Source organism: Ranitomeya imitator, chromosome 1, assembly GCF_032444005.1.
Source record: "Ranitomeya imitator isolate aRanImi1 chromosome 1, aRanImi1.pri, whole genome shotgun sequence".
NCBI classification, from domain to species: domain Eukaryota; kingdom Metazoa; phylum Chordata; class Amphibia; order Anura; family Dendrobatidae; genus Ranitomeya; species Ranitomeya imitator.
The window spans coordinates 708,858,990-708,931,078 of NC_091282.1; the positions used below are offsets into that span (position 1 = coordinate 708,858,990).

A 72,089-nucleotide genomic window follows, 5' to 3' on the forward strand; every position below is an offset into this window, starting at 1 on the left:
ACACACCCCTAATCCTAATCTCAACCCTAACCTCAAACCTAACCCTAATTCCAATACACCCCTAATCACAACCCTAACCTTAACCCTAATCCCAAACCTAACCCTAATCCCAAGCGTAACCCTAATGCCAACCCTAACCCTAATACCAACCCTAATCCAAACCCTAACCCTAATCCCAATTCTAACCCTAACTTTAGCCCCAACCCTAGCCCTAACTTTAGCCCCAACCCTAACCCTAGCCCTAAGGCTACTTTCACACTTGCGTTGTTTGGCATCCGTCGCAATCCGTCATTTTGGACAAGAAACGGATCCTGCAAATGTGCCCGCAGGATGCGTTTTTGCCCATAGACTTGTATTGCCGACGGATCGTGACGGATGGCCACATGTCGCGTCCGTCGTGCACTGGATCAGTGTTTTGGCGGACCGTCAGCACAAAAAAAGTTCAATGTAACTTTTTTTTGTATGTCGCATCCGCCATTTCTGACCGCGCATGCGTGGCCGTAACTCCGCCCCCTCCTCCCCAGGACATAGATTGGGCAGCGGATGCGTTGAAAAACTTCATCCGCTGCCCACGTTGTGCACAATTTTCACAACGTGCGTCGGTATGTCGGGCCGATGCATTGCGACGGCCCCGTACCGACGTAAGTGTGAAAGAAGCCTAACCCTAAATTTAGCGCCAACCCTAACTCTAAATTTAGCCCCAACCCTAACCCTAAATTTAGCCCCAACCCTAACCCTAAATTTAGCCCTAACCCTAATCCTAGCCCTAACCCTACCCCTAACCCTAGCCCTAACCCTACCCCTAGCCCTAACCCTAACCCTACCCCTAACCCTACCCCTAGCCCTACCCCTAGCCCTAACCCTACCCCTAACCCTACCCCTACCCCCAACCCTACCCCTAACCCTACCCCTAACCCTAGCCCTAACCCTAACCCTACCCCTAACCCTACCCCTAACCCTAACCCTAACCCTAACCCTACCCCTAACCCTAGCCCTAACCCTAACCCTACCCCTAACCCTACCCCTAACCCTAACCCTAATTTTAGCCCCAACTGCTCTTCTCCTGCCGGCCGGCAGATGGAGACAGATGGCGGGCACACTGCGCATGCGCCCGCCATTTTCTTTTGCCGGGGCCAGGAGGAGCAGCAGGAGGACCCAGGGACACAGGTGAGTATGGCAGGGTCCCCGAATCCACCTATTTCTCTGTCCTCTGATGTGCGATCACATCAGAGGACAGAGAATTACACTTTGACTTTTTTTTTTTTTTTTGCGGTCACCGGTAAACAGTTAATTACCGGCGATCGCAAAGCAGGTGTCGCTAAAACCGACCCCGATCATGCTCTTTGGGGTCTCGGCTACCCCCGGCAGCCGAGACCCCAAAGATTCTCACGGGGCCGGCCGGCGGGCGAACTGCGCATGCGCCCGCCATTTTGAAGATGGCGGCGCCCACCGGGAGACACAAGGAGCATCGGGGGAGATAGGTGAGTATTGGGGGGCTACCTGGGACCCCTTTTCTCTGTCCTCCGATGTGCGATCACATCGGAGGACAGAGAAATTAAAAAGAGATCGCGTTGTTTTTTTTTTGCGATCGCCGGTAAACGGTTAATTACCGGCGATCGCAAATGCGGGGTGGGTTAAAAAAACCCCGAATCATGTTCTCTGGGGTCTCGGCTACCCTCGGCAGCCGAGACCCCGGAGAAAATCCGACTCTGGGGGGCGCTATTTACTTTTTCCACAGCGCCGTTAATTAACGGCGCTGTGGTTTAAGTACCCTTAGCGGCCGCCGTTAAAAGGCATATCGGCGGTCGCTAAGGGGTTAAGGCCACGTTCACACGTTGAGTGTTTGGTCAGTATTTCACATCAGCATATGTAAGCCAAAACCAGGAGGGTGAGAACTACAGAAGTAGTGACGTGTTTCTCAGGCTATGTGAACACGTTGCGGATTTTTCTGCGGATCTGCAGCAGTTTTCCATGCGTTTACAGTACCATGTAAACGTCTGGAAAACAAAATCCGCAGTACACATGCTGTGGAAAATACCGTGCGGAAACGCTGCGTTGTATTTTCTGCAGCATGTCAATTCTTTGAGCGGATTCCGCAGCGTTTTACACCTGCTCCATAATAGGAATCCGCAGGTGTAAAAACACTGTTGAAAACTGCACAAAAAACGCGGTAATTCCACGATAAATCTGCGGTAAATCTGCAGGTAAAGCTGAGGGGATTTATAAAGCGCTACAGTTCTGAAATCCAGTCAGAAAACAAACAAGCGCATGCAGGAGATTTCGGAAATCTCCTATGTTTTGCTGGCACTTTATAAAGCTGCTTTTCGCCATGTTCATATCCAGAAGTTTTGCAGCTTTTTCTTCTGCAAATAAGAAGTTTACAGCATTTTACAGCACAAGCAAAAACTGAGATTTTCAGAAATCTCCTGCACACCCTTTTATTTTCTCCTGACTGAATTTCACAACTGCAGCCTTTTTTAAATCTGCAGCGTGTCACTTTCAGCAATTTTTTTCACCCATAGAAAGCAATGAAAAAGTTTAAAGCATGCTGCAAATGTTGCAACATTGTTTTTTGCTGCTTTTTTGTGAATAACACTAACTTTATTAAACATGTACTGTAGACAAAATGCATACTGTAAAAAACAAACAGCAAAAGCTCTAAGGGTGTGTGTCCACAATCAGTAAACGCTGCGGGGCAGCGTCCAACCCACAGCGGCCAGATGTTACAGTATAGTGGATGGGATTTCAAGAAATTCCATCTCTACTATGCGTGCACTGACACCCGCACCTCACCTTCGGAGACGGACATGCGGCGCGTCTGTCCAGACCCCAGCATGCCAATTCATCTGGCGTAGCCTCGAGTCTCCACAAGAGAAATCTCACCCGTACAATGTATAGGACGCGGTGATTCCGCACAGATCAATGAACACACGCGGAATCACCTGTGTTCAAGAGATGGCAGCACTTTGGAAGCAGCACATGTCCGCTGCGTCCAAGGTGCTGCCATTTCCGGATCCTCTGCACATACCCTAAAAAATGGGTGTTTTGAAAGCAGCATTTTTACTGCCAAGAGAGTAGGCTTTGGCTGTAAAAAAAAAAATTCACCCAAAATGCTGATTCCTATGCACACCTGTACTATATATGTATGGTTTACCCTTATTGTTTCACGTGGGAATTCATTTATTTCTATATAATAAATACCCTGATTCAGCAGACTATATTCCTGTCTTGTGTCATCCAGACAGTAGTGACAGGAGTCACTAAAAGCAGTGATTTAGTGACTGTGGTCAGAGCCCATGCTGATGGCTGCTGTATGTGACTGTGAAACCTGATCCTACAGCAAACAGCACAGAGCTCTGGGAGCACATGAGTAAATCACAGCACTGAGGGGGTCTCAAGGGGGGTTTGGGAGAGACGCCACTGCTGTACACCCTCTGGGCACTTCATACAGGGGCTGCAGAGGTAGGGGCCCCCTTTCTAGGTGGGGCCCCAGGCGTCTGCCTGGTCTGCCCTGCAGCCACCCTACAATGAGGAATTGGCCGCTTGGTGCACCTGTGCAAACAAATAGTCTGTATGTGGCGTGTTCACACAGGAATGCAAAGTATATGGCTCAAAGCGGCTGGGCCCTAGATGGCTCTGTACACTGTGGCCTCTGTTCGCACAGGATGCATTATGGTAAGCCCGCTATATGGCATCATTAATAGGCTTTGAGCCATATACTTTGCATTCCTGTGTGAACACGCCACATACAGACTATTTGTTTGCACAGGTGCACCAAGCGGCCAATTCCTCATTGTAGGGTGGCTGCATTATCGGTATTATTGCACCTGTGTATTTGCCATCTTAACTTGGGTCCGCTGCACCCTGGTTAGTGCAATTGTTGGAAGCCTTGAACAGGTAAGCATATTTGCCTGTATGCTGGTGTTTTTTTGTTTAGAATAGTGGAGGTTTTTCCTCTTATGGTGTTTTTTTAGATTAGGACTGCCAATATGTAAGGACCCTTGACGTGGGTTGGCAGCTTAAATATTGTGGCCATAATATCGACCAATACCTTGCATACATTGTTATGTTTTTGGTGCACTGTATATTTTTTCCAGGGTGCGGCTGGGCCCTAGATGGCTCTGTACACTGTGGCATCTGTTCGCACAGGATGCATTATGGTAAGCCCGCTATATGGCGTCATTAATAGGCTTTGAGCCATATACTTTGCATTCCTGTGTGAACACGCCACATACAGACTATTTGTTTGCACAGGTGCACCAAGCAGCCAATTCCTCGTTGTAGGGTGGCTGCATTATCGGTATTATTGCACCTGTGTATTTGCCATCTTAACTTGGGTCTGCTGCACCCTGGTTAGTGCAATTGTTGGAGGCCTTGAACAGGTAAGCATCTTTGCCTGTATACTGGTGTTTTTTTGTTTAGAATAGTGGAGGTTTTTCCTCTTATGGTGTTTTTTTAGATTAGGACTGCCAATATGTAAGGACCCTTGACGTGGGTTGGCAGCTTAAATATTGTGGCCATAATATCGACCAATACCTTGCATACATTGTTATGTTTTTGGTGCACTGTATATTTTTTCCAGGGTGCGGCTGGGCCCTAGATGGCTCTGTACACTGTGGCCTCTGTTCGCACAGGATGCATTATGGTAAGCCCGCTATATGGCGTCATTAATAGGCTTTGAGCCATATACTTTGCATTCCTGTGTGAACACGCCACAAACAGACTATTTGTTTGCACAGGGGCACCAAGCGGCCAATTCCTCATTGTAGGGTGGCTGCATTATCGGTATTATTGCACCTGTGTATTTGCCATCTTAACTTGGGTCCGCTGCACCCTGGTTAGTGCAATTGTTGGAGGCCTTGAACAGGTAAGCATCTTTGCCTGTATACTGGTGTTTTTTTGACCTTATGAGAGACTCAGCAGTAAGGTACTACAACACCCAGGCGCTAGAGGAAGGCTACTGATTTCTACCTGGATAAGGGGACTCTGGATTTGCCTACAAACCGACCGGACTCTGCCTGCCCTGTGATCTGGTGCTCTGGACTGCGGATGCTGAAGTCTTCAGTAAAAAGGTAAAGAGACTGCAACCTTGTGTCCTCGTTCTTCACTGCGCCTCTCACCATCCACCATCTATACACTGGCAAGCCCTGGGGATACACTTCACCTGTGGGAAGGTATACCATCTAGCTGCCATAACATCACCCCAGCGGACCCCTTAAGCAGCGTCGGTCACCCTGACCGAATAGCACAGGTGGCATCACGAACATAAACTCTATCCCTTTAAAGACCACCCCCTTATTTACAACGGACGTCCCTAGGGCCACAGACCGAGACAGCCACCGTGACATCCCCCTTGAGAACCGAAGGACCCGGTACCGAGTACCCCACTGCCCACGGGGGCGATCCAATTTTGGCGTCACGGACAGGATCTACTTAAGCCTGAAAATCGGGTCATGTGCACCTAAGAACTGTGCCAGAATTGTGCTTGAACTGTGATTTATTAAAGGACTGTGTATTGCAAGAAGATTGCCAAAAATTCCCGCGAAAAATTGCCGCTATTACAGCACCACAAGGAGCGCAGAAAAAGATGGGCGTGTCATAGTGGGCGTGAACGAACTGAGAAGCGTGAAAAATAATGGCCGCCCAGACTAAATATCTCTGTACCTTGAGGACGTGTCCGTCAGCAGCCGAGATCCACCTCCTGATCCTCAATGGCAGGCGGAGACAAAGAAACAGAAGCCGCGCCTGGAGAAGAGAGTGGGAAAAGGACGAGGAAGGAGCCAGCCACGTAGAGGACGCCATGGCCAGCCGTCCGGAACCAGACCGTGGGGGAGAGGCCGAGGACTCCCCCAGCCACCTGGAGGGACACTGCGGCCAGGCATCACATCACCTGTTGGCCCTCACCTCTTGCAGGCCGGCGTGGAGGAGTTAATCGACCAGCTCCTACAGATGCGGCTGAGCGCAAAGACCCCATGCCAGGTGACGCCTGCGGAGGATCCACCAGCGCCGCCTCTGACACCGCTGCAGACGCCACCACCAGAGAAAAGCCGGCACCGAAGACACCGATGCAGCAGGTAAGGTCGCCGACCCTGCCCCGGTGACTGAAGAACTGCTAATAGGCCCTGTAGCAGAGCCACCTCCCCGCGGTACCCATCGGCTCCAGCATCTTGAGCCTTGGGACTAGGCCACGGGAATGGAGTAATTCATGAAGGCCTCAATTGCGCCCACCACCCTGCCGGGTGAGCTATATGCAGAGCGGACTGTGTACCGCTGGGTGAATCCCGGACTTTATGGGGTTCCCAGGGGCGGAGAAGCAGAAGGGAGAAACCGTGGAAGTTCTAAGTTGGGGGGACCACCAAGCCCAGCTTGCCCGCGAATGGGAAGAGAGGGAGGAGAAACATCAGGCCCAGCACAGAGCCTTTGACAAACGTGATCTACAGGTCAAAGCCCAGGCCCGCAAGGACTGCACCGCTAACCAGGCCCACGCGTAAGCAGGGTACAGTGGTCGCCTTTAAACTGCAAGGAGGATGGGGCTTTTTATCAAAGAACAGGGACTATACACCGAAATTTTTACGAACAGGAGAGACGTAGAATCTCATCTCTGGGAAGGACATCCAGATAGAGACCTGTATCCAGGAGATAATGTCGCCTACACCAGGCACTTTGGTGAAAAGGGATGGTTTGCTCTGACTGTACACAAGCAAACAAGCCCCATGACACCCAGCTCTAAGACACCATCTATGTCGTCTCCTGTCACAACAGCGCCACCTTGTGTTAACACAACTGCCACTACAACCACCACTACTGCCACTCCTACCTGCACTCTTACAAGAACCACTGTGTGTGTGTGTGTGTGTACTGTTACCACCACAGAAACTGCGGTAACTACGGAACCAACTCCAACGGTAACCTGTACTAAGGTTACTCCTGAACAGAACTCATCTGGAGTGAGGGAGCCCCATACGTAGCACCTGATAGCCGCCGGTATCTGAGAGGACTGCCCCCACCAGTGCTACCGCCAGAACTATTTCAGTAATCTAGAAATCTGAAAAGACTGTAAATAGTTACTAATCATCCTTTCTGCTGTTTCCCAAATTCTGAACCCGTCCAGGGTTATTCCTTAAAGGGGTCCCATGTTTAAAGGGATCGTCAAGTTTCGTTTTGCATCAAAGAACACTTGAATCATGGACGGTGTATGATTCACAAACTGTCCTTGTAAATAGTTGGCACCTTCTTAAGGGTGCTTCCTACTGGTTTTGCAACAGGAGGCTTTTACATAGACTGCCTCAAACAGAAACTGCTGTTAATCTTGTTGTGAGAATTACTTTGTTTTTCAGACCTGAAGAAAAACCCATTGGTGTGGCAGAATTCCGGGTCAGGATACACGTCTTGTAGCCCACCCAAACCAACGTTGGGGGTTCGTAACGGGTCCCACGCGTCACGTCACCTGTGTTGCTAAACTGACTTAATTGATGATGTGATTAATACTTTGCACTACCTCAGAAAAGACTTGAGTTTGCCCTTAAAGGGAATGTTGAATTGTTGCACTTTGTCAGAATAGAGTTAGTATAATAGATAGAATTAAGTTTACATAGTTGATAGTATGTAGCTAGAAGTCTATATAATAGGAAAATGTTTGATAATGCTGAATCTGACATTTGATGTACTTGTGAATAAATTGAAAGAAAATGCAGTGAGCCCGTGGGGGTTGATAGACTGTTCTGCATTTAAAGAAAGTGAACCTGTGGGGGTAGTTGATCAATTTTGCACTTAGAGAATAATAATTGTTTTGCACTTGAATAAAGATAGAATGTTTATCTTTGCACTTAATAGATAATATACCTGTATGGGTAATAGTGTGTCATAGTTAGCTAATATATTGTTGCTAAGATGTTCTGTTTCTAAAAGTAGGCCGGCACTGTAAATATGTTCTTTTGTTTGCAACGTTCAAGTGTCCTCACCTCCCATAAAGGGAAGCTTAGTATATATTAACTTGTTTTATAACATTTAAAAAAATTGTATGTCTTTTTGCTAATGTATTGTTGTTTTCATTTCCCAGTCCCGGAGTACTGGATTTAACCCCTTTCTGACATATGATGTACTATCCCTTTGAGGTGGGGTGGGCCCGTATGACCACCAACGGGATAGTACGTCATACGCGATCGGCCGCGCTCACGGGGGGAGTGCGGCAGATCGCGGCCGGGTGTCAGCTGACTATCGCAGCTGACATCCGGCACTATGTGCCAGGAGTGGTCACGGACCGCCCCCGGCACATTAACCCCCGGCACACTGCGATCAAACATGATCGCAGTGTGCCGGCGGTATAGGGAAGCATCGCACAGGGAGGGGGCTCCCTGTGTGCTTCCCTGAGACCCCCGGAGCAACGCGATGTGATTGCGTTGCTGCGAGGGTCTCTTATCTCCTCCTCCCTGCAGCAGACCCGGATCCAGGATGGCTGCGGCATCCAGGTCCTGCAGGGAGGTGTCTTCACTGCGTCTGCTCAGAGCAGGCACCGGGAAGCCAGGAGAAGTGCACGTCAGATCGCTGATCTGACACAGTGCACAGCAAAGTGTCAGATCAGTGATCTTACACTGTAACATGATGCCCCCCCTGGGGCAATGTTATAGTGTAAAAAAAAAAATAAAAAAAAATGCCACAAAAAAAAAATCTTCCTATAAATACATTTCTTTATCTAAATAATAAAAAAAAATAAAAGTACACATATTTGGTATCGCCGTGTCCGTAACGACCCCACCTATAAAACTATCACTAGTTAACCCCTTCAGTGAACACCGTAAAAAAAAATACGAGGCAAAAAACGCTTTATTCTCATACCGCCAAACAAAAAGTGGAATAACACGCGATCAAAAAGACTGATATAAATAACCATGGTACCGCTGAAAACGTCATCTTGTCCCGCAAAAAACGAGCTGCCATACAGCATTATCAGCAAACAAATAAAAAAGTTATAGTCCTCAGAATAAAGCGATGCAAAATAATTATTTTTTCTCTAAAATAGTTTTTATCATATAAAAGCGCCAAAACATAAAATAAGATATAAATGAAGTATCGCTGTAATCGTACTGACCCGAAGAATGAAACTGCTTTATCCATTTTACCAAACGTGGAATGGTATAAATGCCTCCCCCAAAAGAAATTCATGAATAGCTGGTTTTTGGTTATTCTGCCTCACAAAAATCGGAATAAAAAGCGATCAAAAAATGTCACGTGCCACGCAAAAAAAAGTCCTCACATGACTCTGTGGACCCAAATATGGAAAAATTATAGCTCTCAAAATGTGGTAAGGCAAAAAATATTTATTGCAATAAAAAGCGTCTTTCAGTGTGTGACGGCTGCCAATCATAAAAATCCGCTAAAAAACCCGCTATAAATAGTAAATCAAACACCCCTTCATCACCCCCTTAGTTAGGGGAAAATTAAAAAACTAAAAAAATGTATTCATTTCCATTTTCCCATTAGGGTTAGGGCTAGGGTTAGGGCTAGGGTTAGGGCTAGGGTTAAGGCTAGGCTTAGGGCTAGGGTTAGGGCTAGGGTTGGGGCTAGGGTTAAGGCTACAGTTAGGGTTGGGGCTAAAGTTAGGGTTGGGGCTAAAGTTAGGGTTAGGGTTGGGGCTACATTTATGGTTGGGAGTAGGATTGGGATTAGGGTTAGGGGTGTGTCAGGGTTAGAGGTGTGGATAGGGTTACCGTTGGGATAAGGGTTAGGGGTGTGTTTGGATTAGGGTTTCAGTTATAATTGGGGGTTTTCACTGTTTAGGCACATCAGGGGCTCTCCAAACGTGACATGGGGTCCGATCTCAATTCCAGCCAATTCTGCGTTAAAAAAGTAAAACAGTGCTCCTTCCCAAACACCCAAACAGGGGTTTACCCCAACATATGGGGTATCAGCGTACTCAGGACAAATTGGACAACAACTATTGGGGTCCAATTTCTCCTGTTACCCTTGGGAAAATACAAAACTGGGGGCTAAAAAATAATTTTTGTGGAAAAAAAGATTTTTTATTTTCACGGCTCTGCGTTATAAACTGTAGTGAAACACTTGGGGGTTCAAAGTTCTCACAACACATCTAGATAAGTTCCTTGGGGGGTCTAGTTTCCAATATATGGTCACTTGTGGGGGGTTTCTACTGTTTAGGTACATTAGGGGCTCTGCAAACGCAATGTGACGCCTGCAGACCAATCCATTTAAGTCTGCACTCCAAATGATGCTCCTTCCCCCCACATATCTGGTATCAGCGTACTCAGGACAAATTGGACAACAACTTTTAGGGTCCAATTTCAACTGTTACCCTTGGAAAAATACAAAACTGGGGACTAAAAAATAATTTTTGTGGGAAATAATTTTATTTTTATTTTTACGGCTCTGCATTATAAACTTCTGTGAAGCCCTAGGTGGGTCAAAGTGCTCACCACATATCTAGATAAGTTTCTTAGGGGGTCTACTTTACAAAATGGTGTCACTTGTGGGGGATTTCAATGTTTAGGCACATCAGGGGCTCTCCAAATGCAACATGGCATTCCCATCTCAATTCCAGTCAATTTTGCATTGAAAAGTCAAATGGCGCTCCTTCGCTTCCCACCTCTGTCATGCGCCCACATATGGGGTATCGGCGTACTCAGGACAAATTGTACAGCAACTTTTGGGGTCCAATTTCTTCTCTTACCTTCGGGAAAATAAAAAATTGGGGGCGAAAAGATCATTTTTGTGAAAAAATATGATTTTTTATTTTTACGGCTTTGCATTATAAATTTCTGTGAAGCAATTGGTGGGTCAAAGTGCTCACCACACATCTAGATAAGTTCCTTAGGGTGTCTACTTTCCAAAATGGTGTGACTTGTGGGGGGTTTCAATGTTTAGGCACATCAGTGGCTCTCCAAACGCAACATGGCATCCCATCTCAATTCTGTTATGATACGGTGGTCTAGGAGCAACATGGAACGAGCTCTGAAGGACGTGGTAACTGTACTGACCGCAGTCCCTAAGCTCAACACAACACTAGAAGTAGCCGTGGAATGCTCCTAACTCTCCCTAGGCATCTCGTCACAGCCTAAGAGCTAACTACCCCTAAAGAAAGAAGCAGGAAAACTATCTTGCCTCAGAGAAAATCCCCAAAGGATAGATTAGCCCCCCACAAATAATGACTGTGAGTGGAGAGGGAAAAGACATACACAGAATGAAACCAGGATGAGCACAGGAGGCCAGTCTAGCTAAATAGATAGGACAGGATGGAATACTGTGCGGTCAGTATAAAACACTACAAAAATCCACGCAGAGTTTACAAAAAAAACTCCACACCTGACTAAAGGTGTGGAGGGCAAATCTGCCTCCCAGAGCTTCCAGCAAGACAGAATAAATTCACACTGATAAGCTGGACAAACATAGAAAGCACAGAATGGATAAGTCCACAATCTATGGACTGAAAAGAGCAAGCAAAAACTTAGCTTAGCTGAACTGGTCAGGATAACAGGGAACTCCAAAGAGATGTGAATCCAACCAGAAACCATTTACAAGTGGCACTGGCTGAAGACAGAGCCGGACCTAAATAGCCGAGCAGAAGATAAGATAAGTGGAGGCAGCTGATGAGAGCTAACTCCAAGGAGCAGCCATACCACTAGAAACCACAAGAGGGAGCCCAAGAGCAGAACTCACAAAAGTGCCACTTACAACCACCGGAGGGAGCCCAAGAGCGGAATTCACAACAGTACCCCCCCTTGAGGAGGGGTCACCGAACCCTCACCAGAGCCCCCAGGCCGATTAGGACGAGCCAAGTGAAAAGCACGAACCAAATCGGTGGCATGGACATCGGAGGCAACAACCCAAGAATTATCCTCCTGGCCATAACCCTTCCACTTGACAAGATACTGAAGCCTCCGCCTCGAAAAACGAGAATCCAAAATCTTCTCAACCTCATATTCCAACTCTCCCTCAACCAACACCGGGACAGGAGAGTCAACCGAGGGAACAACGGGCACCACATATTTTCGCAACAAAGATCTATGGAAAACATTATGAATGGCAAAAGAGGCAGGAAGAGCCAAACGAAAAGACACCGGATTAATAATTTCAGAAATTTTATAAGGACCAATAAACCGAGACTTAAAATTAGGAGAAGAAACCTTCATAGGAACATGACGAGAAGACAACCAAACCAAATCCCCCACTGTTGTGAATTCTGTTATCGAACTCCCTCCTGTGGTCATGAATGGTACTTTGGCGAGTTCTGTCCATGGACTCCCTCTGGTGGCTGTGAGTGGAGCTGCTGCTTCTGAGGTTCCTTCCACAGGTGACGTAGTTTGTTCTTTGGCTGGCTGCTCTATTTAACTCCACTCAGATCATTACTCCATGCCAGCTGTCAATGTTCTTGTACTGGTTCAGTTCGCTCTTGGATCTTTCTGGTGACCTGTCTACTCCAGCAGAAGCTAAGTCCCTGCTAGTTTATTATTTGTTCATTGTTTCCTTGTCCAGCTTGCTATCATGATTTTGCCTTGCTAGCTGGAAGCTCTGGGATGCAGAGTGGCACCTCTGCACAGTGAGTCGGTGCGGAGGTCTTTTCGCACACTCTGCGTGGTCTTTTTGTAGTTTTTTGTGCTGACCGCAAAGATACCTTTCCTATCCTCTGTCTGTTTAGTAAGTCTGGCCTCCCTTTGCTGAAACCTGTTTCATTTCTGCGTTTGTGACTTTCATCTTAACGCACAGTCAATATATATGGGGGGCTGCCTTTTCCTTTGGGGAATTTCTCTGAGGCAAGGTAGGCTTTATTTTCTATCTTTAGGGCTAGTTAGCTCTTAGGCTGTGAAGAGGCGTCTAGGCAGAGTCAGGTATGCTCCACGGCTATTTCTAGTTGTTGTGATAGGATTAGGGGTTGCGGTCAGCAGAGCTCCCACTTCCCAGAGCTTGTCCTGTGTGAGTTTAACTATCAGGTCGTTCCGGGTGCTCCTAACCACCAGGTCCATAACACCCCACACGAAGCCGGGGACCAACACACCGACGGCGGTTAGCAAAACATTGAGCCCTTTCCTGAGACAACGTCAAATTGTCCACCACATGAGCCAAATCTGCTGCAGCTTGTCCACCACAGAATTAACACCAGGACAATCAGAAGGCTCAACCTGCCCAGAAGAAAAACGAGGATGAAAACCAAAATTACAAAAGAAAGGTGAAACCAAAGTAGCCGAACTAGCCCGATTATTAAGGGCAAACTCGGCCAACGGCAAGAAAGACACCCAATCATCCTGATCAGCAGACACAAAGCATCTCAAATAGGTCTCCAAGGTCTGATTAGTTCGCTCAGTTTGGCCATTAGTCTGAGGATGAAACGCCGAAGAAAAAGACAAATCAATGCCCATCCTAGCACAAAAGGCCCGCCAAAATCTAGAGACAAACTGAGAACCTCTGTCAGACACAATATTCTCTGGAATGCCATGCAAACGAACCACATGCTGAAAAAATAATGGAACCAGATCTGAGGAGGAAGGCAACTTAGGCAAAGGTACCAGATGGACCATTTTAGAGAACCGGTCACAAACAACCCAGATAACAGACATCTTCTGGGAAACAGGAAGATCCGAAATAAAATCCATGGAAATATGCGTCCAGGGCCTCTCAGGGACCGGCAAAGGCAAAAGCAACCCACTAGCGCGGGAACAGCAAGGCTTGGCCCGGGCGCAAGTCCCACAGGACTGCACAAAAGCACGCACATCGCGTGACAAGGAAGGCCACCAAAAGGACCTAGCAACCAAGTCTCTGGTACCAAAAATCCCAGGATGACCAGCCAACACTGAACAATGAACCTCAGAAATACCTTACTTGTCCATCTATCAGGAACAAACAGCTTCCCCACTGGACAGCGGTCAGGCCTATCAGCCTGAAATTCCTGAAGCACCGCCGCAAATCAGGGGAGATAGCAGAAAGAATCACCCCCTCCTTAAGAATGCCAACCGGCTCAAGGACTCCAGGAGAATCAGGCGAAAAACTCCTAGAGAGGGCATCAGCCTTAACATTCTTAGATCCCGGAAGATACGAGACCACAAAATCAAAACGGGAGAAAAACAGGGACCATCGAGCCTGTCTAGGATTCAGCCGCTTGGCCGACTCGAGGTAAATCAGATTCTTATGATCGGTCAGGACCACAACACGGTGTTTAGCTCCCTCAAGCCAATGTAGCCACTCCTCAAACGCCCACTTCATAGCCAACAACTCCCGATTGCCGACATCATAATTGCGTTCCGCAGGCGAAAACTTTCTGGAAAAAAAAAGCACACGGTTTCATCAAAGAACCATCAGACTCCCTCTGAGACAAAACGGCCCCTGCTCCAATCTCAGAAGCGTTGACCTCAACCTGAAAAGGAAGAGAAACATCCGGTTGACGCAACACAGGGGCAGAAGTAAATCAGCGTTTAAGCTCCTGAAAGGCCTCAAAAGCCTCAGAGGACCAATTAGTCACATCAGCGCCTTTCTTCGTCAAATCAGTAAGGGGCTTAACCACACTGGAAAAATTGGCAATGAAACGGCGATAGAAATTAGCAAAGCCCAAAAATTTTTTGAAGACCCTTCACAGATGTGGGTTGGATCCAGTCATGAATAGCTTGGACCTTAACAGGATCCATTTCTATAGATGAGGGAGAAAAAATAAAACCCAAAAAAGAGACCTTCTGAACTCCGAATAGGCACTTAGACCCCTTCACAAATAAAGCATTATCACGAAGGATCTGGAACACCATACTGACCTGCTTCACATGAGACTCCCAATCATCGGAAAAAATCTAAATATCATCCAAATATACGACCATGAATTTATCAAGATAATTGCGGAAAATATCATGCATGAAAGACTGGAACACAGATGGAGCATTAGAGAGCCCAAATGGCATCACAAGGTATTCAAAATGGCCTTCGGGCGTATTAAATGCAGTTTTCTATTCGTCACCCTGTTTAATACGAACAAGATTATATGCCCCTCGGAGGTCAATCTTAGTAAACCAACTAGCCCCCTTAATCTGAGCAAACAAATCAGTAAGCAAAGGCAAGGGGTATTGGAATTTGAGCGTGATCTTATTAAGAAGACGATAATCAATACAGGGTCTCAAGGAGCCATCCTTCTTAGCAACAAAAAAGAAACCCGCTCCCAATGGTGACGAAGAGGGCTGAATATGCCCTTTCTCATGCCCTTAACATAGCTCCGTATGGCGGCATGCTCTGGCACAGACAGATTGAAAAGTCGGCCCTTAGGGAACTTACAACCAGGAATCACAGTCCCTATGTGGAGGAAGGGAACTGGACTTGGGCTCATCAAATACATCCTGGAAATCCGACAAAAACTCAGGGACCGCAGAAGAGGGGGAAGAGGAAATTGATATCAAAGGAACGTCACTATGTACTCCTCGACAACCCCAACTAGTCACCGACATAGTTTTCCAATCCAGCACCGGATTATGTTCCTGTAACCATGGAAATCCCAGTACAATAACATCATGCAGGTTATGCAACACCAGAAAACGGCAATCTTCCTGATGTGCAGGAGCCATGTACATAGTCATCTGTGTCCAGTACTGAGGTTTATCCTTGGCCAATGGTGTAGCATCAATGCCCCTCAAAGGAATAGGGCTCTGCAAAGGCTTCAAAGAAAAACCACAGCGCCTGGCGAATTCTAAGTCCATTAAGTTCAGGGCAGCACCTGAATCCACAAATGCCATGACAGAAAAGGACGACAATGAGCAAATCAGGGTCACAGATAAGAAAAATTTAGGCTGTATAGTACTAATGGTAACAGACCTAGCGACTCTCTTAGTATGCTTAGGGCAATCAGAGATAACATGAGCCGAATCACCACAGTAAAAACACAGCCTATTCTGACGTCTGAATTCCTGCCGTTCTATTCTAGTCAAAATCCTATCACATTGCATAGGTTCAGGACTTTGCTCAGAGGATACTGCCATATGGTGCACAGCTTTGCGCTCGCGCAGATGCCGATCAATCTGAATGGCTAGAGACATAGATTCGCTCAAACCGGCAGGCGTAGGAAAGCCCACCATAACATCTTTAAGGGTTTCAGAAAGACCTTTTAAAATAGCAGCCAGAGCCTCTTCATTCCATTTAGTGAGCACAGACCATTTTCTAAATTTCTGGCAGTATAGCTCTGCCGCTTCCTGACCTTGACACAAGGCCAACAGGGTTTTTTCTGCATGATCCACAGAATTAGGTTCGTCATACAATAATCCGAGCGCTTGAAAAAATGCATCTACATTCAATAATGCTGGGTCCCCTGTTTCAAGAGAAAGCCCAGTCTTGAGGGTCACCACGCAGCAAGGATATGATGATTTTTACTTGCTGAATGGGATCACCAGAAGAACGGGGTTTCAAAGCAAAAAACAATTTGCAGTTATTTTTAAAGTTCAAAAACTTGGATCTGTCCCCAAAAAACAAATCAGGAGTAGGAATTCTAGGCTCTAAAGCCGGAGTCTGGACAACATAGTCCTGGATACTCTGTACTCTTGCAGCAAGTTGATCCACACGAGAAAACAAACCCTGAACATCCATGCCAAAGCATATATCCTGAACCACGCAGATATCAAGAGGAAAAGAAAAAAAAAAAAGACAAACCAAAGCACAGAAAAAAAAATGGTTCAGAACTTTCTTTTCCTTCTTTTGAGATGCATTTAATTCATTTTTGGCCACTTGTACTGTTATGATACGGTGGTCTAGGAGCAACATGGAACGAGCTCTGAAGGACGTGGTAACTGTACTGACCACAGTCCCTAAGCTCAACACAACACTAGAAGTAGCCGTGGAATGCTCCTAACTCTCCCTAGGCATCTCGTCACAGCCTAAGTGCTAACTACTCCTAAAGAAAGAAGCAGGAAAACTATCTTGCCTCAGAGAAAATCCCCAAAGGATAGATTAGCCCCCCACAAATAATGACTGTGAGTGGAGAGGGAAAAGACATACACAGAATGAAACCAGGATGAGCACAGGAGGCCAGTCTAGCTAAATAGATAGGACAGGATGGAATACTGTGCGGTCAGTATAAAACACTACAAAAATCCACGCAGAGTTTACAAAAAAACTCCACACCTGACTAAAGGTGTGGAGGGCAAATCTGCCTCCCAGAGCTTCCAGCAAGACAGAAAAAATTCACACTGATCAGCTGGACAAACATAGAAAGCACAGAATGGATAAGTCCACAATCTATGGACAGAAAAGAGCAAGCAAAAACTTAGCTTAGCTGAACTGGTCAGGATAACAGGGAACTCCAAAGAGATGTGAATCCAACCAGAAACCATTTACAAGTGGCACTGGCTGAAGACAGAGCCAGACCTAAATAGCCGAGCAGAAGAGAAGATAAGTGGAGGCAGCTGATGACAGCTAACTCCAAGGAGCAGCCATACCACTAGAAACCACAAGAGGGAGCCCAAGAGCAGAACTCACAAAAGTGCCACTTACAACCACCGGAGGGAGCCCAAGAGCGGAATTCACAACACAATTCCTGTCAATTTTGAATTGAAAAGTCAAACGGCGCTCCTTCCCTTCCGAGCTCTCCCATGCGCCCAAACAGTGGTTTACCCCCACATTTGGGGTATCAGCGTACTTAGGACAAATTGTAAAATAACATTTGGGGTCCAATTTCTTCTCTTACCCTTGGGAAAATAAAAAGTTGGGGGCAAAAAGATCATTTTTGTGAAAAAATATGATTTATTATTTTTACGGCTCTGCATTATAAACTTCTGTGAATCACTTAATGGGTCAAAGTGCTCACCACACATCTAGATAAGTTCCTTAGGGGGTCTACTTTCCAAAATGGTGTCACTTGTGGGGGGTTTCAATGTTTAGGCACATCAGGGGCTCTCCAAATGCAACATGGCATTCCCATCTCAATTCCAGTCAATTTTGCATTGAAAAGTCAAATGGCGCTCCTTCGCTTCCGACCTCTGTCATGCGCCCACATATGGGGTATCGGCGTACTCAGGACAAATTGTACAGCAACTTTTGGGTTCATTTTCTCCTGTTACCCTTGCTAAAATAAAACAAATTGGAGCTGAATAAATTTTTTGTGATAAAAAGTTAAATGTTCATTTTTATTTAAACATTCCAAAAATTCCTGTGAAACACCTGAAGGGTTAATAAACTTCATGAATGTGGTTTTGAGCACCTTGAGGGGTGCAGCTTTTAGAATGGTGTCACACTTGGGTATTTTCTATCATATAGACCCCTAAAAATGACTTCAAATGAGATGTGGTCCCTAAAAGAAAAATGGTGTTGTAAAAATGAGAAATTGCTGGTCAACTTTTAACCATTATAACTCCCTGACAAAAAAAAATGTTGGTTCCAAAATTGTGCTGATATAAGGTAGACATGTGGGAAATGTTACTTATTAAGTATTTTGTGTGACATATCTCTGTGATTTAAGGGCATAAAAATTAAAAGCTGGAAAATTGCGAAATTTTAAAAATTTTCGCCAAATTCCCGTTTTTTTCCACAAATAAACGCAAGTAATATCAAAGAAATTTTACCACTAGCATGAAGTACAATATGTCACAAGAAAACAATGTCATAATCACCAGGATCCGTTGAAGCGTTGCAGAGTTATAACCTCATAAAGGGACAGTGGTCAGAATTGTAAAAATAGGCCTGTCATTAACATGCAAACCACCCTTCGGGGTAAAGGGGTTAACGGGGGGGGTGCAGCACCCCAGGGTCCTGGTCGTTGCAGTAATATCATTATCCTCTAGGGGGGAGTGATGTTACATTTGGAGGCAATAAAGGAGATCTCTTTGCCAGGTAGCACCAACACACAACACATTTCATACTCCAGGGGGAGCTATGCTCATATTTATTAGGGCACTCTTAACAATTAGGTAAAACTGGTGGTCTGGATAGAAAGTTAGGCAGATGCTAGCTGAGCTTCGATCAGGCAGTTGCTGGCTGAGCTTCGGCTCAGGTAGTTGGTCCCTGACAGGGGTGGGATCCTGTCAGAGGCCTAGACAGAAGGCCACGGAGCTGCGCCTGCCCCACGTGCAGCAGCTTCTAGAAAGAGACACAAACAGAGAACTGTATTGTAGAGTGAGAAGTCATAGCAAAAGGAGAGGAAACCAGAAGGAGTTCTGCCCTACACAGGCTGCCTCCTCCTGAGGCTCAGGATCCCGGTAGCCGGAACACCGAGGGAGCAACAGTCCTTTATGACTTGCTCCAGAGACCGGCAGGACAGCTAGTTCCACGTTACCTGCCCGCCCTATACCCAGGAGGCAAGGTGGCACCCACGAGAGGCTAGGGCGTGATAGAGTCCCTGTAAAAAGCCTCACGCCACCGGTAATACGGGTTTGTCCTATCCATCTGGGGGACAGAGAGAAACATAACATCTAGAACATCTACAACAGTTGTGAGGACCTTATGAGAGGCTCAGCAGTAAGGTACTACAACACCCAGGCGCTAGAGGAAGGCTACTGATTTCTACCTGGATAATGGGACTCTGGATTTACCTACAAACTGGCCGGACTCTGCCTGCCCTGTGATCTGGTGCTCTGGACTGCGGATGCTGAAGTCTTCAGTAAAAAGGTAAAGAGACTGCAATCTTGTGTCCTTGTTCTTCACTGCGCCTCTCACCATCCACCATCTATACACTGGCAAGCCCTGGGGATACACTTCACCTGTGGGAAGGTATACCATCTAGCTGCCATAACATCACCCCAGCGGACCCCTTAAGCAGCGTCGGTCACCCTGACCGAATACCACAGGTGGCGTCACAAACAAACTCTATCCCTTTAAAGACCGCCCCCTTATTTACAACGGACGTCCTTAGGGCCACGGACCGGGTCAGCCACCGTGACATCCCCCTTGAGAACCGAAGGACCCGGTACCGAGTACCCCTAGTCCTTGGGGGCGCTCCACTGTCAGGATTCTCAGATGCTGCCGTGTAACTGCAACTATGTGATCTGCATACATGCAGTTACATGCCAACTCAATGTGAGTGGCTTTACTCAATGCAAGTGACCTGAGTGAGAATGAACATATCTAGCCGGAAGTATGCAAATTGCATTTCTGCAGTCACATGACTCTGGCACTGGGAGCATAGAATCCCTATAATGCCAACTGTGCATGCTGTGAGGATTTACATGTCACTGAGCTGGTGATCCCTTCTGTAGCTGGCTTAACAGCTGAGCTCCCTCTATACACAGTAGATGCAGCTAAAGCTGAGGTCGATCACTGCTGTTAACCATTTAAATGCCGTAGTCAATTTCTGACGTCACTTAAATGAAAGGCTTTTTGGTGCTTACATACACTGACTACCATCACCTTCATGCAACATGATAGCTGATAGCAGGGCACCAATGGGTTACCCTGGCAGCTGGGACCTGCTGAAGGCACCCCCATCACTGCCACTGGCTCAGGCTAAGCTTCATAGGAGACTGAGATTTATACCATGTACTGTAACTGTAATAATGTTATATTGTGGAATACAGTATATATGATTGGACCATCACAGGTTCATGTCCCCTAAAGGGTTATTAAAATCAATTAAGAAAAAAAAGTTCTAAATAGAAAAAAGATGTATATATATAAAAACTCATCACAGCTTCTCCCATCCCTTTTCTCCATTAAACATAAATAAATTAAAAAGGTGAAAGAAAAAAAACAAAAAAACATTTCTGGTATCACATCATCTGTAAAAATCCAGTCTACCAATACATAAAATGTAGTAATCTGTACAGTAAATGTTGTAAAGAGAATAAAACCACACCACACTAATAAATGGAATAAAAAGTGATAAAAACCATTGCATGTACTCCAATAAAGCCGCTAACTTGCCACACATAAAACAATGGTTTACTAAAGCATAAAAATAAAACCATTTGAATCTTAGAAAATGGCAAAATAAACCACAATTTTTCATTATAAATTTCTGAATTTTTTTTCACTTCTTAAAAAAGTAATAATAATAAAAAAAATACATATATTATTATTTATTTATATAGCACCATTGATCCCATGGTGCTGTACATGAGAACGGGTTACATACAGGGTTATAGATATAATTTACAGCAAGCAAATTTACAATGACAAACTGGTACAGAGGGGAGAGGACCCTACATTCTATGGGATAATGGGGAAGAGACAGAAGGTCAGGGGTGCGGCAGCTCTGGTGGTGAGGCGGCAGCTCTGGTGGTGAGGTGGCAGCTCTGGTGGTGGTGACGCGGTAGCTCGGGTGGTTGGTGAGGCAGCAGCTCGGGTGGTTGGTGACGCGGCAGCTCTGGTGGTGGTGAGGCGGCAGCTCTGGTGGTGGTGACGCGGTAGCTCGGGTGGTTGGTGAGGCGGCAGCTCGGGTGGTTGGTGAGGCGGCAGCTCTGGTGGTGGTGGGGCGGCAGCTCTGGTGGTGGTGACGCGGTAGCTCGGGTGGTTGGTGAGGCGGCAGCTCGGGTGGTTGGTGAGGCGGCAGCTCTGGTGGTGGTGAGGCGGCAGCTCTGGTGGTGGTGACGCGGTAGCTTGGGTGGTTGGTGAGGCGGCAGCTCGGGTGGTTGGTGAGGCGGCAGCTCTGGTGGTGGTGAGGCGGCAGCTCTGGTGGTGGTGACGCGGTAGCTCGGGTGGATGGTGAGGCGGCAGCTCGGGTGGTTGGTGAGGCGGCAGCTCTGGTGGTGGTGAGGTGGCAGCTCTGGTGGTGGTGAGATGGCAGCTCTGGTGGTGGTGAGGTGGCAGCTCTGGTGGTGGTGAGATGGCAGCTCTGGTGGTGGTGAGGCAACAGAATGGTTATTGCAGGCTGTAGGCATTCCTGAAGAGATGGGTTTTCAGGTTCCGTCTGAAGGATCCAAGGGTGGTGGATAATTGGACGTGCTGAGGCGTGGAATTCCAGAGGATGGGGGATATTCGGGAGAAGTCCTGGAGGCGGTCTAGTGAGGAGCGAATAAATGTGGTGAAGAATAGGAGGTCTTTGGAGGATTGAAGATTGTGTGAGGGAAGATTTGGGAGATTAATTCAGAGATATAGGGAGGGGACAGGTTCTTTGTAGCTATATAATATAAAATGATAGGATTGGTACGGCTGTGATCGTACTGATCTGCGTAGTCGTACTGCATCATTAGTTTTTACAGTACAAAAAAATACTGTAAAAAAAGACTAATGCAGAATTGCATTTTTCACCATTTCATCCCACTTGAGAATTGTTTTTTTTCCTGTTTCCCAGTTTATGGTAAAATGAACGGTGCTATCCAAATCTACAACTTTGTCCTGCAAATAAAGAAGCCCTCCTCGATGAAAAGAAAATAAACCATGGCTCTGGGAGAAAGAGGAGGAAAAAGCAAAAGTGCAAAAATAAAAATAAAGGGGCTAAATATGTGAAAAAGTTATCAACTCCTGGGCGATATTTTGACAAGTTTGTGGCAAATTGCATGTGATAAATTCTCCACTGTGAGGATGAAGCCACATTACTTCATCAGCTCATGGCTCTGTGGAGACCTCACTTCTGTCATTATCAGCAAGCTCATGTTAGCCACTGCAGTCTGAGCATGCTCAGTATGCCCTAATGTGCTCACTACTGTCATGACATTATCAGTAATGGTACTCAATACAGTCTAAGCATGCTCAGTATGTTCAAATGTGCTCACTTCCGCCCTCATGTCTTACCTCACGTCTGCCCTTATATTCTGCACACGCTCAGTGCGTCTCGTGTGTTTACTTCCTCCCTGACTTCGTACCTCACTTCTGCCCGGACATTGGGAGCATGCGCAGTACCAAGCTAGGAGCTTTGGCACATTTACCTGGTGTTGCTTCGCTTCTGCTCTGTGTACGTTTGCACGTGGTTGTGAAATATCAGAGATTACTCCCTCCCTCCTCTACCAGGTAAGGCAGCTGGGGGTTGTAGTCTTCTGGTGACCACACTGAGTCTAGTGTTCATTCACCATGAGAGCAGCAGACCTGCATGGCTGCATTGTAGTGTGCTGTGTATTAATGTGTGTGTAGTTACTAGGCTTCCTCTCTCTGTGGGGTTTTTATGTATTTTTTTTTCCAGGTTTTGCAAAACTACAACTCCCAGTATGCCCTCATAGCTGCATATTGTTAGGGCATGCTGGGAGCTGTAGTTTTGACAGCTGGAGACCCACAAGTCAGACATGTACTGTTATGCTGAGACTTTTAAAAATGTTTGTTTTCTTTAAAAAGAAAAAAAATGACAATAATAAAGAAATGAAATAATTTACTAAATGGCTACATGTGCATTGGTCTTTGCACTTTTGTATTAAAAATATTCTGCTGGTTCTTAGCTATATTGCGACCTTCATTGCTCCATGACCCAGCTTTCCCAGATTCCTGAATGGCAGCAATACATCTTGTTACACAATGACTGTGTTGACAACCCTGTGATCTGAGCTCAGTGGATGCTGTTCATGCCGTTATCGCTGCTTTTTATTTACTTTATGTTTTGCAGGGGATTATCTTTAACATTGGATTGAGTTATGGCTGCTGCGGTGAAGAGAACAGCTAAGATGGTAGAAGGAGAGTCTGTGCAGATGAAAGGCTGCAAGGAGATTGTGCAAGGGATGCTGAGAACGCTGCAGAGCTGTGTGGAGAAGGTAAGAATGTACCGTCATATAGTGCACATCACTCCTCTTACTATGATTATATTCTTATCATTAAGGTTTATTGGAATTAAAAATAAAATAATAAAAAATCCACAACTGCCATTGTTTAGACAAGACCTTTCAGGAAGTTTCCGTGGTGCAAAAATAAGTTTTGTCAAACCTCTTCAAGTCCAAAGAAGACATCTTAACATTCTTTCACCAGACAAGCTCTTTTTTCTCCTTCACCACATTGGGGGACACAGGACCATGGGTTATGCTGCTGTCACTAGGAGGCTGAGACAAAAAAAGGTTAGCTCCTCCCCTGCAGTATACACCCTCATACTGGCTTCCAGAGACCCAGTTCAAGCTTAGTGTCCGTAGGAGGCACACTGTTTGTTTTTTAATTCTACCCGGACGAAGGGGGCGATGGATTCTTTCATGGTCCGATCTCCCCCGAACCAACAACAGGCAAGCACGGGAGTTTCACCTCACCGTATCCTCTCCTACGACGTGGGAGCCACTGCCTGAGCTGACCTTTTTTGGGCGACGGTTCCTTTCCCGGGCGCCGATCTCCCCACGTTGCACAGACGAGCACTGGTGGTGTTTACCTCCAGTATCCTCTTCTGCAGCCAGGCCTTTTTATTGCCGGACATCTGCCCTGTCCACCAGGTTCTCCCTCGGCTGTACAGAGGCACTATTCCCGTGGCGTCCGCGCAGACCACACTGCATCACTACTGTCTATGCGTGATTCAGGTGGTGGATGGTTCCTCTCCACCCCCCTGTCTGGGGCTGGTGGATGGAGGCTTCCCAACCCCTGCACCGTCCCTGCCATCTCATCCTAGGCACTCCTCACCTCATCGGGGTAAGTGTCTCGTGGGGGATGGGGGGGGGGGTCGCCGGTTCTGCGGTCCGGAGGGCTCCTCCTAAGTAGCGGCACATCGTTTGCTCTGGGCCCCTTATTTTCGGCACTTTGCGGCCGCGCGCCGGGCTGAAGCCGCAAATTTAGTCCCCGGCTTCGGCCTAGCCGCAGGACGCTGCCGATAGGCTCCGCCCACTCTTTCGCGTCATTCTGTGGCGCCGCCCCCTGGTCCTGGCGCTTCTCGCCGCCTCCGAGATCTCTCTCCTGATCTCGGCGGCCATCTTGGTTTCCCTCACTGCACGCCACAGCTCCAGCTCTGCCGCAGCTTCTAGGCGACACAGCGCCCACTTGCAGCGATTTTATCCGGCCTTCTCTTCGTCTTCTCAGGCGACACAGCGGGACACAGGACCTGGGTAAGGAGACTTCGTCAGCCTCTCCTCTGCAGTGCCGCCCTCTGCTGTCCCTAGCTTATAGACCCTGTTGTCTATTTTTTTGCATTAGGTACATCATGTCCCAGTCAAGGTCTAAAAAATCCTCTAAGGTGCATACAACCTTTTTTTCTGCGTGTACCACCTGCCAGGCCCCACTTCCTCGGCCTCAAAGTTCCCCCCTCTGCTCTGCCTGCGATGCTCCATGTGCCCAGGAGCCCTCCACCGCCACCGACTCCGGCGTACCTAGTCCCCCCCCCCCCCCTGCTCCCCCCCCGTGGGTTGCTTCACTTTCGCAGTCCGTGGATTTTTTAGCCAACGCCATCAAATCCATTCAAAACCCTCCTGGGGAACGGGGCAATCCGTTACAGGTCCTAAGAGATCCCTCTGTAACAGGGGAATCGTCGGCCAGCAGGGGCCGCTCTCTCCATAAAGAGGCACGGTCATCCAGAAAACGGATCCGCACTACCTCTCCTGAGCGCTCACATCGCCACTCAGATTCTGGCAGCTCCACCTCTCGCTCACCCTCTTTGGGGGCTCGCAGCGTTCACGACTCTGAACATGAGTCTGAAGTATCATTAGACCCGGAGGCTCCGGAGTTTAGAGCTACGGTTGACTCCCTCATTGTAGCAGTAAGTCACGCACTTAAGGTGGACGATGACTCTAATTCCGCTCCGGAACACGCAGTCTCTTTTACCAGAACCAAGCGTTCTCATAAGACTTTTGCCTCTCGCCCAGATTTTCTGGATATAGTCAGGCGACACAGGGAGCGTCCGGATAAGCGTTTCACGGGAAAGAAGGACCTGGTATTGAAGTATCCCTTTTCAGCAGATCTCGTGAAAGACTGGACGGATCCCCCTATAGTAGATACTCCGGTCTTGCGCCTTGCTTCTAAAACGCTTCTTTCCGTTCCGAACGGCGCTTCAATTAAGAGTCCCACTGAACGCCAGCTAGACTCTCTAGCTCGCTCAGTGTACGAAGCCTCAGGTTCTTCCCTATCCCCCTCCTTCGCCGCGGCTTGGGTGGCCAAGGCAATGGTTTCCTGGGCGGATGCTCTAGCGAAATCCATTCTTGAACAGGATCCTCCCGTCTGAGATGGCGGACCTGGCTAAACAGATAGCCATGGCCGGCGATTGCGTGATGTACGCATCTCTCGATGCAGCGAATTGCGCAGCATCGGCGGCTTCAAACGCCATCACTATCAGAAGGGCTATTTGGCTCAGAGAGTGGCGCGCAGATGCCTCCTCTAAAAAATCTCTGATCTCTCTCCCTTTTCAGAGCGGGCGCCTTTTCGGTGAAAAGCTTGAACAGCTTATTTCCGACGCCACGGGGGGAAAGAGCAAGTTCCTTCCCCAACAGAGGCCCAAGGCGGCCTTCCAGCGCCAGCCTTACTTTCGCTTTCGGCCCTTTCGTACCAGCCCAGCCTGGTCCAATCCTACCGGTTTTTCCAGATCGGACCGATCCGCTCGCGCAGACAGAGACGCTCGTCCCTCCTTCAGGCCGAATCCGTCCTGGCGAGGAAAGCAGAGGCAGTCCAGAACCAGAGGTTCTAGACCCCCCAGATTCCCGTCTCAATGACTCAGGAACTGAGCCAGTCAATACCACCAGAGTAGGCGGACGCCTACTCCTTTTTCAGCAAGCCTGGCTCTCGGTCGTTCACGACGAATGGGTCAGGGATCTGGTATCGTCTGGCTACTTAATAGAGTTCTCCGCTCCTCCTCCAACTCGGTTTTTTCCCTCTCGTCTCCCCAGTTCGGGAGCTCAGTCTCGCGCCCTCCTTTGCGCCATTCACTCCCTCCGCCAGAGCGGGGTCATTGTTCCGGAATATGAGAGGTTCAAAGGTTTCTACTCAAACCACTTCGTCGTGCCAAAGAAGGATGGAAAAGTGCGCCCCATTTTGGATCTGAAGCTCCTGAACAAGTGCGTAAAAGTACGGCACTTCAGGATGGAATCGCTCAGGTCGGTCATCTCTTCGATGGAAAGAGGGGAATTCTTGGCATCGATAGACATCAAGGATGCCTATCTTCACATTCCGATATTCCCGCCACATCAGAGGTTCCTCCGCTTTGCCGTTCTAGAGGACCATTTCCAGTTCACGGCCTTACCCTTCGGTCTTGCCACGGCACCCAGAGTATTCACGAAGGTCATGGCGGCGGTCATGGCCATTCTTCATTCTCGAGGAGTCGTCGTGTTACCTTACTTAGACGATCTCCTCATAAAGGGTCCGTCTTTTCAGGCCTGCGAGGCAAGCGTCCACATTACCCTGGATTCTCTTTCGCGCCTGGGCTGGTTGATCAACTTGGATAAGTCCTCTCCCGTTCCTGCCCGTCGGATCTCCTTTCTGGGAATGATCCTGGACACTTCAAGGGGTCTGGTCTTGCTTCCTTGGTCCAAGGCCCAAGCGCTTCAGCAAGGAGCCCGAACGCTCTGCCATCCTCGCCCGCGAACCATTCGGTTCGCCATGAAGATCCTGGGAAAGATGGTTGCAGCAATCGAAGCGGTTCCTTTCGCTCATCTCCATCTCCGCCCCTTGCAACAGGCTCTGCTGGACAACTGGGACAGGAGTCTCCCATCTCTCGACCGTCCTTGCCCGCTGTCTCCGCGGGTCAGACAATCCCTCGTATGGTGGACCCTGGGTCCATCTCTTCTCCAGGGGAAGTCCTTTCTCCCGATCCGCTGGTTAGTGGTAACTACTGACGCCAGTCTCCTCGGCTGGGGGGCGGTGTTTCTTCACCACTCTGCCCAGGGCCGTTGGACAGTTCGAGAATCGAGACTCCCCATCAACATCCTGGAGATTCGTGCGATCAGACTTGCCCTGAGCCGCTTTCACGCCCTGCTCGCGGGTCACCCAATACGAGTCCAATCGGACAACGTCACGGCGGTGGCTTACATCAACCACTCAGGGGGTACCCGCAGCAGGGCGGCGATGCAGGAAGTCTCTCACATCCTTCGTTGGGCCGAAACCAACCATTCCACCATTTCCGCGGTGCACATTCCGGGAGTCGAGAACTGGGCGGCGGACTTTCTGAGCCGCCAGGGCCTTGCCTCGGGGGAGTGGGAACTCCACCCAGAGGTTTTTCGACAGATCTGTCTTCGCTGGGGGACCCCGGACGTGGATCTGATGGCGTCCAGATTGAACGCCAAGGTCCACAACTTCATTGCGCGTTCTCGGGATCCCCAGGCCATAGGAGTGGACGCGCTGATTTCACCGTGGCATCAGTTTCAACTCCCATACGTGTTTTCTCCCCTTCCCTTACTGCCGAAGGTGATCCGAAAGATCAAGACGGAGGGAGTTCCGATCATTCTGGTCGCCCCAGACTGGCCACGCCGCGCTTGGTACGCGGAACTCGTTCAGCTCGTAGCCGACGTTCCCTGGCGGTTACCAGACCGCCCAGACCTGCTTCGCCAAGGACCGATCTGCCACCAGAGCTCAGGGGCCCTACGTTTAACGGCGTGGCTGTTGAAACCTGGATTCTAACTCGAGCCGGTTTCTCTCAGCAGGTCATTCCCACCATGTTAAGTGCTCGCAAGGCGTCTTCCGCCTCCATTTACCACCGCGTCTGGAAAACTTTCTTCTCATGGTGCAGGCTCCGAGGTCACCCTCCGCTCGTTTTCTCTATCCCTTGCATCTTGGATTTCCTGCAGTCCGGTTTGGACTTCGGCTTGGCCCTGAGTTCCCTCAAAGGCCAGATCTCAGCGTTATCCGTGCTGTTCCAGCGCAGGATCGCCGCCAACCTTCAGGTCAAGACCTTCATTCAGGGAGTCTCCCCCCTACAGGATGCCGTTAGAGACCTGGGATCTCAACTTGGTCCTGGGGGTTCTTCAGGAACCTCCGTTCGAACCCCTTCAAGACGTTCCGCTCTCTGTCCTCTCCTGGAAGGTTGCCTTCCTGGTAGCCGTGACGTCCATCAGAAGGGCCTCAGAGTTGGCCGCTTTATCCTGCCGGGCTCCTTTTCTTGCCTTTCATCAGGACAAAGTAGTCCTATGTCCTTCCCCGGCTTTTCTTCCGAAGGTGGTCTCATCTTTTCATCTTAACGAGGACATCATTCTTCCCTCCTTTTGTCCGCAGCCCAAACATAGGGTTGAGAAGGCCCTCCATACCCTAGACGTGGTACGGGCCCTCAGGAGGTACATTTCCAGAACGGCTCATTTCAAAAAATCAGACGCCCTTTTCGTGCTCCCGGAGTGTCACAGAAAGGGTTTGGCTGCGTCTAAAGCCACGATAGCCAGATGGATTCGATCTGCTATCCAGGAATCCTATCGGGTCAGGGGCAGCCCTATCCCGGCGGGGATTAGAGCACACTCCACTCGGTCGATGGGTGCTTCCTGGGCCATCCGGCACCAGGCAACAGCGGAGCAGGTTTGCAAAGCCGCAACGTGGTCCAGCCTGCATACTTTCTCAAAGCACTACAATGTTCACATTCACTCCTCTGCGGACGCGGCCCTTGGCAGGCGTATCCTGCAAGCGGCCGTTGCGCATCTCTAGTCAGATGGTACACAGAGTTATTTGGTTGTATTGTTTCCCTCCCAGGGACTGCTTTGGGACGTCCCATGGTCCTGTGTCCCCCAATGTGGCGAAGGAGAAATAGGGATTTTTGTGTGTACTCACCGTAAAATCCTTTTCTACGAGCCACTCATTGTGGGACACAGCACCCACCCTGGTAGCCTTACGGCTCGTTACCTTTTTTAGTTTTTGACTGTTTTGTTGACATGTTATACTCTAATGTTACTTGATATATTGTTGTTATTATCCTACTGCTTTTGCACTGAACTGGGTCTCTGGAAGCCAGTATGAGGGTGTATACTGCAGGGGAGGAGCTAACCTTTTTTTGTCTCAGCTTAGTGTCAGCCTCCTAGTGACAGCAGCATAACCCATGGTCCTGTGTCCCCCAATGAGTGGCTCGGAGAAAAGGATTTTACGGTGAGTACACACAAAAATCCCTATATTACCTACCCACAAGATGGACGAAAACATATCGATCAGTCGGGGTCCAACCGCATCAATTGTCGGAACAGTACACTTTATCCCCTTTGGGATGGAGCTGCTGTGCGCCTGCTCCGCCACTGCGCGCCTGCTCCACCACTGCTCCTTTTATTCTCTATAGGGCTGCCGAGCACAGTCTTAGGCTATGTGCACACGTTGCGGATTAGGCTTAGGAATTTCTGGTGCGGATTCTGCCTCTCCTGGCAGATAAATCACCTGCGGATTTGTCGTGTTTTTTGTTCGTTTTTTGCTGCAGATTTGCTGCGTTTTTTTTACCCCTGCGGTTTTTTATAATGGAATGGGTACAAAAACGCTGCAGATTCACAAAAAAGAAGTGACATGCTACTTCTTTTAAACCGCAATGTTTCCGCAGCGGATTTTCCGCAAAGTGTGCACAACATTTTTTTTCTCATTGATTTACACTGTACTGTAAATCAATTGCGGATCTGCAGCGTTTCTGCACTGCAAAAAACGCTGTGGATCCGCAGAGAATCCGCAACATGTGCACATACCTCAAGAGACTGTATGGATCAGCAATGTAGTGTCTATCCTGCTGCTCCATTTTGGAAAAGGGGATAAATGTTCACTGTTCCCCAGATCAGTGCGAGACCAGCAGTCGGGCTCACAATCATCACCTGCACAGTTCTTTTTAAGAGTACGTAGCTTTTTCTTATTTATTTTTACTTTTCCTGGCATATTTTGCAGGTCATCCCGGGTTCAGGTCCTGAGACTCCACTGATAACTTAAAACACCACTCCAATGTTTTTCTTTATTGCACTGCTGAAATTGTGCTTTAAATGGAATTCCTCTGTCTTAGGCCGGCCTCACACTCAGCGTATAAAAATACGGTGCGTTATTTACAGCTGTAATACGCAGAAAAGTCCCCAAAATAGTGATCTGTATGTCATCCGTAGGCGGGGTGTGGCAGCGTATTTTGCGCATGGCATCCTCCGTATGTAATCCGTATGGCATCCGTACTGCAAAATTTTCTCGCAGGCTTGCAAAACTGATATATGGGGGGGAGGGGGGCAATAACCATGGACCCTCTCCAGGCTATTAATATCTGCCCTCAGTCACTGGCTTTACCATTCTGGCGGAGAAAATTGCGCGGGAGCCCACGCCAATTTTTTCCGCGATTTAACCCTTTAATTTAATAGCTAGAGCGCCCAAATTTTGCACATACACACTACTAACATTAGTAGTGTGGAATATGCAAAAAAAGGGATATGAGATGGTTTACTGTATGTAAACCATGTCTCATATCATGTCGGGTTTGTGAAGGAGATGGCTTAAAAGCCGGTAATTCAATTGCCGGCTTTTCCTATCTAGCGCTGTATGAAATATTAATATATATAGATAGATAGATAGATAGATAGATAGATAGATAGATAGATAGATATCAGTGAGACACAATATATATATATATATATATATATATATATATATATATATATATATATATATATATATTTGTGTCTCACTGATATCTATCTATCTATCTATCTATCTATATATATATATTGATAGATAGATATCAGTGAGACACATATATATATTTATGCTGTAATGTCTATTGTCTGTACAAGTCCCCTCTATAATTTGTAAAGCGCTGCGGAATATGTTGGCGCTATATAAATAAAAATTATTATTATTATTATATATATATATATATATATATATATATATATATATATATATATATATATATATATATTATATATAATCTTAGCTATTCTATTCTAACCTGTCAGTGTGATTTTACTGTACACCGCACTGAATTGCCGGCTTTTCGCTAGAACACCGCTGCGTATTTCTCGCAAGTCACACTGTTGGTCAGTGTGTAATCCGTATTTTTCTCGGCCCCATAGACTTTCATTGTCGTATTTTTTGCGCAATACGGTGACAAACGCAGCATGCTGCGATTTTCTACGGCCGTAGAAGACCATATAATACGGATCAGTAAAATACGGCAGATAGGAGCTGGGGCATAGAGAAAGATTGTACCGTCCGCAATCCGTATTTTCTGCACCTCTCATACGTCCGTAAAACTCGCTAGTGTGAGGCCGGCCTAAAGGCTGGTGACAGACTAGCGATTTTTAAAATCAGTCCGATTTTTATGCAGGAAAGTCAGATGAGTGTCATGCGAGTTTCATGCGTTTTTTTTTTTTTAAGCGCCTACAATCCGATTTTTCACACCTTAGCATCCAATTTACCTCTGAATGCATTGCGATTACTATCCGACTGCAATGCGATTTTTACATTGAGAAATTCTCCCTCATTTACACATCGTTTTCAAAGGAAATATTCTTCAAAACATATATAGGCAATTCGGCAGCGGTGTAGTGTAAAATAACTGCAGGAGTCAACTGCCTTGCCTTGTGCAGGCGTGTACTATGGAGGACAGAGAATGAACTTCAATCCAATATTGCAGCCAGCGGGTAAGGAAAGGGTGAATCAAACACCCCAAAACCCCGCCTCTATGGCTGAAAATTGTTCCCTCCAAATTCAGGTCCCTTTAATCTCTTCCATCCATCGGGTGCTGGACATTTCTGATCCGCCACCAGAGGCCCCAGAACACAAGATTTCCTTTGAAGGATCTCTGAAGCCGCCTAAGGTTTTCTCTAACCACCCAGAGTTTAAGGCGATCCTTTAAAAAGCAGCTCTCACAGCCCGAGAAAAAATTTGCTAATCGCAAATATCTGGAGGCGAGGTACCCCTTCCCGCAGAAGGATACCAAGGAAGGGACAGACCCACCTGAAGTGCCCCCCCCCCCCCCAGTCTCTAGACTAGCAGCATAGACCCTCCTTTCACTGCCAGATATCTCAACCCTCAGGGACGCAGCAGACTGGCAGGTAGAACGCATGGCTCGTTCAATTTTCGAGGCTGCAGGGGCATCCCTGGCTCCCGAGTTCGCTTCAGTTTGGGCTTCCAAGGCTATTCTGTCCTGGGACAAAAATTTACAAGCTGGCCTCCAAGCATCTGCTCCTGAGCTGTCGGACCAATCGGTTCAAATAGCAGTCGCAGCAGATTACATGCTTCATGCATTCATGCAGCTCTGGATTCAGCAAGGGGATAGCATCAACCGCCATCACAATTCGGCGTATCCTCTGGCTGCAGGAATGGAACGCAGACGCAGCCTCAAAGAAGTCCCTCACGCACCTCCCCTACCTCAGTGGGCGACTTTTCGGTGAACAGTTGGACACGATGATATCCAATGCCACCGGGGGTAAGAGTACCTCTCTTCCCCAACTGAAACCTAAACGCACTTACAAGAAGCGTAACCAAACTCGATTCTGATCCTTTCGGAACTCCTCGTGCTGGTCCGTCTCGCGTCCAGCACAAAATCGTAACCGTTCCCCACGCAGGGACAACTCGCGATCGACGCAAAGGTCGGACAAGACCTGGCAGTCAAAAGCAGGCCAGTCTAAGCCCAGAGGAGGAAAAGCTCAGACTTTCTCCTCATCATGACTCAAGGACTCCCGAAGACACCACACCCGTAGGCGGCCGACTTTTGCTCTTTCATCAAGTCTGGCTGCCTATTACAGAAGACAGGTAGGTCAGGGAACTAGTGTCTTCCGGATACAAGATATAGTTCACCTCCAACCCACCGGACCGATTCTTCCTCTCTGTCCCCCCAAAACCATCAGCCAAGGCTTGTGCCTTCCAACAAGCGATCTCCTCGCTTCTTCAAGCAGTAGTCATAGTTCCGGTCCCCACGACCGAGTGCTTCCGAGGGTTCTACTCCAATCTATTCGTAGACCCCAAGAAAGGAGGCAGCATACGGCCCATACTGGACTTAAAACAACTCAACAAATATGTACGGGTTCATCACTTCCGCATGGAGTCCCTTCGGTCCATCATTGCGTCCATGGAGAAGGCAGAATATCTTGCCTCCATAGACATACAAGATGCATACCTGCATATACCGATTGCACCTGCCCATCAGAGATTTCTCAGGTTCACAATCGACCAGGACCACTACCAGTTCGTGGCTCTCCCATTCAGACTCGCCATGGCTCCCAGAGTGTTAACCAAAGTCATGGCAGCCACCATGGACATCCTGCACTCCAGAGGCATAGTAGTCGTTCCATACTTGGACGATCTACTCATCAAGGCTCTCACCTTCAAGGACTGCGAGCTCAGCGTCTCAATCACAATCGGCATTCTGAGTCGCATGGGCTGGTTAGTCAACCTACAGAAGTCATCACCAACCCCGGGTCAGTCTCTGACCTTCCTGGGAATGCTATTCAACACCTCCAGGGGTCTAGTGCTCCTTCCCAAGGACAAGGCACTGGCTCTCTGCCTAGGAGTTCGCACCCTCCTCTGCAAACCCCCTCGATCTCTCTGGTTTGCCATTAGAGTCCTCGGCAGGACGGGGGCAGCAATAGAAGCGGTCCCATTTGCCCAGTTTCACCTCAGGCCTCTCCAACTAGCCATCCTCAAGTTTTGGGACAAGAACCCTTTCTCTCTCGACAGTGAGTTCAGGCTAACGTTGTCAACCAGGAGGTCCCTGCACTGGTGTCTCAAGCCAACCTCGCTAGCAAAGGGGAAATCCTTTCTCACAGGTCAATGGAAGGTTCTGACCACCGATGCGAGCCTGACGGGTTGGGGTGCAGTGAACCTACACCACAGGGCACAGGACAAGTGGTCCCCAGTGGAAGCGACCATGCCCATCAACATCCTGGAAATTCGTGCCATCCTCCTGGCATTGAGGGCCTTCCATCACTTACTGGGCGGAGGACACAGGGTCGGTTCTCTCGGTGGTCCACATTCCGGGTGTGGACAACTGGGAAGCAGACTTCCTCAGCTGACAAGAAATAGACTCGGGAGAGTGGTCTCTCCATCCCGAAATTTTTCACCAGATCTGCCATCGCTGGGGGACCCTGGATGTGGATCTAATGGCATCCCATTTCAATGCCAAGGTCTCCAACTAAATGGCCAGAGCACACGATCCACGGTCGCTCTGAGCAGACGCTCTGGTTCAGGACTGGACCCACTTCCAGCTTCTGTACATTTTTCCACCTCTCCCCCTGATATCCAGAGTGGTGAGGAATATCAAGCAAGAGGGAGTTCCAACCATCCTAATCGCAGCGGACTGGCCAAGACGTACATGGTACGCCGACATCGTACAACTTACAGCAGACGCCCCCTGGCGTCTCCCCGACCGCCCGGATCTTCTATCACAAGGCCCGTTCTACCACCAGAACTCGGGCCCTCAATTTGACGGCGTGGCCTTTGAAACCTGGGTTCTAACCCAGGCAGGGCTCTCGTCAGACGTCATTAGGACCATGATCAGAGCACGGAAGCCAGCCTCTGCCAAGATTTATTACTGTACCTGGAAAGCTTTCTTTACCTTGTGCGAATCTCGTGGCCAGACTCCACTCCCTTATTAATTTCCCAAAGTACTTGGTTTTCTCCAATCGGCTCGCTTAAGAGCCAGGTGTCAGCCCTCTGTGCTTTTTCAAAGGCACATTGCTACCAAGCCGCAAGTAAGGACTTTTCTTCAGGGGGTTTCCCGATTGGTTTCCCCCTACAGACGACCACTAGAAACGTGGGACCTCAACCTGGTCCTGACAGCATTGCAGGAACCACCCTTCGAACCCTTTTAAGGAGGTCCTGCTCCGCCTTTTCTCCCAGAAGGTGGTTTTCCTGGTCGCAATCACCTCGCTACGCAGAATGTCTGAACTGACAGCACTCTCCTGCCGACAGCCATTCCTGGCTTTTCACCAGGACAAGGTACAGTAGTTCTCCGTACGGTCCCATCCTTCCTTCCAAAGGTTGTGTCCCACTTCCACCTCAATGAGGAAATTTCACTGCCATCCTTTTGTCCGGTCCCGGTTCATAGAGTGGAGAAGGCTCTGCATACGCTTGACCTTGTCAGGGCATTGCGTATATATATGTGTGTGTATCTAGGACTACGTCCTTCCGGAGGTCCGATTCTCTTTTCCTTCTTCCGGAAGGCGGCCGCATGGGTCTGCCAGCTTCCAAAGCTATCCTTGACAGGTGGATCAAATCTACCATACAAGAGGCCTACCGCCTTAAGAATTCTCCTCTTCCAGCCGGTATTACGGCACACTCTACACGGGCAGTAGGGGCCTCCTGGGCCATTCGGCTCCAGGCTTCGGCACAACAAGTGTGTAAAGCGGCCACTTGGACTAGCCTACACACGTCTACTAAACACTACAGGGTTCATACCCAGTCCTCAGCGGACGCGAGCCTGGGTACATATGTTCCGCAGGCGGCAGTGCCCCAAGTATAGGGGCCTGTCTGCACAATATTCGTCCATTGCTTCCCACCCAGGGACTGCTTTGGGACATCCCATGGTCCTGTGTCCCCCAATGAGGCGACAGAGTAAAGGAGATTTTTGTGTACCCACCGTAAAATCTTTCTCTTAGCCTCTAATTGGGGGACACAGCTCCCATCCTGTTGCCCTTCCGCGCTGTTGTTACTGTTGAGTTCTCATATTATTTTCTTGAGCTCATAGATATGGTTGCCTTCTTATAGGCATGGTTATGTTATTCATGTTACGTTCCTTCTACTGCTGGTGCACAAAACTCCAGAAGGCTGACGCCGTCCAGGGGTGTATACTGCAGGGGAGGAGCCACGGTTATTTTTTTTTTTTTCAGATTATGCATAGTGTCGCCTCCTAGTGGACAGCAGCATAACACCCATGGTCCTGTGTCCCCCAATTAGAGGCTAAGAGAGATTTTATGGTGAGTACACAAAAATCTTTTTTCAGAAAAAAATGGTGTCAATGACCTATATTTAGCTTCATTTGCGGTGAGGCGCCCTCTGCTGGCTGTTCCTAGATCGTGGGAACTTTCCTAGAAAGCTCCCTGGCTCGAGTTCATATGAAGACAACCAGCAGAGGGCGCCTCACCGCAAATGAAGCTAAATATAGGTCATTGACCTATATTTAGCTTCATTCGCCGGGGTTTTGCAGAAATGAGCATCCTGCATTAGCGGAGCTCGTGCCTGCAAAATATTTTAACCCCTTCAGATGGATCTACATCGTTGGACGTGCCAGATCCTCGGAAGGTATGTATATTGTTGGTTTATTGTTTGTTTGGTTACAGAACGAGGGTCTTCAGTGATTGGATTGGGCGTTAAATAAAATATTACAACAACCTTTGTTTTTATTTCATTAAAATAATTTTTAATAATGTGTGTTTTTTTTAACCCTTTCATTCAATTGGATTAATAATGGATAGGTGTCATAATTGACGCCTCTCCATTATTAATTAGGCTTAATGTCACCTTACAATAGCAAGGTGGCATTAACCCTTCATTACCCCATATCCCACCGCTACACGGGAATGGGAAGAGAGTGGCCAAGTGCCAGAATAGGCGCATCTTCCAGATGTGCCTTTTCTGGGGTGGCTGGGGGCAGGTGTTTTTAGCCAGGGGGGGGCCAATAACCATGGACCCTCTCCAGGCTATTAATATCTGCCCTCAGTCACTGGCTTTACTACTCTGGCAGAGAAAATTGCGCGGGAGCCCACGCCAATTTTTTCCGCCATTTAATCCTTAAATATAATAGAACGGCCAAATTTTGCATATACACACTACTAACATTAGTAGTGTGCAAAAAAAAATGGTGATATGAGATGGTTTACTGTATGTAAACCAGGTCTCATATCATGTCGGGTTTAGGAAGGAGAAAGCAAAAGCCGGTAATTGAATTACCAGCTTTAAAGCTCTCTCACGCTGCATTATATATATATATATATATATCTCCCTGACATATGTATGTATATGTATATATACCTATTCTATGTGTATATATCTACTCTCATCTAACCTGTCAGTGTGATTTTTACTGTACTCTGCGCTGAATTGCCGACTTTTCTAAGGACACGGGTGCGTAAAAATCAGACAGCACTCGCATGGTGCGAGTGCTGTGCGTTTTTTTTCTCGCACCCATTGACTTGCATTGGCGAGTCTCGTCCGAGAATCTCAGCAATACGCAGCATGCTGCGATTTTTTTTTTTTTTTTTCTCAGCCGACACAGATTTTTCTCAGTCCGATTTCGGCTGGGAAAAAAATCGCTAATGGAATGTCACCTATTGAAAAACATTGGTCCGAGTGCAATCCGATTTTTTTTTTTTTTTTTTTTTATCGTATTGCACTCGTCCGTTTTTCTCACAAGTGGAAAGGGGCCCTAATGGGCAAACCCCTTTAATTAAATGATCCCCTAGTCTGGTTTTCCAGGCATTGATGTAACATCACATGACCATATCGGCTAATTACATGACCATGTCGGCTAATCATTGCACAGCCCTGAGTCAGTAACCACATTTATTTATCCGTGTGTGTAGCAATGGGTCACATTTATCAATTTAAAGCCTTCTTGGAACATCTTTTACCTTGCTTTTACATATATTTGTGTTTTTTTTTTTTTTCCCTAACTACCACATATATTTTAAGTATGACGTAAATACAATTGTTTCTTTATTAACTTCTTAAGCTTCAACAACCTAACGATGCTGTGAATATGTCAATCAACTGGGAGAAGATCCAATGGTCACCTGATGTCAAACCAGCGTTCTTGAGCTCCATCCTTCACCAGCACATATCTGATCTTCAGGTAGCCATTAAAAACTTTCATTTTTTTTTTTTTCTCGTCAACACCAGATGGAACAGTGATGACTCCAGTGCTATATGAGCAGCGTCTGCATAGCTATACACAGTCTGTACCGTCATGGCCAAAAGTATTGTCACCCCTGCATTTCTGTCAGATAATACTCATTTTCTTCCTGAAAATGATTGCAAACACAAATTATTTGGTATTATTATCTTCATTTAATTTGTCTTAAATGAAAAAACACAAAAAGAATTGTCCTAAAGCCAAATTGGATATAATTCCACACCAAACATAAAAAAGGGGGTGGACAAAAGTATTGGTACTGTTCGAAAAATCATGTGGTGCTTCTCTAATTTGTGTAATTAACAGCACCTGTAACTTACCTGTGGCACCTAACCTGTGGCACCTAACAGGTGTTGGCAATAACTAAATCACACTTGCAGCCAGTTGACATGGATTAAAGCTGACTCAACCGCTGTCCTGTGTCCTTGTGTGTACCACATTGAGCATGGAGAAAAGAAAGAAGAACTGTCTGAGGACTTGAGATTGCTCATGCTTCTTCACAATTGGGTTTCTCAAGGCTACAAGTCCATCTCCAAAGACCTGAATGTTCCAGTGTCTACTTTGCGCAGTGTCATCAAGAAGTTTAAAGCCCATGGCACTGTAGCTAACCTCTCTAGATGTGGACGGAAAAGAAAAATTGACAAGAGATTTCAACGCAAGATTGTGCGGATGTTGGATAAAGAACCTCGACTAACATCCAAACAAGTTCAAGCTGCCCTGCAGTCTGAGGGTACAACAGTGTCAACCCGTACTATCCGTCGGCGTCTGAATGAAAAGGGACTGTATGGTAGAAGACCCAGGAAGACCCCACTTCTTACCCCGAGACATAAAAAAGCCAGGCTGGAGTTTGCCAAAACTTACCTGAAAAAGCCTAAAACGTTTTGGAAGAATGTTCTCTGGTCAGATGAGACAAAAGTAGAGCTTTTTGGGCAAAGGCATCAACATAGAGTTTACAGGAGAAAAAAAGAGGCATTCAAAGAAAAGAACATGGTCCCTACAGTCAAACATGGCGGAGGTTCCCTGATGTTTTGGGGTTGCTTTGCTGCCTCTGGCACTGGACTGCTTGACCGTGTGCATGGCATTATGAAGTCTGAAGACTACTAACAAATTTTACAGCATAATGTATGGCCCAGTGTGAGAAAGCTGGGTCTCCCTCAGAGGTCATGGGTCTTCAAGCAGGACAATGACCCAAAACACACTTCAAAAAGCACTAGAAAATGGTTTGAGAGAAAGCATTGGAGACTTCTAAGGTGGCCAGTAGGGTTGAGCGAAACAGATCGGCCAATTTCAAAAGTCGCCGACTTTTGGCAAAGTCGGGTTTCCCACTGTCGGCATTTCTCTTTCCTAAACCCGACATACAGTAAACCATGTCATATCCCCATTTTTTTTTTTTGCATATTCCACACTACTAATGTTAGTAGTGTGTATGTGCAAAATTTGGGCGCAGTAGCTATTAAATTTAAGGGTTAGCTAAATAGATTTAAAAATGTAGCAGCAATTTTTCATTTTTTCAAGGAAATTTACTAAATTTATTTTTTTAGGGACTTATCCAGGTTTGAAGTGACTTTAGGGGTCTCATATATTGGGAAACCCCCAAACATGATACCATTTTAAAAACGGCACACCCTGACATATCGAAAACTGCTGTCAGGTAGTTTATTAACCCTTCAGGTGCTTTACAGGAATTAATGCAAAGTGGTATGACAGAAATGAAAATGTGTGTTTTTACCACCTAAATGCCTCTAACTTCTGAACAGATTTCTACAGCCGTCAGACTCTAAGGCCGCTATTTGGTCATGAATTGCCATGGCAAGCATCAGAACCACACAATCTTGAACTCAGGGCACCAACTGGGATAAAGAGGAAGCGCCCACACTCTGTTTACCATATATAATGATGTAGTCACTATTTACAGCAGCATCTAAGGGGTTAAACAGCTTTGGACGGTGCAAACACTGATCGTGGCTGATGCAGAAAGTTGTCAGCTATAGTGCACAACCGACAGATGCTGGATTGTCACCTGTATGGAGAGGCTATTCTCTTATACGTCAGGTCAGTTAAAAGACGTATTGTCTGTCATTAAGGGGTTAAATCAAGCCTAGAGGCTAGTAATGGAGAGGCACATGTTGTTTATTTGTAAGAATCACTCCCCAACAATTTCCCTCTTTCATCCATTTATTAAAATAAAACTAATCCACACAGGTCCTCCGCAACCCAAATGGAGGTCCCATACCGATCCCAGTCGTCTTTGTCCAGTGTATGGAGCTCCGTAGACTGGAGCAGCAGCTACTGCCGATTCTCAGCAGACTTAACTGCTGTGACATCCGTAAGGTTACCGCAGTTCACAGCTCCTGTGTCACACGAGGGCAGCATGAGAGCCAGAATGATGAGCCGTAAAGTCATACAGTGTGGGAGGCAGCATTGTCCTCTCTGAAGCCACTTGCTACACTTCCAGTTGCAAAAAGAAGCTAGGGAGGAGAATGCTCCCCCTCTGACACCGTGTGCATGCGGCCAGTCTTGGACAATGACGGTGTCAGTGCTGATTTTAGGCATCTCTCATTCTGACCTTACTTACTTGCCCAATCAAATCAGAGTAAACTCTTTTTCTCTGGCATTTTGTAAACTTTTTTTTTTTTCCTGGGCTCTTTCTCATCATTTTTGACCACCAGTGTTTTTTTGAGCATATTCCATGCATTTTTGTACTGGCGGTTTTTTTTGTAACTCCATTCAACTATTAAAAAAACCACTGAATTGCTGACAAAACGTCAAAGAAGAAGCCTGGGCATCTTTCGAGCCTTCCCATTGACTTGTATTAGTATGGTTCATATTCCAAGCAGATGGTGCCTGAAGAATGGTCACGTCGCTCTTTAACTGCTTGACGTCTTTGGATACCTGAAATGGCTAAAAAGACGCTCAGAAAACTGAACAAATGAGTAGTTTTAACCTAGAAATCTAGTTTTAACCTAGTTCAATCTTCTGAGCATTTTGTCAGCGCTTTTTCAGGAGTGGAGGGTTTCGGGGTGGACACAGCTGAAAAAGCTGTTATATGCACATACCCTTAGACTCTTCTGTTGAAGTGTGTATTATTTATTTATTTTTATCTTTTTACTTTTTTTGAGTGGAGAATTTCTTATTTTGAGGGGAATTATTTTTTGTCCCTGCCTGTGTACGTTGCCTTTTATACATGTTAAGCTTCTTCTGCTCACTGTAATTCTTTATTCTACTGGATAAAAAGAAATCTAATCAGAAACTCTGCATCGGGAAAAGGAACTGGATGCAAACTATGAGGAAGCCATAACAATTGGTAATTATGTAGCTATGTAAATGAGGTTGTGCTCGGAGCAGAAATCCATTATTACTTTATAAATTATTTAAAGCACTTTTTTTTTTTTTTTTTTAATGAAAAGCTCCTCGCCGACTATCGCTGCTTACTTGACGCACTAATGACAGTTCACGTTCTCACCTGTCATTGAGATTTTCTGTGCCCGGCAGTGGCTAGCGTCACTATTCAATCAATATTGTCATTATCTTTAACCCTTAATGACCGCCAATTTTACTGATCTGTGATATGAGTATAGCATCCCCATACAGGTGGCAATCTAGCAGCTGTCGGCTGTGCATTATAGCTGACAACTTGCTGCATCAGCCACAATCCGTGTTGGCACCGTCCATATCTGTTTAACCCTTTAGATGCTGCTGTCAGTGATGACTACATCATATAAATGGTTAACAGAGTGTCGGGGCTTCCTATTTATCCCCATCGGCACCCTGAGATCATGATTGTGTGGTTCTGATGTTTGCCATGGCAATTCACAGCAAAATAGCAGCCTCAGAATCTGCCGGCTATAGTGGCCTGTTCAAAAGTTAGCGACATTTAGGTGGTAAAAAATAAAATTTTTCATTCCCGTTATCTCACTTTGCATTAATTCCTCATGGGTTAATAAACTACCTGACATTAGTTTTCAATAGGTCAGAGGGTGCTGTTTTTAAAATGGTATCACTTTTGTGGGTTTCCAATAAATAGGACGCCCAAAGTAATTTCAAACCTGGATGAGTCCCTAAAAAATGAAAAATTGCTGCTACATTTTTTTAACCCGCTAAAATTCTAACAAAATAAAATAACATTTTACAAATGGTGCTCATGTCAAGCAGACATGAGGGAAATGTTGTTTATTAATGCTTTTCTTTGGTATGACTATCTGGAATGAAGGGATAATCATTCAAAGCTTCAAAATTGCTAAGTTTTTAACATTTTTCTCAAATTTCTGATATGTTATATTTACAAAAAAATATCGTAACAACTTCATGGAAAGTACACCCATAACACTGTTTTAATAATAACAACACACAGCTACATGCTACTATGGGCTAAATCAGGATTACAAATAACGGGATAATCGCAAATATTTAATAAATAAACCATAGAAAAAAACGATCAAAAGAACACCCAAACAGAATAATGTATGAAAAATACAAAATACTTTATCAAATATTCCAGGATATCTGATAGGAAAGGGGGAATGATCAAAGCCAAGTTGTACATGTGGGAAAATGCAGGGGTACACACAAGTGGGTAAAATATGGGAAGCATTGAATGGATTTCATATTAAGTAAATTACTACAAGTGTAGACTCAAATGCATAATATAACATCCCAGACCCAACCTGTATAAGTTAAACAACAAACATTCAATTTGAGACTTGTCAGTGTATATTAAAGCCACAATATCAAATTACAAAATTACCTGTGCAGGCTGTTTAGTAAAACCCACGGTGTGCACCCGCCCCGACGCGCGTTTTGGCGTGATGGCCTTAAGTGGTTGCCTCATCAGAGATGCTTGGTGATGCTTAAAAATAGTTTATAATGTTTTTTTTTTTTTTTTTTTTTTTTTTTTTGAAGCCTCATTTAGATCAGCTTCAAACATTGGTAAATGTCAAAGAGAAGAGTGCTGACCCACCGTACACCAGAGAGGCTCCCGGGACTGCGGACATGGAAGCGAAGGAGAACATTAATATTGGTCCAAAACTTGCCCCAAATAGGAAAGCGTGTCCGCCTGATCCCGCTGTCGTCCAGATACATGCAGATAAGACAGAGGTAAGTTACAACTGATCAGATGAGTGTCAGTGTCGGACTCCGCAGATCTGATATTGATATCCTTAAACCAGTCATACACATTGTGTGATTGTCGGGTGCACCATGTTTTGATCGACAGCCATCTGTCCCATAAACAGGAGCGCTCATTCGGCCGTTGAAGTGTGGAAAACCCCTTTAAATTTGCAATTATGTTATTTACAGAACTGCTACTGTTCAGCCGCTTGCAGAGGGAAGTGTGACTTTCTAGGTCACTATGTGAACAACTTGTCTGGTGCTTAAAGCACTTCTGCTTTATCCCTTGTTCTCAAGTGCACACTACATCATCATATAAAAAGTGTTACCCACGAGGTCTATAAATATATAAGGGTCTATAAAATATTAGATCCAACTAAGAGAAATCTTAAACACAAAGAAGCCGGCAGCACAATATAAAGTATGATTGGATATATACTAAAAAAATATCACGGACCGTAGTAATTGGTTTATACCTGATTAACATAAATCAGACTAAAAGAAAGAGGTGTGAATAACCATATCGTTTAGAAAGTAAACAAGGACTTTGTTAATACATAATATAAAATGAGTACAAATGCAACTAGCCTAAGAATTGGTCCACAAACCAATACTTCAGATCGATCTCTCTCTCTCTCTCTCTCTCTCGTCATAATAGGTTGCAACGATGATGTCACAATAGGTTGCAATGATGATGTCACAATGGTTGTCATGACGACGGTGATGCCATAATAGGTTGCCATGGCGACCGTGATGTCCTAATGGGTATATGGCCACGGAACTGTGGGATGGAGGATGTGTGATGGGTATATGGGCACGGGATTATGGCACGGAGAATATGTGTGATGGGTATATGGGCATGGATTATGGGATGGAGGATATGTATGATGGGAATATGGGCACAGGATTGTGGGATGGAGGATATGTGTGATGGGTATATGGGCATGGGATGGAGGATGTGTATGATTGGTATATGGGCATGGGATTATGGGATAGAATGTTTGTGATGGGTATATGGGCACGGGACAATGGGATGGAGGATCTGTATGATGGGTATATGGGCACGGGACTATGGGATGGAGGATCTGTATGATGGGTATATGGGCATGGGACTATGGGATGGAGGACAATCATTATAATTTGTTATAACTAATCACAGTTAGTTACTGTGCCCGGCAACGCCAGGCTCTTCAGCTAGTATTCTATATAATTCAGTCTAGGAATATGATTAAATGATAACAAACATGTAGGAAATTACAGGACCAACATAACATGTAGTGAATTGTAAGGTAAAATAATAAAGTCAATAGAGTCTTCCATAAGAATGGGGACATGCATCTCAAGGCATCATATAGTAAAATAATTTGCCAAGACCAAAAGCATATCAGATAGAAAATAACATGATTAATTACCAAGACAGGATTGAGGAACCAGATACCCCTATCAGATAGTGCACTCCCGTGGAGAAAGCTTTGGTGCTGAAACGCACGTAGGGGTATCTGGTTCTACAATCCTGTCTTGGTAATTAATTATGTTATTTTCTCTTACATTCTTTTGGTCTGGGCAAATTATTTTCCTATATATGCCTTATTAGGGGACATGCATTCTTATCGACCACTCTATTGACTTTATTATTTTGCCTTACTGTTCACTACATGTTATGTCGGTCCTGTAATTTCCTACATGTTCTCATTTAATCATGTTCCTAGACTGAATGTATTTTATTATATATAATATCTGACCTATTGGTGTGTGGGCTATTTCTTTGGCTAGTTGCATTTGTACTCATTTTATATCATGTATTAACAAGTTGTTTACTTTCTAAACGATATGGTTATTCACACCTCTTCATTTTGTTCTGATTTAAGAGAAATATTAATAAATGTCCATTTACCTTATTTTTCGAACTATAAGACGCACCTAGGTTTTCGAGGAATAAAACGGGAGAAAAAATTTGAAGTAAAAAAAATTTGGGTAATTCTGTACTAATGGATTAGGGTCCAGGTATACATGGTCCCCTCATCCACCTTCCATGGCATAGAGGTGGGGTGCAGTGAATAGTAATTTCTCTTTAGCAGCGGGCACAGGTGTTCGCTGCAGCAGCCGGCTCCTGCCTTCTGTGACCCGCTGCTCCGCCACTGCTGCTCCCCCACCCCCCCCCCCCCATCCACAGCATGTACATCTGGACTATAAGACGCACCCCCCATATTCCTGCAAATTTTGGGAGGAAAATGTTTCTTTCTAGTCTGAAAAATATGGTATGTTTAATACAGCAACCATAATTCTAGCATGCTTATTAGGGTAATTGTTCCATAATTCTGTAGTAAATGTGGCATTTTATTCACCTTTTTACACCTTGTAGGAAAGTAGGAGGTAAAGTCCTGGATGTTAGATATGTGTCGGTAATGTAAGCTGTGCCTGTAACACCAGGTTACTAAGAGGGTTTAATGTGACTGGATTTTGCGTACCGTTTTTTTTGAGTAACCAAAAGAACCTGACTAAGAATAGTTGATGCTATGATCCAGCCTGGGATTTACCGGCCTTTTAACAGCAGCTGGGGTAGCCTGGCAGTGTGGAGCATGTTGGGACTGGAGAAAGGTAGAGCTGCTGGTTAGTCTGCCCTGCAAACACAGGTGTGCTGGAGCCACACAGAGATGTGTTTGTTTGGTGAACACATTGAATACAAGTGTGAGCTGCTGCTGTTTGTGAATCTGCTGCATTTTAACATAAACTTTACAGCTCTTTCAGTATCACTTACAATGAACATTAAACTATATGCGGTTTATGTTCAGAAACCAAATAATCCCATCCAAAGTAAAGCAGGGGCGAGAAAAAGGAGGGAGATGCAGCTTCCCACTCTCAGTACATACAAGTGTGGATGCTGAATGCTGTGAGAGGGGGGAGAGAGCAGCAATTAGATTGACATCCAAGATAGTTCTCACTCTATATATAAAAAAAATATTAAGCAGTCATTTATTTTAGAATTTATGAAATTAGAAGTAAGAGTGAAAATAATTTATCAGAGTAGAAACTAACATTGATGTTTACTTTTATTTTCTTTATTTTCACATTTTAAAGATTTGCCACTTTCTCATGTAGAAACTGCATTCTGTGATTTATTTATTTTTTTTCCTGCTGCGCCACAGTAATCCTCCTAGCTGTTCTTCTCTGTAGCTTTCAGCCTGTCCAAAATCAAAGGCAAGTTTCTAAAGTAGACGGGCGCTCACATGCGGTGTTTTTCTTTTTCTTAGCTGATTCCTCCTACCCCATCACTCCATCTATATATATATTTTTTTTGCCGCTCTTACTCCCTGTAGATTGACAGAAGGATATTGGCATTCATAGAGAGAAAGCAAGCAGAGATCAATGAAAACAACGTCCGGGAGTTCTGCAACGTTATTGATTGTAATCAAGGTAAATGTTCCTCCAGCCGCTCCATTTCCCAGTGATTTCTGCGAGAGAGAGAGAGGACTCGAAATGTCCGCACTCCGTCTTATTCCCGGTTCTGTACAGCTACATGTTCACTTTTGATTCATCTTGCAAAGAATAGTTAGGTGATGAAATTGCCAGCACAAACACGGGGGGCTGCCATTTATTCTAGAATAGATGGGATATAGTGAATAGTGCGGCATCGTTACATTATATGTATCAGATTGTATCTCATTTGTTTACCAAATAAGTTACATTTACTTCCTGCTATAATATTGCTATAACCTTACCCAATACTTGCCATTCCCATGGTTTACGATCCGTCAAACATCTGTTCCTCGTAATACATATTTATTTTTTATTACTGCAGAAAACAGTTGTGCCAGAACGGATGCCGTATTCACTCCATTTCCAGGATTCAAGAGCCATATAAAAGGTGCCTTATTTTCCCCTGATCAATTGCTATTTTTCCTATGTTCATAATCTGTGATATCCCAAGTTCACAAAGTAGTAAGATTAGGTGTTTAACCCCTCTGTGACCTTAGACGTACTATCCCGTCGAGGTGCCCTGGGCTTATCTGACCCTGGACGGGATAGTACGTCATAGCCGATCGGCCGCGCTCACGGGGGGAGCGCGGCCGGGTGTCAGCTGCTTATCGCACCTGACATCCGGCACTATGTGCCAGGAGCGGTCACGGACCGCCCCCGGCACATTAACCCCTGACACACCGCGATCAAAGATGGCTTCCCTGAGACCCCCGGAGCAACGCGATGTGATCGCGTTGCTGCGAGGGTCTCACCTCCCTCCCTGCTCCCTCCAGCCCCGGATCCAAGATGGCCGCGGATCCGGGTCCTGCAGGGAGGGAGGTGGCTTCACAGAGCCTGCTCAGAGCAGGCACTGTGAAGCCTGCAGCGCTGCTAGTCAGATCAGTGATCTGACAGAGTGCTGTGTAAACTGTCAGATCACTGATCTGTGATGTCCCCCCCTGGGACAAAGTAAAAAAGTAAAAAAAAATTTTTCCAAATGTGTAAAAAAAAAATAAAAAAAAATATTCCAAAATAATGAAAAAAAAAAAAATATATTATTCCCATAAATACATTTCTTCATCTAAATAAAAAAAAAAAAAACAATAAAAGTACACATATTTAGTATCGCCGCGTCCGTAACGACCCGACCTATAAAACTGTCCCACTAGTTAACCCCTTCAGTAAACACCGTAAGAAAAAAAAAAAAGAGGCAAAAAACAACGCTTTATTATCATACCGCCGAACAAAAAGTGGAATAACACGCGATCAAAAGGACAGATATAAATAACCATGGTACCGCTGAAAGCGTCATATTGTCCCGCAAAAAAAGAGCCGCCATACAGCATCATCAGCAAAAAAATAAAAAAGTTATAGTCCTGAGAATAAAGCGATGCAAAAATAATTATTTTTTCTGTAAAATAGTTTTTATCGTATAAAAGCGCCAAACCATAAAAAAATGATATAAATGAGGTATCGCTGTAATCATACTGACCCGAAGAATAAAACTGATTTATCAATTTTACCAAACGCGGAACGGTATAAACGCCTCCCCCAATAGAAATTCATGAATAGCTGGCTTTTGGTCATTCTTCCTCACAAAAATCGGAATAAATAGCGATCAAAAATTGTCACGTGCCCAAAAATGTTTTCAATAAAAACGTCAACTCGTCCCGCAAAAAACAAGACCTCACATGACTCTGTGGACCAAAATATGGAAAAATTATAGCTCTCAAAATGTGGTATTGCAAAAAATATTTTTTGCAATAAAAAGGGTCTTTCAGTGTGTGACGGCTGCCAATCATAAAAATCCGCTAAAAAACTCGCTATAAAAGTAAATCAAACCCCCCTTCATCACCCCCTTAGTTAGGGAAAAATAAAAAAAAATGTATTTATTTCCATTTTCCCGTTAGGGTTAGGGTTAGGGTTAGGGCTAGGGCTAGGGTTAGGGCTAGGGTTAGGGCTAGGGTTAGGGCTAGGGTTAGGGTTATGGTTGGGGCTACAGTTAGGGTTGGGGCTAAAGTTAGGGTTAGGGTTTAGATTACATTTACAGTTGGGAATAGGGTTGGGATTAGGGTTAGGGGTGTGTCAGGGTTAGAGGTGTGGTTAGGGTTACCGTTGGAATTAGGGTTAGGGGTGTGTTTAGATTAGGGTTTCAGTTATAATTGGGGGGTTTCCACTGTTTCGGCACATCAGGGGCTCTCCAAACACGACATGGCGTCCAATCTCAATTCCAGCCAATTCTGCGTTGAAAAAGTAAAACAGTGCTCCTTCCCTTCCGAGCTCTCCTGTGTGCCCAAACAGGGGTTTACCCCAACATATGGGGTATCAGCGTACTCAGGACAAATTGGACAACAACTTTTGTGGACCAATTTCTCCTGTTACCCTTGGGAAAATACAAAACTGGGGGCTAAAAAATAATTTTTGTGGGAAAACAAAAAGATTTTTTATTTTCACGGCTCTGCGTTATAAACTGTAGTGAAACACTTGGGGGTTCAAAGTTCTCACAACACATCTAGATAAGTTCATTGAGGGGTCTAGTTTCCAATATGGGGTCACTTGTGGGGGGTTTCTACTGTTTAGGTACATTAGGGGCTCTGCAAACGCAATGTGACGCCTGCAGACCATTCCATCTAAGTCTGCATTCCAAATGGCGCTCCTTCCCTTCCGAACCCTCCCATGCGCCCAAACGGTGGTTCCCCCCCCACATATGGGGTATCAGCGTACTCAGGACAAATTGGACAACAACTTTTGGGGTCCAATTTCTCCTGTTACCCTAGGGAAAATACAAAACTGGGGGCTAAAAAATAATTTTTGTGGGAAAAAAATTTTGTTTTATTTTTATGGCTCTGCATTATAAACTTCTGTGAAGCCCTTGGTGGGTCAAAGTGCTCACCACACATCCAGATAAGTTCCTTAGGGGGTCTACTTTCCAAAATGGTGTCACTTGTGGGGGGTTTCAATGTTTAGGCACATCAGTGGCTCTCCAAACGCAACATGGCGTCCCATCTCAATTCCTGTCAATTTTGCATTGAAAAGTCAAATAGCGCTCCTTCCCTTCCGAGCTCTCCCATGCGCCCAAACAGTGGTTTACTGCCACATATGGGGTATCAGCGTACTCAGGACAAATTGGACAACAACTTTTGAGGTCCAATTTCTCCTGTTACCCTTGGTAAAATAAAACAAATTGGAGCTGAAGTAAATTTTTTGTGTAAAAAAGTTAAATGTTCATTTTTATTTAAACATTCCAAAAATTCCTATTAAACACCTGAAGGGTTAATAAACTTCTTGAATGTGGTTTTGAGCACCTTGAGGGGTGCAGTTTTTAGAATGGTGTCACACTTGGGCATTGTCTATCATATAGACCCCTCAAAATGAGTTCAAATGAGACGTGGTCCCTAAAAAAAAAATGGTGTTGTAAAAATGAGAAATTGCTGGTCAACTTTTAACCCTTATAACTCCCTAACAAAAAAAAAAAAATTGGTTCCAAAATTATGCTGATGTAAAGGAAACATGTGGGAAATGTTACTTATTAAGTATTTTGTGTGACATATCTCTGTGATTTAATTGCATAAAAATTCAAAGTTTGAAAATTGCGAAATTTTCAAAATTTTCGCCAAATTTCCGTTTTTTCACAAATAAACGCAGGTACTATCAAAGAAATTTTACCACTATCATGAAGTACAATATGTCACGAGAAAACAATGTCAGAATCACCAGGATCCGTTGAAGCGTTTCGGAGTTATAACCTCATAAAGGGACAGTGGTCAGAATTGTAAAAATTGGCCTGGTCATTGACGTGCAAACCACCCTTGGGGGTAAAGGGGTTGTCCACTTTTGGGGATTTTTTTAAATTTTTTCTTAAATGCATGTATTTTTGGCTAAAAATATTTGTTGTATTTGGATTTCATAAACGTCTTCACGACATGCACCGTACATGTACGGCGCATGTTGTGCCTCACCCTTTGATGTGGGCTCCTGCGACAGCAACTCGTTCCACAAAAATCAAGATCTCACTTGGCCATATTGATCACAAAATAAAAAAAAAACAAGTTATGGCTCTGGGAAGAAGGGGAGCAAAAAACAAAAAAAACAAAATGCTAAATGGGTGAATTGTGAATCTTTGAATGAGTGTATTCTGATAGTCTATTAATAAAGACCTGACCGCAGCAGTCTCATATGTGCCTATGAGGCTTCCGTGTTCGGATCTAGAGACTGGTCCGAGAGTGCTCATCGAAGCACAAATGTGGGAAACCGGCTAGAAGTCGGGAGCCTCAGTGTCCACGTCACAGCCGCCAAGTGCAGATCCCATCTGACAGGTTGATACCAAGTTTTTACGTTATAGTGTTGCCTAGGATTTTCTGAACGTTTCCTGAGGGCAAGAAGTGTTAGAAAGTAAAATGACCTTTATCCAACGAACAAATCCAGACCACGGACCTGCCGTATTGATACACCATAAATCCTTCTCATGACCTCTGCAACCAATCGATTGACTTCACTCATATTATGCTCTACGTGCAAGTGTTTGTGTGAATGATGCAAAGTACTTCACTGCAGGACCACCCGGGACCCCTTGAACAGTAATGCTGCATTAATGGGATATTTAATGGGGGACTATTAGTTATTTATGTATCTAACCGTTTCTATTCGTAGAAAGATCTGCTTGCAATTAAAAGTGCATATATAGATATATTTAGTTTACTCTCTAAACAATTGATCGCTGTCCATCTTTCATCCACTCCAATATTCTGCACAGCACAGTGGTTCAGTTCCTGGGTTCAAATCCCACCAAGGACAACATCCTCAAGGAGAGTTGTATGTTCTCCCCATGTTTGCCTGGGTTTCCTCCGGCCACTCCGGTTTCTTCCCACATTCCAAAGACATACTGATGGGGAATTTAGATTGTGAGCCCCATTGGGGACAGCAGTGATAATGTGTGCAAACTGTAAAGTGCTGCGGAATCTGTTAGCGCTATATAAAAATAAAAGATTATTTTATTTATATTTTTGCTTTGAATCAGATCTTAGATATATGAGAATGTTTGGTTGACAATAATGGAAATTAATTTCAATGTTTGATATTTGTATAACGATTTAATGTCCCATATCAGTTTCCAGAGTGGTGAACGCTTATGGGCCTCAAACTAGAACTGACGGCTCCACTTCCAGCTCCAGGGCACATCCTCTTCCTCGTGACTGCGGGAACCAGGCTGTGGATGAGAGGCTGCAAAGTATTGAATATCACCTACGGCTGAACCCAGGTAGCAATTTAGATCAATAAGCCACTACTGGTCCTGAGAATGATGAGCGAATGTGCTGCGATAAGGTGTTATCTGAGCATGCTCATGTTCTAACGGAGTGTCTGCAGTGTGCTCAAATAATGTGTTTGAGTCCCCGCAGCTGCCTGTTTCGGGGTTATTCAACAGCCACAACACATTCAGTGATTACCTGTTTGTTAGACATGCTGTCGCGGGAGCTCGAACATATTCGAGGACGCCAAAGACACTTGGTTGGCACACGAGCATTCTTGGGTAACACCTTGTCCCAGCACATTCGCTCATCACTAGTCCTGAATAATGTTGCCTCCCAGGCAGTGAATTTTCTTCTTACTTTGGTTTAAACTTAGTCTTCCTATCTTGTCAGTCATTTTGGAGACTATTGAGTCAACCGGTCACTAATAACTTCTGTCTCCTACGCTCATCCTCCCTCTTCGACCTATACTGCCAAGGAGCTAGAAATGCAAAGCACGCCTGTGCAAATAACTTTTTTCAGTGGATGGAGCAGCTATAAAATATGTTTTCCTCTAAACAGGCTTCTTTAGTTTTTCCTGGAATGTAGACTATTTGTGTATATATGTTCAATTCTTAACATATAATCTGTAACACGACTAGGTGGACCCGTGCCGAAAGACATTTATCAGAGAATTAAAAAGTTAGAAGATCGGATCTTGGAATTGGAAGGCATCTCTCCTGAGTATTTTCAGACAATGGTGAGAACCTTTTTATATGAAATTTCAGGATTTTTTTTTTTTACCTCTGAAAATATTAGCAAAAGGAATTTATGGTTTTGCAGTTTCGTTTGAACTTCTGTCTGTGTATGGTCATTGTAAGTGCAATTTACTTTCCAATGGACTTTGCAAAAAAATAATTCATTTTATTTTCTTTATAAATAACAAGGTAGAAGTCACAATAGAATTATGAAGCATTAGAAAGTGTAAAGAACAGGACAGTGCAAACTTATTTAGCCAGCACTCAAATGCCAGCATCCTGGGTACCTCCTGTGTTTTACTAGCCCCCCAAGAAGCATGTCATGATGTTCCGTGAGGTCTTCTAATTGCAAGAGGCTCCTAAAATGTCAGCAGTTAGTGATGGCCGCGGGCAGCACTGTGGCTTAGTGGTTAGCACTATATGGTGGCTCAGTGGATAGCACTGCAGCCTTGCAGCTCTGGGGTCCTGGGTTCAAATCCCACCAAAGACAAAATCTGTAAGGAATTTGTATGTTCTTCCCGTGTTTGTGTGGGTTTCCTCCAGGTTCCTCCCAGACTCCGAAGACAGACTGATAGGGAATCTAGATTATCAGTGATGATAATGTCTGTAAAGCGCTGCTAAATTAATGGCGCCATAGAAGTGATTATAAAATGTATCGGTGAGTATGTAGTGAACCCCCGGAGCAGGGTAGATTGAATGTTTTTGCTCCTCTCTATTGAAAATCAAAATACCCTTTTTACATGATTAGCAGGTCTCTTGCTAAGTACACACATGGAGGAGACCAGTCATTAACCCGGAGCGGCTTTAGATCTTTGTTGTATATTTTCTCTGAAACCCTGCAACAATACTAAGGAATATATATCTGGCTTCAGTTGAGCTGCCAGGTGCCGCTTCATGGAGCCTGTTATTCGGGCTGCTTTAATTGTTAATCCGCTGAGAAGTAGACAAGGTAAGAATCCGTTCTTGTCCAGCGGCCGGGTTGGGAATCTGCGTCACAAAAAGACATGAAAACAGCCTCCTACCTCTCGGCATGCTCGAATAATATGTTTGAGTTCCTGCGGCTGCATGTCTCGCGGGTGTTCGACATCAGCAATCCCTGCATGTGTTTTGGCTGTCGAACAGCTGTGAGACATGCAGCCGCAGGGACTTGAACATATTATTCGAACACACAAAATCACCCGAGCATGCTCAGATAACACCTTATCCTAGCACATTCGCTCATCACTATCACAGATTACTGACCCGGCCGCTGAATCAGGTCTTGCTAATTGTTTTGCAGCATGTCTAATAGGAAGTAGTTATCACTTATCCACAGGACAGGGGATAACTTCAGGACCAACGGCTGAGATACCCAGAAAGTGTCATTTCTGTATCCTCTTTGAATGGAGCAGCAGATGAGCACTCACATTCATTCTCTATGGGACTTCGAGATCTCAATAGCAGCTATTCTGTCGATAGGTGAATAATTCTTCTTACCAAAATATTTTTAACTAGATGGTGGCCTGATTCTAATGCATCGGGTATTCTAGAATATGTATAGTGGTATATAACACAGCCCACGCAGTATATAACACAGGCCACGTAGTATATAGCAGCCAGGCAGTATATGACACAGCCCACGTAGTATATAACACAGCCCACGTAGTATATAGCAGCCAGGCAGTATATGACACAGCCCACGTAATTTATAGCACAGGCCATGCAGTATATAACACAGCCCACGTAGTATATAGCAGTGGGGGGCACCATATCCCTGTTAAAGAGTTAAAATAAAAAAGTTATATACTCACCCTCCGTCGTCCACCGAAGCTGTCCCGACGCATGCGATGCGGCCGCCAACTTCCGTTCCCAGTGATGCATTGTGAAATTACCCAGATGACTTGGCGGTCTCACGCACATCGGTGGACGGCGGAAGGAGAGAATAGCACAATTTTTTTATTTCTAACATTATATCTTTTTACTGTTGATGCTGCATAGGCAACATCAATAGTAAAATGTTTGTCCGGGATGGGGTGACACACTGGCACTGACTGGAGGGGAGTAAGGAGGGGCACTGATTTGAGGAGAGTAGGGAGGGGCCAATTCGCGGCCGGACTAAGTCTGTCGCTGATCGGGATTTCTGAGACAGACAGACAGACAGACAAACAGACGGAAGTACCCCTTAGACGATTGTATAGATGGCTACTTTGTAGTCATGTACAAACTATAGAATAATCTGATTAATGAAAGTAATCTGGTAGATATGGAAATGTCACATAACCTTTTGGTATCTAACGGGTTGTTCTTTCATAATTAAACAGTGGGGGCAGATATTGATCACCATAAAATAGAAAGCAGCGGTCTGATATTGGCTCTTGTTTTTATCAGCACAAATCCTTTCTAGACATAGACCCCGGTGCGCTTTTTCTCATTGATGGCGGTTCCCCTTTAAAGCACTAAAAGTTGCTTTTTATCCCTAAAAGTGCAATCATTCCCAGTGTTAAATTGCTTACACATTACTGTGTACCGCTGGGATGTGATGTTCCAGCTCCTGCTGCCGCAGACGGTGGAGATGCACTGGAAATTGTTAGTTGTTGTAGCGTGCGATTAGCTGGAGTCCTATAATCATATACATATTATCACATTGTAGACTAGCAAGCCTATAAATTGAGAAATGGGATTTAGATTTATTCTAATGCTTTGTATTACTATTTTTTTTCCTTTTTTTCCATTTTTCCCTCTTCGAGTCTCTGCTGCATCCAACTCATTTGTGGCATATTTTCTGCCTGGAATTGAATGCGCTTTCCTGCATATTAATACAAACCCAGCGACGTGCCCCTAAGAGCCCAAGTTTTAAAAAGTAACTAACTGAGCTATGAAAAAAAAAGTTTTTTTCTTTAGCTCTAAGAGAATATTTTGTTGTGCCTACTTATTGTGATTTTATATTTGTTTTCTGCGTTGCAGGAGATGTCCAGTAAGCGAAGAAAAGCCCAGACTTCACAGGTAGATATATGGATATACAGGCTACAGTATATGGCCACGCATCAGAAATATAATGAAAGAGCTCATGATGGTGAATCAAAATCCGTACTGAATATGATCTGTAGCAAATAATTTCTGTGATCATGTCGTATTTAATGTACGTTGCATTGCATACAGCATATACTCCCTCCATACTTAGGCTTGGCTGACATCAGTATATAGGGTCCTTTTATATTGCAACAAGCCAAAAAGCGAAATTAATATTTATTACTTTGTACAAAAAGAAAAAAAAAAAAGAGCATGAACCGCACATCACAAAATCATACGTTGATCTAAAGCCGCTAGACAAAAATTTATATACTGAACATGAGGTTTTCAGTTTAACATTCTGATCAGACTGTATGAAGCCCACTGCCACTTCACGGCAAACCTCGTAGTGGGTCCTATCGCCCTAACGGAGCGGAGCCATGCGGCGACCACCGTTGCAGGAGACTGCAAAGTAAGGGGTCTAGTAAGGGGAAAAGCCTGCGAGAAATACGCAGGGGTGTTAGAGAGAAAAGCCGGCAATTCAGTGCGGTGTACAGTAAAATCACACTGACAGCTTACAATAGAATAGCTAAAATAAATGTCTACACATAGTGTATATATATATATATATATATATATATATATATATATATATAATCTCATACAGCGCTAGATAGCTTAAAAGACGATAATTCAATTGCCGGCTTTTGCGATCTCCTTTCCAAACCCGACATGATATGAGACATGGTTTACATACAGTAAACCATCTCATATCCTTTTTTTTTTTTTTTTTTTCCAATATTCCACACTACTAATTTTAGTGCAAAATTTGGGCGCTCTAGCTATTAATTTAAAGGGTTAAATCGCGCAATCTTCTCCGCCAGAATGGTAAAGCCAGTGACTGAGGGCAGATATTAGCCTGGAGAGGGTCCATGGTTATTGCCCCCACCCCTCCCCCTTGGCTAAAAACATCTGCCCCCAGCCACCCCAGAAAAGGCACATCTGGAAGAGGCGCCTGTTCTGGCACTTGGTCACTCTCTTCCCATTCCCGTGTAGCGGTGGGATATGGGGTAATGAAGGGTTAATGTCACCTTGCTATTGTAAGGTGACATTAAGCCAGATTAATAATGGAGAGGCATCAATTATGACACCTATCCATTATTAATCCAATAGTATGAAATGGTTAAAAAACACACACACATTATTACAAAGTCTTTTAATGAAATAAATACACAGGTTGTTGGAATAGTTTATTATACTGGTAATCCACCTGAAGACCCTCGCTCTGTAAAAAAGGTAAAATAAAAACACAACAATATTCCATACCTTCCGATGATCAGTCTCGTCCCACGCTGTAAATCCATCTGAAGGGGTTAACTAATTTTACAAGCAGGAGCCTGCTAATGCAGCTGTGCTCCTGCCAGTAAAACCCCAGCGAATGAATGGAATGTAGGTCAATGACCTGTAGTTACCTTCAGTTGCGGTGAGGCGCCCTCTGCTGGATGTCCTCATATGAACTCGAGCCTGGGAACTTTTCAGAATATTTTCCCACGCTCGAATTCATATGGAAATAAGCAAAAATGAAATAAAGCGATTTTAAATTAGAAGTGGGAGGGTAGGGACTTTTTAATGAAACCATATTAGAAAAAATATTACCGTATATTTAAAATTAAGTTTAAAATTATTTGTTTTGGACCATCCTGTAACAGAACCATAATAAATCAGTAAGGCCTCTCTCAAAATAAATCGATCTTGTAAAAATCAGTGCAAGCAAAGTGCAAAATGTAATATAAAAAACAGTAATAAAAAAATAGAAAATATTGCTATTTATTCCAACATATGGTCATGTTTAAAGTTTGCTGCAATTGAGATGATTTCATAAAGTTTATATATTTTTGTCTTTTAGAGCTACTCCCTGTTGGAGCTTGACCAAAAAATTAATGCTCTCAGGCAATCGCTCTACAACAAAGCTAAAGTTGAGTCTCTGGACAAGATGTAGCCATGGTGGTTTTGCACGTTGCCTTCCTTATTCCGGAGTATCGTGATTCTCCCTTTGTCATCTGTAACTTTCTGTTGCTTTCCTCATTCCACGTGTCCAGTGACATTGGTCCCCTCATTATTGTGGAAAAGTGTCATGGCTGACTAGAGGCATTGCAGTGTACATCTCTGGATAGGCACAGCGCGTCAGGACGTTTCATCATGAGGACTTTTTCCAATAGAAATCAACCATTTTAAGGAGTATTTTTCACCTTTTTTTTTTTTTTTTTAAACGTGAGAAACGTGGCTGCTCTTTTCAAGAAACATCACCACCCTTGTCCATTGACTTTTATCTGGTACTGCAGCTCAACCCAGCTAAAGTAAATGGAGCCAAGGTGAGATACCAGCGATGGCCCCTTTACAATAGTTGGCCCTTCTGATCAGCTCTTTGAAGAGACTGTGGTCCTGCAAGACTGTGATTAGATCAAAGTTGCAAGATCTTAAAAAAATAAATAAATAAAATAAAATTATGGTGCAGGAAAGTACAAACCGGACTGCAAGCTGCTCTAAGCATTAGAGGCTGTTACACTCGCCAATGTAATGTTGATGACCTATGCTATGATAACACATCAGTGTTACAAGGCCAGATGACTCCTGCAAGCATGTGTGGCATGGCCACCTTCATTGCATATACAAAGTCTACACTTTGTTAAAATGTTGGGATTTTGCCATGTTAAAAAAAAAAAAAAAAAAAATCGTAGCAACTTTTTTCACTGTTTAATGTTATGTTACCCATAATATGTACAAATCCATTGAGAAACAAACTGATTTTTTTTTGTGTGGGGAAAACCCTCCTCCAAAAAAACCTAAACCAATGTGGTTGCATAAATATTCACACCCTTAAATGAACATTTTTGTTGAAGTATCCTTTTAACCCCTTTCTGACATTAGACGTACTATCCCGTCGAGGTGGTATGGGCTCGTATGACCACCGACGAGATAGTATGTCTAATGCGATCAGCCACGCTCACAGCCGGGTGTCAGCTGACTATCGCAGTTGACATCCAGCACTATGTGCCAGGAGCGGTCACGGACCGCTCCTGGCACATTAACCCCCGGAACACTGCGATCAAACATGATCGCAGCGTTCCGGCGGCATAGGGAATCATCGCGCAGGGAGGGGGCTCCCTGCTTGCTTCCCTGAGACCCTCAAAGCAACGCGATGTGATCGCGTTGCTCTGAGGGTCTCCTACCTCCTCCTCCCTGCAGGCCCCGGGTCCAAAATAGCCGCTTGGCTCCTTCCGGGCCCTGCAGGGAGGTGGCTTTCAAGCGCCTTCTCAGAGAAGGTTCCGGGAAGCCTCCCTGCAGTGCCTGTCAGGTCGCTGATCTGACACAGTGCATTGCAAAGTGTCAGATCAGCAATCTGTCACTATACTGTGATGCTCCCCCCCCCCACCGGGGCAATGTTATAAAGTGAAAAATTCCTAAATAAAGAAAAGAAGAAAAAAAAATTTTTCTTTACATGAAGGAAAAACAATAAAAGTACACATATTTAGTATCGCCGCGTCCGTAACGACCCGACCTATAAAACTGTCCCACTAGTTAACCCCTTCAGTGAACACTGTAAAAAAAAAAAAAAAGGCAACAAACTACGCTTTATCATACCACCAAACAAAAAGTGGAATAAAACACGATCAAAAAGATGGATATAAATAACCATGGCACCGCTGAAAACATCATCTTGTCCCGCAAAAAAACGAGCCGCTATACAGCACCATCAGCAAAAAAATAAAAGTTCTAGTCCTCAGAATAAAGCGATGTAAAAATAATTTTTTTTATATAAAGGTTTTTATGGTATAAAAGCACCAAAACATAAAAGAATGATATAAATGAGATCTCAGTAATCGTACTGACCCGAAGAATAAAACGACTTTATCAATTTCACCAAACGTGGAACAGTATAAGTGCCCCCCCCCCCCCACCCCACAAAAGAAATTCATAAAAAGCTGGTTTTTGGTCATTCTGCCTCACAAAAATCGGAATAAAAAGCGATCAAAAAATGACACGTGCCCGAAAACGATACCAATAAAAACGTCAACTCGTCCCGTAAAAAACAAGACCTCACATGACTCTGTGGACCTAAATATGGAAAAATTATAGGTCTCAAAATGTGGAGACGCAAAACTATTTTTTGCAATAAAAAGCGTTTTTTAGTGTGTGACAGCTGCCAATAAAAAAAAAACACTATAAATGTAAATCAAACCCCCCTTGATCACCCCCTTAGCTAGGGAAAAATAATAAAATTTAAAAAAAATTATTTATTTCCATTTTCTCGTTAGGGTTGGGGCTAAAGTTAGGGTTAAGGCTACAGTTGGGGTTGGGGCTACGGTTAGGGTTAGGGTCGGGGCTAAAGTTAGGGATGGGGTTTGGATTACATTTACGGTTGGGATTAGGGTTAGGGGTGTGGTTAGGGTTATGGTTGGGATTCGGGTTAGGGGTGTGTTTGGCTTAGGATTTCAGTTAGAATTGGGGGGTTTCCACTGTTTAGGCATATCAGGGGCTCTCCAAATGAGACATCTGATCTCAGTTCCAGCCAATTCTGCGTTGAAAAAGTAAGACGGTGCTCCTTCCCTTCCGAGCTCTCCCGTGCACCCAAACGGGTTTACCCCAACATATGGGCGTACTCAAGAGAAATTGGACCCCAAAAGTGGTTGTCCAATTTGTCCTATTACCCTTGAGAAAATACAAAATTGGGGGATAAAAAACTATTTTTGTGGAAGAAAAATAATTTTTATTTTCACGGCTGTGCGTTATAAACTGTAGTGAAACACTTGGGGGTTCTAAGTTCTCACAACACATTATATTATAAACTTCTGTGAAGCACTTGGGGGTTCAAAGTGCTCACCACACATCTAGAGAAGTTCCTTAGGGGGTCTACTTTCCAAAATGGTGTCACTTGTGGGGGGTTTCAATGTTTAGGCACATCAGGGGCTCTCCATGTGCAACATGGCGTCCCATCTCAATTCCAGTCAATTTTGCATTGGAAAGTCAAACGGCGCTTCTTCCCTTCCGAGCTCTGCCATGTGCCCAAACGGTGGTTCCCCCCACATATGGGGTATCTGCGTACTCAGGACAAATTTTACAGCAACTTTTGGGGTCCAATTTCTCCTGTTACCCTTGGTAAAATAAAACAAATTGAAGTTGAAGTAAATTTTTTGTGAAAAAAAAGTTAAATTTTCCTTTTTTTTTTTTTTTTATAAACATTCCAAAAAAAATTCCTGTGAAACACCTGAAGGGTTAATAAACTTCTTGAATGTGGTTTTGAGCACCTTGAGATGGGCAGTTTTTAGAATGGTGTCACACTTGGGTATTTTCTATCATATAGACCACTCAAAGTGGCTTCAAAAAATGTTGTAAAAATGAGAAATTGCTGGTCAACTTTTAACCCTTAACTCCCTGACAAAAAAAAAATTTGGCTCCAAAATTGTGCTGATATAAGGTAGACATGTGGGAAATGTTACTTATTAAGTATTTTGTGTGACATCTCTGTGATTTAAGGGCATAAAAATTAAAAGTTGGAAAATTGCGAAATTTTCATCAAATTTCCATTTTTTTTTTTTTGCAAATAAACCCAGGTAATATCAAAGAAATTTTACCACTATCATGTCAAGTACAATATGTCACGAGAAAAAAATGTCAGAATCGTCCGGATCCATTGAAGCGTTCCAGAGTTATAACCTCATAAAGGGACAGTGGTCAGAATTGTGAAAATGGGCCCGATCATTAACGTGCAAACCACCCTTGGGGGTAAAGGGGTTAATGTTTGACACCATTCAGTCTTTTTGAGTAGGAGAATTATACATGGAGGATTGTCAATCTTTGCCCACTCTTATCTGTCAGATTGTGCGGGCATCGCCTGTGTACAGCGCCCTCTTCAGGTGAACACACACATTTTCCGTTCTATTCAAGTCTGGGCTGAAGTTCTAAAATGACTTTTCTTTAGATAGACTTTTTATATCCTCTTTATGCATTTTAAGTGGAGTCTTCTTAAGTGAATGAGTGAAACGTTGTTTTCTCTGCTCATTTCCAAATTCCCGTTGAATGGAACATGCAGAACCTCCGCTCTTCGGATGCACATAGGTGATGGCCACAGTGTCACGTATTGGTCATGCAAAAGGTTTTTTTTCCTCCTTATCCCACTGAGAGCAGGGAGCACAATAAAGGAGACAGAGGGCACGGGACCCACTTTCATGCAATTGTTGCAAACTACAGAAATGTGTCTTGTATCCTTAGGGAACTAGAACCTCACGTTGTAGAGTCATGGCATCACCTCAGTCTGTGTTCCAGTTTTCAGAAAATAAAACTTTACTTTGGTAATTAATTATGTATTTCTATGTAGCTGCACGCTCCGGTCCCGAGTGCCGGCGGCATTGCCGGGTGTTGATGCTAGAGACTCTCGTGAGTTTCTCGCATTACACTCGCAACTGTGACCCCTGGCCTAACAAGTCACTACACGTCAGGTTTTTTTTCCCAAAATAATTGGACAATTCCGCAAATTAAAAGTTATAACATGCTAGCAATGAATATAATTCACACAAATATTCCACTATATAATATTATGACCCTTTTTTTTTTAATGTAAATATCTGAAACTAAAAATATGCAAATGAAATGCTACCCTAGAAGTAATTAATTATAAAAAATACAATTATACGAAAGCCATCCCACCCCTTCACGGTGACAAGAATTGGGACAGTCCGAACTCTAATATTATTATTTATTATAGCGCAGTTTACATGTGAGGAGGGGTATACATGATAAAAACAACTACAATAATCTTACACAATACAAGTCACAACTGGTACAGGAGGAGAGAGGACCCTGCCCGCGAAAGCTCACAATCTACAAGGGATTGGTGAGGATACAATATTAAAAACTTTAACGATTGTCAAGTGACCTGCATGTGGATAAGTGCTGAGACGGACTGGGCCCAACTTGTGGATGTATGGTCGATGGAGACCACATGAATAATGTCCAGCTTAACACAAAGGCAGACCACACCTTTATATGCACATGATGTAGACAGACCGAAAAACCAAAAGGTGTGAACTAGTAGGTCGCAGTCTGTCTCGGCCCTTATCCACATGCATGTCACTTGACAAATGGTAAGAATTTTAATATTAGAGTTCGGACTGTTCCAATTATGATTACCATGAAGAGGTGGGATGGCTTTCGCATTTTTTTTTTTTTAATCAAAAGATATGTTAACTAAGTACTGTACATTATTTTCATGCACTATGCTATTTACTGCAGGGTATTTAATCATTATGTTTCGGTCTTTGTTTTTTTTGTTTCTGTCCAGTGGACAAGTGTGAACATGTGCTTACACGCTGCATGCGCCCCAATTTACATCCCAGTTCATACCTTTTTTGATTTTTTTTTTTTTTTTTGTAGGTATATTGGCAAAGTACACACATTGACTATGACTAAGGGTCTTGCATGGGCTTGAAACGGGTATGCCAACTTTTTTTTTTTTCTTTTCTTTTTTTTTCTTTTACATTTTAGGGACAAAATGTTTTATTTTTACAATTTTTTCAATCGCGGATGCTGGAATTATCCACTTTAGAGTGGGAGGATTATTCTGCATTATGACTTTTTTTTTGGTTAAAGTAATTAAACACAAATAAATGAGGACATTTTTACAGTAACCAGATTTTTTATTTGTTTGAACGGTTTGGATTTACATATGGAAATCAAGCCCTATTTCTCCTTCGTTTTATTCAGGAGGGAAATCTTATTAGCTCATGGCTTCCTAGGATTGCTGCTCTGAAGTCTATGAGCTGTTCGTTTTTTAAGAACCCGTGTATCGACCACACGAATCAATTAGTGTTTACATACAGTCAGGCGAGATGGAGCAAAGCAAACTGTTTTGTTTTCTAAGAAGGACTCCATAAAACAGCATGCCGGAGTCGGCAGCTCGGGCTACATTCATACTTTTTAAAACGTCAATATACATTTGTAAAAATCCAATTTCTTTATACTGCTTTTGCCTTGTGCTTTGCAGATGGAGAAATGAGATCGTTACAAGATGAAGGTATAATTACTGCTAGATCCGCTGGCTTTAAATGAGTTTTGTATAATGTTGCCGTAATCAATATAACAGATATAAAACATCAGGGTAAGGCTTTGTTTTAATGATCTAGGAGAGCCGTGTGCACAGACCTTTTTGCTTTGCAGAAATTCTCATTTCTATTTGATGCCATGGCTGTGGACCAGTAGAGGACTACATATCTACACAAGGATTCAGATTTTTTTATCTGAATTGTTACATGCATTTTTGAATGTTGTACAATATTTACGGTACATATAGTATAGAACCACACATGGACAAAATTTGGTAACGTAAGAAAAACAATGGTCATTGAAAGTTACTGAATATCAACGAATGAAAATCATACATGGCTTTCAAATGGTGGTTCAAAAGGACATTTTACAAAAAAAAAACAACAAAATTAATTAACGTGTTTATGGAAAAGGATGTAAGCTGAAACGCGTAGGTTTTTGATAATCTTGTGTGTTTTTTGCCTCTAGCACTATGCACTAATTTTACGTTTCCAAATAAACTTGAAGTTTTATACTTGCTGAAAGATTCATCGCTGGAGGATTTCTTTTCCAATGTTTTGCTTTAAAAAGGTGCAAAGAAAATAAGAACAAAAATCTTTTGAGTTTGTGCAAAACTCTTCAACCACCGTATGCCATTTCGAAGAATTTGGTGCAAAATAAATGGCAACAAATATTACAAGACAAACAAGAAAAGCCGCGTTACTGATGCAAACGTGGCCTTTCATTTTTTTTTTTTTATTTTACTTTTTTTAAAGTTGGTTAAATTTGTATACTCCCCTGTCTTTGGGATGCGAGCATAAGTGTCTACATTTATAGAGGATTTCTACCCCATAGCATAAAATGGCTAACATCCAATAATTCTTTAATTATTCTCAACCATTATTCTCTGGAACTATGAGGAATCCCCAGAACTATTCGAGTGTTTTTTTTTTTTTTGTTTTGTTTTTTTTTTTCTCCCCATGACCAGAGTTGGGCGAACCTGAACAGTAAAGTTTGGGGTCCGTACCGAACACCTACTGTTAGGGTACCAACTTCACCAGGAGGTCCGTGTTACTGTTAAGAGTTCAGCACCCCCGATCACTGGGTGTTTCTTGCCTTGTCATTTGAATGACAGTGCGAAAAATACTGGCTGCTTTGATCTGTGGTAAGATTATTACCGCCGGTCAGAGCCACGGTTCTCATGCTGTCAGACGACAGCGTGAGCCCGCAGCTGTGAACGGAGGTGAAAAGTTTACCTCCGGTCACTGGCGTCTGCTGATGGGACTAATATTCCCATCAGTTTACTCTTGCTGCTGCTAATAACAGCGAGAGCAGGCTTGCCTAACGGGAGTACTCATCAGCCGATGCCTTTGCTCTAAATAAATAATTAAAAAAAATGGGTCCACCTGTATTTTTGATAACCAGCCAGTCAAAACTGACAGCTGTGGGCTGCAACCCTCAACTGTCAGCATTAGCAAGGCTGGTTATCAAGAATATAGGGGTCCTCACGTTTTTTTTTTTTTTTGTTTGTTTTTTTAAAAAGCAGAGTGTACTCTTTGATGCTGGGAGTAGATCGTTAATCACTGGACCAGACCCTCTGCTCTGCAATAACTTGATAATTCTATTTATTTTGAAATTCCTCTCATTGTCCCTATTGTTGCCTGATAAATCCTTAGAGTCCAGATGGTTTATTTCACATCAATCTGAGGTTTTGTTTTTTGCATTCTCACTGATTTATTTTTTTAATTTTTCTAGATTTTCAATGATCTTTGTGCATCCTGGTGATTTTCAGTAATTTCACGAGTCGCTTTCTATTTTTTAATGTTTTCCCCTAAAATCAGTGAATTCGGCAACATTTTTCTCACTTTGATTTGAATCGGCGGAATTCAATGACCATACCTAGAATGCACAAAAATCTGTGAGTACCTACCGTAAAAAACAAAAACTGCATATAATGTGAAATAAATGATCTGGTTTCAGAGAGAACGTCTCCGCAACGAACACCAACTCTGCATGGTCTTCTGTTGATGCTGTGCAAAGAACATTAACCACTGGACCAGACCCTCAGCCGTGCAGTAATCTGATAATTCTAATTATTGTTATAGTGACCCCCATGACCGTCAAATTAAAGACGCTATTGGGTGATTACAATAATTAATATGTGTTGGTTAGGGCGCTACTGAGTAACTGGTCTGGTGGGCAGCAGTTCTATTAATGGTCTATACTTCATAGGATCAACCCCCACCATTAGGAAAGTAAATATTTGCAGAGTTAACTATTGTTTCCAGGGATAATCCAGATAATTATTTTTTATTTATTTCTTCACTTTAACAGGTTTTTCACTATTTTTCTAGATTTCTTTTAAACAGATATTTGTGCATCTGGTGACTTTCACTTTCTAATTTTTCATGTTTTCCCCTAAAATCAGTGAAATCAGCAACATTTTTGTCACATTGATTTGAGTCAGTTGAATTCAGTGACAATTATTGAAAATCAGTGACAATCTAAAAAAAATAAAAATAATCATGATGTGAACTAAATCATCTGGTCTCTGAGAGAACTTGTCCAGCAACAAACACCAACTCTGTATGGTCTTGTTCTATTGCGAGCAGAACGTTAACCACTGGAGCAGACCCTCAGCTCTGCAGTAACCTGCATATTCTATTATTAAATTCCTACCATTGTCCCTATTGTTGCTGGGGAAATCTTCAGAGTCCAGATTTTTCACATCAATCTCTGAGGGGTTTCTTTTTTTAGATTTTCACTATTTTTCAAGCTTTTTACTGATATTTGTGCATCCTAGTGATTTTCAGTAATTTCACTTAAGTCGCTTTCTATTTTTTCCCTAAAATCAGCGAAATCTGCAACATCAGAGTGTGCAAAAAACTAGAAAATTTTCTTAATATCTTGAAAAATTTGTGACAATCTAAAAAGAAAAATCAGCATATGAGGTTATATAAATTATCTGGCCCAATCAGGACATACCTGGCCAAGAACACAAACTGCACGGTCTTGTTTTGTGAGTAGACCATTAACCACTGGACCAGACCCTCAGCTGTACAGCAATCTGAGACTCCTATTTATTATACATGACTTCCCCCTCCCGTGACTGTCAAGTGAAAGACTCTATTGGGTGATTATAATAATAAATAGAATGCTCTGGTCAGAGCGCTACTGAGTAACTGGTCTGGTGGGCAGCAGTTCTACTAGTGGTCTGTTTCATAGGTTCAACCCCCACCATTAAGAAAGTAAATATTCGCATTATTGTTTCCATGGATAATCCAGATAATTTATTTTCTATCGGTCTCGGAGTTTTCTTAACAGTTTTTCACTTTTTTTATTCTAGATTTTTACTATTTTTCTAGAATTTTATTTTATTTTTCAGATATTTGTGCATCCTGGGGATTTTGGCTTCATCTTTTTGTATACTTTCCCCTAAAATCAATGAAATCGGCAACATTTTTGTCACATTGATTTGAATCAGTTCAATTCAGTTAAAATCACTAGAGTGCACCAAAATCTGTGAAAATCTAGAAAAATCAGTGGAAATCAGTGACAATCTAAAAAAATATATATATATATATCGGCACATGATGTGAAATAAATCATCTGATCTCTGAGAGAATTTGTCTAGCAACAAACAAACTCTGTATGGTCTTGTTCTATTGCTGTTGGGAGTAGAACAGTAACCACTGGACCAGACCCTCAGCGCTGCAGTAACCTGCATATTCTATTTTTTAAGAAATTCATCCCATTGTCCCTGTTGTTGCTTGGGAAGTCCCCAGAGTCCAGATGACTTTTTTTTTTTCATATCCATCTCTGAGGTTTTTTTTACACTAACTGATTTTTTTTTTTTCCTCCTAGATTTTAACTTTTTCTAGATTTTCAATGATATTTGTGCATCCTGGTTATTTTTAGTAATTTCACATGAGTAAATTTTCTATCTTTTCATGTTTTCCCCTAAAATCAGTAATATTTTTGTGTTTTTCTTTTTTTTTTCTTTTACATTTGCACATAATTTCAGTAATTTCATATCGGTTACTTCCTAAGTTTTCATGTTTTCCCCTAAAATTAGTGGAATCGACAACATTTTTGTTATATTGATTTGAATCAGTTGAATTCAGTGAAAATCACCAGAGTGTGCAAAAATCATTGACAATCTAAAAAAAAAAATAATCAGTACATGATGTGAAATAAATCATCTGGTCTCTGAGAGAACTTGTCCAGCAACAAACACCAACTCTTGTTGATCTTGTTCTACTGATGCTGGAAGTAGACTGCTAACCACTGGACCAGACCCTCAGCTCTGCAGTAACCTACATATTCTATTTATTAATATTAAATGCCTGCTATTGTCCCTGTTGTTGCTGGGGAAAAGCTCAGAGTCCAGATGATTTATTTCATATCAATCTCTGAGGGTTGTTATTGTAAATAAACACACAGCCAGAATAAAGTCCTTTATTTGAAATAAAAAATAAAAAAAAACTTTTATTTAAAATTAACAAACCGTTATAATCACCTAATACCCATTCCACTGAAGCCATGGTCTTCTGTAAAAAAAAAAACTATATCCCTCACCTGTCCGTCGTTCTGTTCCATGCTGTAATCCATTTCTGGGGGTACACAGTTTTCAACCCGGATGGTGCCAAGATGCGACCGTCCAGACTGAGAACCACTGAGGAATAGGCTTCTGTGAGCACAGCGTCGGTGACTAGCAGTGACATCAAGGTTACCACAGGTCACTGAGGAGGCGTTCCCCGCCAGGCCAAAACTGTGTATCCTCAGAGATGGATTATGGCATGGGACAGATTGATGGAAAGGTGAGCGAAATGATTGTTTATTTTTTTTTTTTACAGGAGACCATGGCTTCAGTAGAATGGGCATTAGAGGAGTAAAACTTTGCTATTTATAAATAAAAAAGTAAAAGTGTGTTTTTTTTATTTTAAATAAAGGACTTTATTGAGCTGTCTGTTTATTTACAAAATAATTATAGGATTAATAATGGCTAGGCGTCTTACAGACTGGCGCATCTAATAGATGCGCCTTTTCTGGGGTGGCTGCAGACTGCTATTTTTAGGCTAGAGGAGCCAATATCCATGGCTCCTTACCAGCCTGAGAATACCAGTCGCCAGCTGTCTGCTTTAGCTTGGCTGGTTGTCAAAAATGGGACTCCACACTTATTTTTTTGTTTGTTTTTTTAATCATTTATTTAAATAATTTAAAAAAATGGTGTGGGGACCCCTCTATTGTTGATAACCAACCTTAATAAAGCTGACAGTCGAGGATTGCAGCCAGCAGTTGTCAGTTTTGTATGGCTGGTTATCAAAAATAGAGAGCAGGCACCTCCTGATGAATACTCCCATCAGCTGCACCTTCTCTCACTGTTATTAGCGGCAGCAGGCGTAGGCTGATGGGAGTAGTAGTCGTATCAGCTGAGGCCAGTGACTTGAGGTAAACATTTTACCTCTGATCACAGCTGTGAGAAACCACAGCTCTCTGACCGACAGTAATGATTTTACTGCCAATCAGAGGCAGTGTTTGCCGCGCTGTCATGCACATGTCAGCATGGAAAACACTGGATGTTCAGGCCCCCCAACTAGAATGGGGTCTGGGCTTGGGTAAATGCTGGGACCCCACCATTTCCAAAAACAGAGTGTTTAGTCACTTTTGCTCCCACTACTCCAACAGGATAGTGCAACCCCTGTTTTGAGTAAGAGCTCACTATTTTAAAACTTTCAATGGTGCAATTTGATATGTCAACATTTTTGTGGGGTTCCAGTTAACATGTAAGGCCGGTTTCACATTTGCGGTTGTGTCCGCAGCGTTTCTTCCGCATATATCCGCATGCGTTGTGTATTCTTATATTTAACATTAGGGACGCATGCGTCTGCGATCGTTTGCTTTTGGCCGCGTTTGACGATGCATGCGTCGTTTTGTCGTCTGTGGTTTTGCGAGTAAATGCAACATGTAGTAATTTTTAGAGGCGTCAATTTGCCACCTATAAACGTATGCGGTCGATTGCGTAATGAATGCGCCAAAAAACGCATTGCTGTCTATGTAAACGCATGCGTTCACAAGCACATGCGTTTGCTTGCGTTCGTAAAAGCATGCGTTGCACCAGAGAAAAACATGTCTAGACACTGATAAGCCACCCCCCACATACTAGGTGATAAAGGGAGGGAGTGGACAGTTGCAGGTCACTACTCAGCAGACAGAGAAGCTTTCCAGATGCAGCAGACCAGACACAGGAAGGAATCTACACTCAGAACAATGTGAGTATATACTAGCCAATGCCTTTATTTTCTATTTTCTGTCTCTACATGTCCTAATTTCTGCCATTTCTTTCTTTCTGCATGCATCAGAATGTCTTCTGATGAGGAGCAACGTCCTGGGCCTTCCAAAGTAGAACATGTCAGTGAAGTGCAGGGCCGGACTGGGACTAAAATTCAGCCCTGGCATTTGAAGTTACACAGGCCCACTTGTCACATGGTGACTGTATAATATCTTTGTACACTTGTAGGCAGGGCCGGTTTTAGGCAAAGTGGGGCCCTAGGCAAAGTTTAAAATGGGCCCCAAATGCTAACATATTGCACATCACACAAAAGCATTTCGGTTGTATTTACAAGCGCTGAGTTCAGGCCACTAAATGAGTTTGATCGACAATACTGAAGTTGTTCAACACTTGTTTCCCGGCCTCTTTCCACCGTCTGAGAAAGAATGATGGGACAGAACCATCACTAACAGATCACCAACTGATCCCCATACAGTATCATGTTATCAGCAGCACATCTACAGTTTACAGCGGCAATGTGCTGCTGAGAACAATGATTTTTGTTCCGGCAAAAACAATGAGTATGCAGCATTTTACTTGTTTAGTAAAATACACCCCACAGTCCTCCATATATTAAAATACACTGCTCAGTCCTCCACATAGTATAATACACTCCTCATAGTCCTCCATATAGCATAATACACTCCTCATAGTGCTCCATATAGTATAATGCACCGCCATAGTCATCCATGTAGTACAATTCACTTCCCATAGTATAATGCACCCCATAGTTCTTCATATAGTATAACGTATTCCCCATAGTCCTCGATAAAGTATAATGCAGCCCACATAGAGTAGCCACCACCCTACAGAATATAATGCGGCAACCACAGAGTATAATGCAGCCACCCAACAGAGTATAATGTAACCCCATAGAATATAATACAGCCCACCTCCCCATAATATATAACCCAACCTCCCCCATAGAATATAATATACCCCCACAACAGTATATACCACAGCCACATAGTACATAACATGGCCTCTCCATAGAAGATAATATACTCCCCATAGTATATAGAAAAGCCCGCATAGTATATAGCACAGCCCACATAGTAGATAACAGCCCACACAGCAGTATACAGCACAGCCCGCACAGTGGTATATCCAACACAGCCCACATCTCTCCTCCTCCTCCCGAGAATGTCCCCACAGTCCAGCAAAAAAAAAAAAAAAAAACACTCCTCACCTTTCATCTTGCCCGCGCTGCTCCTGTCTCGGCGGCTGCAATCTGCCTGGGGCACAGCAGGTGCGTGATGATATGACGTCGTCGCGCACCCGCAGTGTCAGACCATGTGCACACGCTGCGGATTCCGTTGCGGAATTTTCCACAGCGGATTTGATTAAATCCACAGTGCCAAAAGTACTGCTGATTTATCGCGTTTTTTGTGCGGTTTCCACTGTGGTTTTAGACACCTGCGGATTTTTAACATGGAGCAGGTGCCAAACCGCTGCAGATTCCGCACAAAGAATTGACATGCTGCGGAAAATAAACCGCAGCGTTTCAGCTCGTTTTTTTCCGCAGCATGTGCACAGAGGTTTTTGTTTTCCATAGGTTAACATTGTACTGTACCCCGCATGGAAAACTGCTGCGGATCCGCAGCGTCAAAGCCGCTGCGGATCCGTAGCAAAAACCGCAACGTGTGCACATACCCTCAGAGGCAGAG

At 44.2% G+C, this 72,089-nt stretch overlaps 1 protein-coding gene across 2 annotated transcripts; it reads left to right on the forward strand.

Annotated features, from left to right (window-relative positions):
* The first annotated feature begins 22,712 nt into the window (after positions 1–22,712).
* MBIP (MAP3K12 binding inhibitory protein 1) lies at positions 22,713–58,516 on the forward strand. Of its 2 annotated transcripts, XM_069731996.1 has the most exons (10): positions 22,713–22,845; positions 23,429–23,573; positions 38,300–38,419; positions 43,379–43,573; positions 46,903–46,999; positions 47,385–47,450; positions 52,149–52,298; positions 52,929–53,026; positions 55,968–56,006; positions 57,919–58,516. In XM_069731996.1, the coding sequence occupies exons 2-10, from the start codon at positions 23,457–23,459 to the stop codon at positions 58,009–58,011; spliced, it is 975 nt and encodes a 324-aa protein (XP_069588097.1). In that variant the 5' UTR covers positions 22,713–22,845; positions 23,429–23,456; the 3' UTR covers positions 58,012–58,516. The 2 variants fall into 2 exon arrangements, with proteins under 2 accessions (XP_069588097.1, XP_069588103.1); XM_069732002.1 differs by lacking the exon at positions 38,300–38,419.
* The last annotated feature ends 13,573 nt before the right edge of the window (positions 58,517–72,089 follow it).

Excerpts from the sequence above, each read along its gene's own strand:
- MBIP (XM_069731996.1), top strand. The coding sequence starts at position 23,457 with ATGGCTGCTGCGGTGAAGAGAACAGCTAAGATGGTAGAAGGAGAGTCT. Across the intron at positions 38,420-43,378 it reads AGCACATATCTGATCTTCAG|CCTCATTTAGATCAGCTTCA; the intron begins GTAGCCATTAAA and ends TTTTTTTTGAAG. Across the intron at positions 56,007-57,918 it reads GAAAAGCCCAGACTTCACAG|AGCTACTCCCTGTTGGAGCT; the intron begins GTAGATATATGG and ends TTTGTCTTTTAG.